At 44.2% G+C, this 72,089-nt stretch overlaps 3 protein-coding genes across 3 annotated transcripts; 2 read left to right on the forward strand and 1 right to left on the reverse strand.

The window, feature by feature from the left end:
- Positions 1 to 22,605: 22,605 nt before the first annotated feature.
- Positions 22,606 to 26,528, reverse strand: LOC127313909 (uncharacterized). Its single transcript, XM_051344393.1, has 4 exons — positions 26,210 to 26,528; positions 23,893 to 24,490; positions 23,557 to 23,806; positions 22,606 to 22,846 (listed from the first exon to the last, which is right to left on the reverse strand). Exons 1-4 carry the CDS (start codon positions 26,367 to 26,369, stop codon positions 22,814 to 22,816), a joined length of 1,041 nt encoding a protein of 346 aa, XP_051200353.1. The 5' UTR covers positions 26,370 to 26,528; the 3' UTR covers positions 22,606 to 22,813.
- Positions 26,529 to 31,649: 5,121 nt separating this feature from the next.
- Positions 31,650 to 35,033, forward strand: LOC127313919 (bZIP transcription factor 39-like). Its single transcript, XM_051344405.2, has 2 exons — positions 31,650 to 33,307; positions 34,210 to 35,033. Exons 1-2 carry the CDS (start codon positions 31,801 to 31,803, stop codon positions 34,671 to 34,673), a joined length of 1,971 nt encoding a protein of 656 aa, XP_051200365.1. The 5' UTR covers positions 31,650 to 31,800; the 3' UTR covers positions 34,674 to 35,033.
- Positions 35,034 to 35,484: 451 nt separating this feature from the next.
- LOC127313928 (uncharacterized) lies at positions 35,485 to 46,772 on the forward strand. The gene is made up of 13 exons (XM_051344417.2): positions 35,485 to 35,933; positions 36,723 to 36,785; positions 38,214 to 38,645; positions 39,407 to 39,478; positions 39,690 to 39,815; positions 39,909 to 40,121; positions 40,891 to 40,938; positions 42,291 to 42,452; positions 42,549 to 42,710; positions 44,303 to 44,396; positions 44,474 to 44,592; positions 44,670 to 44,714; positions 46,293 to 46,772. The coding sequence occupies exons 1-13, from the start codon at positions 35,550 to 35,552 to the stop codon at positions 46,527 to 46,529; spliced, it is 2,157 nt and encodes a 718-aa protein (XP_051200377.1). The 5' UTR covers positions 35,485 to 35,549; the 3' UTR covers positions 46,530 to 46,772.
- The last annotated feature ends 25,317 nt before the right edge of the window (positions 46,773 to 72,089 follow it).

Raw genomic sequence — 72,089 nt, forward strand, 5'->3', positions numbered from 1 at the left:
AATAAAGTGAAGATCATGTCACATTTGCCATTTTGCAAAACAACTCCAAATTGAACCCCACCACCACCATTCTAACCCATAATTAATATGTTTAAGATCCACCAAAAAGAATTTCAAATTTCAAAAGTTTTGTTCATGCGGCCATTGTGTCGAACACTTGGCAGGCATTAATCCAAATTTGGGTTACACTCTATTACCCTCTGGTTTCTTCCCTAAACCCCTTTAACCTGTGATCATTACACTCTCCTACATCCCCTGCATCATCCCAGTACCTGCCCTGGTCGATTAAAGTGAGAGAAGGGGGAAAAGAAACCCTAAACTAAGCATGCCGTGGCCATGCCGGCCACCTTTGGCACCTCTCTCTCTAGCCTCTCTCTCTCAGCACCACCTTGTCCTGGAGCATCTCTGCAACACGAGGAACACCACGGTACACCGCCCATGCTCGCCAAGGCTCGGCATTGGCCAGAACACGCGCGTCCAAACCGTGCCAGAGCGTGCCAGTCGACGCGGTGAGCGCGCCCTGGACACGCCGGTACGTCGCGCGCTCGAGCAGCCTACGCCTCCCCAGCAAAGCCTACCGCTACGTCGAGCACCGCCTCTGCGCCCTCTAGCCATTAGACACGATCGATCGACTGCGGCCGCCTCGTCACCGTCGTCCTCGCCGGCGAAGTACCGCGGGTACTGCCGCACTCGAATCGACCTCCCGAGCGATCCCATCGTCCCCTGGACGCGCCAGCTATACCTAGAGCATCGCCAAGACGACGCCTACAAGATGCCGTCCTTCACTTGCCCCTTGGAGCGCCAGAAGCGCCGCGCCATGGACGCTCCTCCACAGCACACTCGGCCACCTCCCTCCCGCTATAAATAGAGCACCTCAGCCCGCAACTTCTTCACACCATCTGCTCTCCTCTCCTCACTGATCACTCTCCCCACCTCAATTTGATACCACCTCATCGGAGCAGCAGCAATCGAGAGCTCGAAGCCGCCGGAGCCCGCGGAAGCTCTGCTTCGATTGGAGCCTCCTCGAGCGCCGTCGCTGCACCAAGCTCTTCCCCATCTACTTCCACTTCTCCGCGCACACTGCCAGACTCCTGCAACGGCCTGGTAGGCTCTCCCACCCCCTAGGCTCGCCGCCAGTGAGCTCATCGCTCGTCGGAGACGACGACGGCCACTGACCGTCGGATCGTGTTCTAATCCTACGGCCTAACGCGCGTGTACCGCTTCGGCGTTTAAAGAGCCACTGACGGGTGGCCCCCACCTCGTCAGGGCAGCCCACCCGCACCGGTTGCTAGTTGGGCTGCGAAGTGGATTTTAAACCTGTTTCGGCCCGTTTAGCTTTCCCGCCTAAGCCCACGATTCAAACTCGGATTTAATTATTATTCAAAATATGCTGCTGAGTGTTTAGTAAAATTTGAATAGTTTGAAATCTGCCAAACCAAATTTAGTAAACTTTATACCGTTGGAAAGCCCATGAATTTATCTATCCAATGCCACTGGCCCCACCTCCAATTTCATAGTAGATTTAATTTGATAAAAAAGACAAGACAGGAACTTTGGAACATTCAAACTTTATTTAAAATTTAACCAGAATAGATTTTGAATTGATTCCAATTCTAATAAATCACAAATGATGTCCTCTAATTGATTATGCAATAATATAGACATGTTGTTTGTATGATCATGGACTAGATCAAATAATAGGGCTATGTAGTCAATTCTAGAGCATTTGAAATTGGAATTCAAACTCAACACTAATATGAGAGCTACCTCTCATTTAAATTTTGATCCTAAGTACTATAACCAGGGGGAAAGACTTAGGCTAATGAACCCTTGAGAATTAGTACTTAGAGATTTTAATTCATTTAAATGTTAAGTATTAAAACTATGTGAAGTGTAGCACTTCAATTAAATTATACTCACATATAATAGATATGAAATGTTGACTTTGGGTCAACCTATATTTCATACCTTATTATTATATGAAGAGATTAAATCTTAATAAGAGGTAATGAGAAGAAATGAATTCCTCTAAGGATCTACATACCAAATTTAAGAAATAGGAATAAGGAGAGGAAATTATTTTCTCTCAAATAAAGACTAATCAAATAATCCACCATGCCATGTTTGATTGATGATAGGATTAGTGTGTGAACCCTTTTAAGTGTTTCTAGTTTGGTATGTGAGTTTGGTTTAGTATTTATACCTCGTATTCGTATATAGACGCTAGTAACGAGGAATACCAAGAGGAGGAGGCCTACTCTCAGGAAGAAGAAGAGAACTTCGATAACTACCCAGCTCAAGGCAAGCTAACCCTTGCTAAACACAAGTGCTTAGCTCTACAAGAGCAAAGGCACCATCACACTTTACTTTTATGTATTACCTATCCCATGTTTTTACTTACATTTACTTTTGCTTATTTATTTCAAAGTACTTTTTAATTTATGATTCACTTGGCCTAGAGTAGAACAATACTTGAAGTTAGCTTAGCACAAATCAAAGCTAGTTAGCACCCCTCATATAGTTGCTAGTGCTAATCAATTAAAATTGACTACTCTAGATGGGAACATGGTGAAGTAAAATGACTTTGAAAGAAAGTAAAGTGGAGGTGGATATGAACAAGAGAAGATGGTGATTTTTGATAAAATTGACGATTGGGTTTGAATGCGATACCCTTCCAATTATACAAGTACCCCCACAATACCTGATTATGGGTAGGGCTTAACTAGAAACTTGTGTATTTTTAGTATGGGTTCCCTCTAAACAAACATCATAGGGGTTACGCCGAGGCTGCCTCCGTTGAGTGTGGATTGATGTTAAAATGAGGTGAATGTACGGCCCAAGCCCTGTGCAGTTCCCGGGTTAACTGCGGTTTCCACCGGGAGGCCAAGCTCATGGGGAGAGGTGCTCATACTAGCATATATAAGTGAACGGTTACGGTTGATGATCCGCGTACTGTGTTACGATGATTCGGGGTTATCCTCGACGGATGAAATCAAAAGTTGTGGCACAAGAGTACAACCTCTGCAGAGTGTTAAATCTATTCGAATAGCCGTGTCCACGGTTACGGACGATTGGAAAGGCCATACTATCTCCGTTATCATTAAAATGTTTTGATCCTAGAAGTGAATGGTAAATTGAAAGGTGATATTATGGTGAACCATAATGAGTTGTGGGAATGACACTAATGTTCCCACTTGAGTTAGTCTAGCACATGATAAGGCTTTACTAAATGTTTATCAAACTAAAACTTGGCTTTATGCAAATAAACCTAGAGCTTAGCACCCCCTTATTACACTTAATGAGTATTTATCATAGAGTTAGTTTGCGAGTACTTTAAAAGTACTCATGGCTTTGCCCTGGCTATTCAAATGCCAGACTATGAAGGAGAGCACCAAAGATCGGGATGACGGACAACAGGACGTCTACGATAACTAGGATCGTCTTCTAACGTCAAGCGTTGCCTGTGGAATAGATAGTCCACTACTACTTCGCTTCCGCTACTATTTGTGATGTTGAACAATATATTCGTGTAATATTGGATCATGTGATCTATGGTTGTAAGACAATATGTGTTGTAATAGATGATGACTCTATGCTACTTACTATTATGTCTCGCAAAAACATTATTCCTGGGATTGCGATGTACGGCATAATAGGCATCTGGACTTAAAAATCCGGGTGTTGACAAGTTGGTATCAGAGCCATTGTTTGACCTTAGGAGACCCTAGTTAGAATGGACGCTCAAAAACTTAGTTTCAAATTCCATGATTTGACTAGTTATGAAAACCTTATTCACTCTCTTACCTTGAAGAGTCTATTACAAACTTTAAATTCATGCCCTTCTTATAAGTGAATTAAAATTGGGAACACTTGCACTTCTCTAACTTAATCATCTAATCTCTCTACAGATGGATCACGTCGTGGACGCGCAGCCCTTTCTCCAGACTGAGTTCTATCAGTTGGGGAACGGTGGAGAGATCATCTTTGAGAGGGACCTCTTCTCCCTCTCAGAGTTCCTCGGGCGCCCACCACCGGAAGTCTTTGGCGGAATGGTCAATGACCAGCCCGGTGGTCAACTTCAGTGGGTGATCATGGTGGACCTTCGTGGAAGGTTCATGCTCCCAATGAGCGCAAGGATCCAGTTCTCCTTCCGGGAGAACAACTGGGCGGATGGTCTCGCAAGGGGACTTCAGGAAGGGCTCGCACGTCTGTGCGGGCAAAACTTCATGGACTTCGAGGATAGCCGCTTTGTGCACTATGCAAGGCACAACTCCCTCGGAGTGCCAATGAACCTGCCATCACACCCGCAACTTCGCCACCATGTGGATCATCTCGACTTCATGTTGAGTGAGACCCGCATCGACCTCGACAACTCTCGCGAATACGCCAACCACACTCACATCCAGTTGGCGCAGCAGGCGGAGACCATCAAGGTCATCGCCGGAGAACGCAGGGCACTCCGCCGTGCCAACCAGAAGAAGGATCACGCCATCAACCGCCTCAAGGCCAGGATCGCCGCTCTGAAGGCGCCCATCGCCACCCAAGCTGAGCAGATCCAGGAGCTGGAAGGCGAAGGTGAAGGGGAGAACATCCAGGGGGACGGCTACTCCTACGTCAGCAACAACGACGACTACGAGGAGGAGGAAGACGACGACCTAGAGTTCCACCCTTACGAGGATGGCCACGAGCACCTTGATGCCGGGGTAGACAATGTCTACCCTATCAACGTCGATGGCGAGTAGTCCCGTCTGAGCACTTGCGTCCCGTGTTATGTATCGGTCCTTTGTACCCGCCCCATGTATCGTAGTTTGTTGAAAGGGTTCCTCAAACCCTCCGGAACATTTGGCTTGTAATATTTGCTACCTCCATGACTATGTTTGTGTGTGTGTAATATTATTATTATTTATGAATCAAGTTTTAAGTTGTGTGAAATTTTACCCCAAAATAAGCCATAGAAATTTCCCTCTCATCTCATGATCCCTATCACTGTTCAGATGGCACCCCCAACTCGCAGCGAAGCCGCAATGATGCAAATGCTGCAACAGATGATGGCAGAAAGAGAAGCTGAGAGAGTTGACCGTCAAGCCAACCTAGCTGCACTTCAACAGCTTGCTCAGGGCAATCAAGGCCACGGAAACCACGACCACCCAGGGTCAAAGCTGAAAAACTTCCAAAACACCAACCCACCGGTGTTCAGTAAGACAGAGGAACCCCTCGATGCTGATGATTGGCTCCAAACTATGGAGAACAATCTCGAGGTTGCCGGAGTAGAGAACAACGAGAAGGTGTTGTTCGCCACCCACTATCTGGCTGGACCTGCACGTGCCTGGTGGACAAGTACCCGCGCCTTAAATGCGGGGCAAATGATGACTTGGGAAGACTTTAAACTCAAGTTTAGCAAGTATCACGTGCCCCCGGGTTTGATTAAGAAGATGAGGGATGAGTTCAGGGAACTGAAGCAAGGCAGAATGACCGTGGTGGAATACCGCGACAAGTTCCTCACTTTGTCAAGGTACGCCCCGGATGAGACGGACACCGTCGAGAAGAGGAAGGAGAGGTTTCTGAATGGACTGCATGATGAGATGCAGACTGTGCTGATCAATATCCCCTTTGCTGACTTGGAAGCCCTTGTTGACTCCGCCATTCAGATGGAAGGGAAGATACACCAAGCCAATGAGAACCGCAAGCGCCGTATGATGAACCAGAGTGGGCCCAGCAACAACCACAAGTATCGCCCCAGCTCAAGTGGAGGGTTCGCCCCAAGAAACAACAAGCCCCCGATGCAGAATCCACGTCCGAGTTAACAGAACCGGAGTGGAGGAAACCCTAGGCCAGGAGGCCACCACAACTACAACAACAACAACAACAACCACAGCAACAACTTCAACCGCGCTCCACCCCGCGCCCCCAACAATAACTCCAACACCGCTCCAAGGACGGGGAGCAATGTTGTTCCCATCACCCCCAAGGACAAGTCCACCTACAACTGCTACGAGTGCGGAGTGGCTGGGCACTTCTCCTATGAGTGCCCCAAGAAGCTCGCCAAGACTGCCGCCAACACCTCAGGCCCTGCGCAGCAGCAGCGTTGTGTCACCACCAACAAGAAGTTCGCCCCCAACAACCCGAACAACCGCAACGGCCGCCTCTACCACATGAATGCAGAAGAAACTCAGGAAGCCCCAGACGTGGTGCTGGGTATGTTCTCTGTTAACTCAATACCCGCAAGAGTGCTGTTTGATTCTGGAGCATCGCATTCATTCATTACCGAAGATTTTGCATGCACTAGTAAGATTCAACCCATCAGTTTGAAGCATGTCATGATAGTTCAAATACCAGGATCAACAACTAAAGCTAGAAAAATTTGCAAAGATGTGCCAATCAGAATACATGAAATAGAATTCTATGCAAATTTGATTGTTCTGGGAGCCAAAGGTTTGGAAGTAGTCCTGGGAATGGACTGGATGGCGAAACATCATAGACTGATTGATTGTGCCAAGAAGGCCATCACCATGACTAGTAGCACCGGAATAATAGTCGAACACATATCTGAAAAGATGCCCCGAAAGTTCACTTGTAACCAAAGCCTAGCCAAACCCACCTTGGATCAGATCAGGGTCGTTTGTCGATATCCTGATGTGTTTCCGGATGATCTACCCGGTATGCCCCCAGATCGGGATATCGAGTTTATCATCGAGTTAATCCCCGGAACCGGACCTATAGCCCAGAGAGCCTATAGCATGAACCCGGCAGAGTTAGTGGAACTGAAGAAGCAACTGGATGATATGCTATTCAAAGGTCTGATTCAACCAAGTGCGTCACCTTGGAGATCGCCAGTTTTGTTTGTGGATAAGAAGGACGGTGCCACTCGTTTGGTTACGGACTATCGTAAACTCAACGATGTCACCATCAAGAACAAGTACCCGTTGCCAAAGATAGAAGATCTGTTTGACCAGCTTACCGGAGCCCAAGTATTCTCGAAGATTGATCTGAGGATAGGATACCATCAGCTGAAGATTCGTGCCACCGATATCCCAAAAAATGCCTTTACCACCAGATATGGATTGTATGAGTACAATGTCATGTCATTTGGATTGACCAATGCCCCCGCTTACTTCATGAATCTCATGAATAAGATCTTTATGAACTTCCTGGACAAGTTCGTCGTTGTCTTCATCGACGACATCCTCATATACTCCAAGTCCGAGGAAGAACATGAGCAACATTTGGAAGTGGTCCTAGATACCCTTCGGGAGCATCAGTTGTATGCCAAGTTCAGCAAGTGTGAGTTCTGGTTGAAAGAAGTAGGATTCTTGGGTCATATCTTGTCAGCAGGAGGAATTGCCGCTGACCCCGCAAAAATCAAGACTGTTGAAGAATGGAAAGCCCCAACCACTCAGACCGAAGTCCGTGCCTTTCTCGGATTGGCGGGATATTACCGCCGATTCGTTGAAGGATTCTCGAGCATAGCAAGACCGATGACCCAATTGTTGAAGAAGGACCGGAAGTTCGAATGGACCGACAAGTGTGAAGAGAGCTTTCAACAACTCAAGCTAAGATTGACAACAGCCCCAATACTGGTTATGCCAGACATTACCAAGCCCTTTGATGTGTACTGTGACGCCTCCAAGATTGGTCTTGGATGTGTGCTGATGCAAGAAGGCAAAGTAATATCTTACCTATCAAGACAGCTGAAGCAGCATGAACAGAACTATCCAACCCATGACTTAGAGCTAGCAGCCGTGGTTTTAGCACTGAAAGTATGGCGTCATTACCTCATGGGTAATCGATGCGAGGTTTACTCGGATCACAAGAGCCTGAAGTATATCTTCACGCAGAAGGAGCTGAATATGAGGCAGCGCAGATGGATAGAGTTAATCAAAGATTACGACATGGAAATCCACTATCACCCCGGCAAGGCCAACGTGGTAGCGGATGCTCTGAGTAGACTGCCGTGTCAGTTGAACTCCATGATAGCAATTGAACAACCCAGCCTGTTTGAAGAGTTTGAGCAGTTTAGACTTGAACTGGTTAGCGAAGGATACCTCGCCAGCATTGAACTCCAACCCACCCTGATTAGTCAGATCAAGGAAGCTCAGAAAGGAAATGCTAGCATTGACGGAATCAAGAACCAAATAACCGCCGGAAAAGCACCGGGATTCACCGTAGATGAAGAAGGAGTGCTATGGTATAACAAACGCCTTTGCGTGCCGTCAGACTCAGAATTGAAGCAAGTTATTCTGAAAGAAGCTCACGACACCCTGTACTCCATTCACCCCGGAGGAACCAAGATGTACCAGGATTTGAAAGAACAATTCTGGTGGCATGGAATGAAGAGAGAAATTGGAAGCTACATCGCCAAGTGTGACATCTGTCAAAGAGTCAAAGCAGAACATCAACGCCCCGCAGGACTGTTGCAACCCCTACAGATTCCCGAATGGAAGTGGGATTCCGTAGGAATGGACTTCATCACCGGACTACCCAAATCTAGTAAAGAGAATGATTCCATCTGGGTAGTGGTCGACAGACTAACCAAAGTCGCCCACTTCATCCCCGTCAAGACCACCTATCAAGGACCGAGACTCGCAGAGCTATATATCTCAAGGATAGTCAGCCTACACGGAACCCCGAAGTCGATAGTATCCGACAGAGGATCCCAATTCACCTCCAGATTCTGGCAGAAAGTACATGAAGGACTCGGAACTCGTCTGAATTTCAGCACCGCCTATCACCCGCAGACAGATGGACAGACTGAAAGAGTCAACCAGATACTCGAAGATATGTTGAGAGCATGTGTGCTAGAGTATGGATCTAAGTGGGAAGACTGCTTGCCGTACGCAGAATTCTCGTACAACAACAGCTACCAAGCCAGCTTGCAGATGGTCCCCTTCGAAGCACTGTACGGAAGGAAGTGCCGTACCCCTCTGAATTGGTCGGAAGTAGGAGAGAGTCAAGTCTTTGGACCAGATATTCTCCGAGAAGCCGAAGAGAAGGTTCACAAGATCCGCGAGTACCTCAAGACAGCCCAATCAAGACAGAAGAGCTACGCCGACAAGAGACGCCGAGAGATGACCTTCGAGATCGGAGATTTCGTATATCTCAAAGTGTCCCCTCTTAAAGGAATGCAGAGATTCCAGCTTAGAGGAAAGCTCGCACCCCGATATGTCGGACCTTTCAAAGTCCTGAGTCGCCGAGGAGAAGTATCCTATCAGCTGGAGTTACCGGAAGAAATGTCAGCGGTGCACAATGTGTTTCACATCTCGCTACTCCGGAAGTGTTTAGAAGTGCCTGAGAAGACCGAGGTTTTCAAGAACATCGACCATCGAGCTGTGGATATCAACTCAGATCTGACATACCGCGAAGTACCTATTCGCATCCTGGAAGAAGCTTTCAGAACCACCCGTACCCGAAGTATCAAGTTTCTGAAGATCCAATGGAGTAACCACACCGAAGAAGAAGCCACTTGGGAGAGGGAAGACTTTATGAGGACTGAGTACCCAGATCTCTTTAGTACCTAGTTTTCTCAGATCTCGGGACGAGATCTTTTGTAAGGGGGAAGGGTTTGTAACATCCCAAGTTTCAACAATAATAAACAAGAAAGACAATTTCCCCAAAGTCAAAATTTTGCAATTAACAAAAACTTTTTCTATGCATATAGTGCCACATATAGGTTCATGCATTTGAGTGAATTTCTTTTGTGCAATTGCCATGATGAGTGTTAGTATGATTAACAATTGTTATTTAAACCCTAACAAAGATCATCAAACCCTAAATTGAGGAGAAAAGAAGAAAATGGGAAAAACCCATAATTCACTTACATACACAATATGCCAAATTGCAAATCCTCACCCTAGGCCATAATTGCTTGCTCCCTTGCTTGTAAAATACTTCAATATGATAAACTAACACCATTGCATCTTTGGATCAAGAATCAAACACAAGGAAATCAAAATTCTTACATACATATGATAATGGTCACTTGTCACCAAAATAATTTCTTCACTACTTTACCCCTCTGGCTTTCTCATTTCTTGAACTAAACTTGGTCAACCAAAGCCATGTCATCCAAGACCATGTCAAGGTGAGTAACTTTGATGTTGACCACCATGGCTAGAGTTGACTAGGTTGACCAGTATAAAGGTGACAAGTAGGGATGCTGAAATAAAGTGAAGATCATGTCACATTTGCCATTTTGCAAAACAACTCCAAATTGAACCCCACCACCACCATTCTAACCCATAATTAATATGTTTAAGATCCACCAAAAAGAATTTCAAATTTCAAAAGTTTTGTTCATGCGGCCATTGTGTCGAACACTTGGCAGGCATTAATCCAAATTTGGGTTACACTCTATTACCCTCTGGTTTCTTCCCTAAACCCCTTTAACCTGTGATCATTACACTCTCCTACATCCCCTGCATCATCCCAGTACCTGCCCTGGTCGATTAAAGTGAGAGAAGGGGGAAAAGAAACCCTAAACTAAGCATGCCGTGGCCATGCCGGCCACCTTTGGCACCTCTCTCTCTAGCCTCTCTCTCTCAGCACCACCTTGTCCTGGAGCATATCTGCAATACGAGGAACACCACGGTACACCGCCCATGCTCGCCAAGGCTCGGCATTGGCCAGAACACGCGCGTCCAAACCGTGCCAGAGCGTGCCAGTCGACGCGGTGAGCGCGCCCTGGACACGCCGGTACGTCGCGCGCTCGAGCAGCCTACGCCTCCCCTGCAAAGCCTACCGCTGCGTCGAGCACCGCCTCTGCGCCCTCTAGCCACTAGACACGATCGATCGACTGCGGCCGCCTCGTCACCGTCGTCCTCGCCGGCGAAGTACCGCGGGTACTGCCGCACTCGAATCGACCTCCCGAGCGATCCCATCGTCCCCTGGACGCGCCAGCTATACCTAGAGCATCGCCAAGACGACGCCTACACGATGCCGTCCTTCACTTGCCCCTTGGAGCGCCAGAAGCGCCGCGCCATGGACGCTCCTCCACAGCACACTCGGCCACCTCCCTCCCGCTATAAATAGAGCACCTCAGCCCGCAACTTCTTCACACCATCTGCTCTCCTCTCCTCACTGATCACTCTCCCCACCTCAATTTGATACCACCTCGTCGGAGCAGCAGCAATCGAGAGCTCGAAGCCGCCGGAGCCCGCGGAAGCTCTGCTTCGATTGGAGCCTCCCCGAGCGCCGCCGCTGCACCAAGCTCTTCCCCATCTACTTCCACTTCTCCGCGCACACTGCCAGACTCCTGCAACGGCCTGGTAGGCTCTCCCACCCCTAGGCTCGCCGCCAGTGAGCTCGTCGCTCGTCGGAGACGATGACGGCCACTGACCGTCGGATCGTGTTCTAATCCTACGGCCTAACGCGAGCGTACCGCTTCGGCGTTTAAAGAGCCACTGACGGGTGGCCCCCACCTCGTCAGGGCAGCCCACCCGCACCGGTTGCTAGTTGGGCTGCGAAGTGGATTTTAAACCTGTTTCGGCCCGTTTAGCTTTCCCGCCTAAGCCCACGATTCAAACTCGGATTTAATTATTATTCAAAATATGCTGCTGAGTGTTTAGTAAAATTTGAATAGTTTGAAATCTGCCAAACCAAATTTAGCAAACTTTATACCGTTGGAAAGCCCATGAATTTATCTATCCAATGCCACTGGCCCCACCTCCAATTTCAAAGTATATTTAATTTGATAAAAAAGACAAGACAGGAACTTTGGAACATTCAAACTTTATTTAAAATTTAACCAGAATAGATTTTGAATTGATTCCAACTCTAATAAATCACAAATGATGTCCTCTAATTGATTATGCAATAATATAGACATGTTGTTTGTATGATCATGGACTAGATCAAATAATAGGGCTATGTAGTCAATTCTAGAGCATTTGAAATTGGAATTCAAACTCAACACTAATATGAGAGCTACCTCTCATTTAAATTTTGATCCTAAGTACTATAACCATGGGGAAAGACTTAGGCTAATGAACCCTTGAGAATTAGTACTTAGAGATTTTAATTCATTTAAATGTTAAGTATTAAAACTATGTGAAGTGTAGCACTTCAATTAAATTATACTCACATATAATAGATATGAAATGTTGACTTTGGGTCAACCTATATTTCATACCTTATTATTATATGAAGAGATTAAATCTTAATAAGAGGTAATGAGAAGAAATGAATTCCTCTAAGGATCTACATACCAAATTTAAGAAATAGGAATAAGGAGAGGAAATTATTTCTCTCAAATAAAGACTAATCAAATAATCCACCATGCCATGTTTGATTGATGATAGGATTAGTGTGTGAACCCTTTTAAATGTTTCTAGTTTGGTATGTGAGTTTGGTTTAGTATTTATACCTCGTATTCGTATATAGACGCTAGTAACGAGGAATACCAAGAGGAGGAGGCCTACTCTCAGGAAGAAGAAGAGAACTTCGATAACTACCCAGCTCAAGGCAAGCTAACCCTTGCTAAACACAAGTGCTTAGCTCTACAAGAGCAAAGGCACCATCACACTTTACTTTTATGTATTACCTATCCCATGTTTTTACTTACATTTACTTTTGCTTATTTATTTCAAAGTACTTTTTGATTTATGATTCACTTGGCCTAGAGTAGAACAATACTTGAAGTTAGCTTAGCACAAATCAAAGCTAGTTAGCACCCCTCATATAGTTGCTAGTGCTAATCAATTAAAATTGACTACTCTAGATGGGAACATGGTGAAGTAAAATGACTTTGAAAGAAAGTAAAGTGGAGGTGGATATGAACAAGAGAAGATGGTGATTTTTGATAAAATTGACGATTGGGTTTGAATGCGATACCCTTCCAATTATACAAGTACCCCCACAATACCTGATTATGGGTAGGGCTTAACTAGAAACTTGTGTATTTTTAGTATGGGTTCCCTCTAAACAAACATCATAGGGGTTACGCCGAGGCTGCCTCCGTTGAGTGTGGATTGATGTTAAAATGAGGTGAATGTACGGCCCAAGCCCTGTGCAGTTCCCGGGTTAACTGCGGTTTCCACCGGGAGGCCAAGCTCATGGGGAGAGGTGCTCATACTAGCATATATAAGTGAACGGTTACGGTTGATGATCCGCGTACTGTGTTACGATGATTCGGGGTTATCCTCGACGGATGAAATCAAAAGTTGTGGCACAAGAGTACAACCTCTGCAGAGTGTTAAATCTATTCGAATAGCCGTGTCCACGGTTACGGACGATTGGAAAGGCCATACTATCTCCGTTATCATTAAAATGTTTTGATCCTAGAAGTGAATGGTAAATTGAAAGGTGATATTATGGTGAACCATAATGAGTTGTGGGAATGACACTAATGTTCCCACTTGAGTTAGTCTAGCACATGATAAGGCTTTACTAAATGTTTATCAAACTAAAACTTGGCTTTATGCAAATAAACCTAGAGCTTAGCACCCCCTTATTACACTTAATGAGTATTTATCATAGAGTTAGTTTGCGAGTACTTTAAAAGTACTCATGGCTTTGCCCTGGCTATTCAAATGCCAGACTATGAAGGAGAGCACCAGTATCAGGATGACGGACAACAGGACGTCTACGATAACTAGGATCGTCTTCTAACGTCAAGCGTTGCCTGTGGAATAGATAGTCCACTACTACTTCGCTTCCGCTACTATTTGTGATGTTGAACAATATATTCGTGTAATATTGGATCATGTGATCTATGGTTGTAAGACAATATGTGTTGTAATAGATGATGACTCTATGTTACTTACTATTATGTCTCGCAAAAACATTATTCCTGGGATTGCGATGTACGGCATAATAGGCATCTGGACTTAAAAATCCGGGTGTTGACATGGCCTCCCAAGCAGACTACCCTTCACTGGCGCACATGGTTCAGAAACTGTCGTTATATGAACAGCGCCACCCAGACTTGTACCAGGACAAATTCAAGCGTGCGGTAGTCCTGGTTGAGGCGGATGAAGGCGAAGGCTCTGCGGGAGATCAAGAGGTAGCAGTGGCTGAATGGACTCGGGGGGCAACCCCCGTGTCCTGCAAATGGGTTAAGCCACCAGGTCCGCCCAGAGGGTTTGATTTTGACGTAACTAAAACTGAGCAAATCTTCGACCTCTTACTTAAGGAGAAGCAGCTGAAGTTACCCGAAGGCCTCAAAATCCCCACGGTACAGGAGCTGAACGAAAAACCATACTGCAAATGGCATAACTCGTTCTCCCATACCACCAACGACTGCAGGGTGTGGCGTCAGCAGATCCAAATGGCGATAGAGCAAGGACGTCTAATTTTCAACCAGTACGCCATGAAAGTCGACACTCACCCCTTCCCCGCCGTTAACATGGTGGAGTGCACTTACCCTGAAGGGTGCCAGCCAAGATTCTCGTTCAACATCAACATGATAGGATCTGGACACCACTCTGGTAAGGACGGAGACGAGGGCAGCTGCTCTCGTAGCAAGGACATAGAGGAAGCCGTTCCACGCGATCGGCTCCGTCACGATGGCAAGCGCTACATCACAGAGGGAGAAGTAAGGAATGTGAGATATCAGCGACCTCTCTCTGATCACCTCCTCAACAAGTATGTGAGTCAATATGACCAACACCGACGACCCAACGACGATGATGAAAGAGATCGTCTGGCTAGGGACGCCAGGAGACGTCGTCGGCATGATCACGACGAGGAGAGATATGAACGCCACGCCAAGGAAAAGTCAAGAGAGCGAGACGACGAGGATAGGCATTGGGACTGCCCCTTCTTCAGACACTGCTGGGATTCAGGAATGAGCCGATTGCCTACAATCGGCAACTGCCCAGAATGTACACAGAAGAGGAAGGATGCAGCTAACGTGTCCGTGTTCAAACGTCTAGGGCCTCTCCCGCCTCGGAACAAGCACGCTGAGTCCCCTCGGGTGGAAGATCTCGAGGATTTGGAAGACGATGATGAGGAAGAAGAAGACAGGTACCACCGACCAAGGTGGTGCCCTGATGGACTCAGCCGTTCCCAAAAGCGTAGGGTTCAGCGACTGCGTGGCTTAGAGGAAGCCGAAAGGTTATACCTGCACACGCTAAGGAAGGCGCGGCCTGATCTGGCCGCGAAAATTCAACGAACCCTGGATGAAGAGGGTCGACCACAAAAAATGGAGTGGTGCCCCAAGCAAAGGAAAGCCGATGATGAAACATCGGCTGGCACAAACATGGTGTTCATCCTTCCGACGGAGTTTAGTGCTCCAGGATTAGACGAAGCACCTGTGGCACAACTTGACTGCGGCCCACGGCCAGTTATCTTTGAGAAGCCACGAGAAAGAAGCTACAGACATCTGAAGGCCCTGTACTTGCGAGGTTATATCAATGGGCAGCCTATCAACAAGATGCTGGTGGACACCGGAGCGGCAGTCAACATTATGCCATACTCCATGCTACGTCGGTTGGGACGCTCTAGCTCGGATCTGATCAAGACCAACGTGACGCTGAGCGATTTCAACGGCCAAGCGTCTGACGCACAAGGTGTTCTGAACGTGGATCTGACCGTAGGAAGGAAAACCATCCCTACGACGTTCTTTATTGTCGATAGCAAGAGCACCTATGCTGTCTTGCTGGGAAGAGATTGGATCCACGCCAACTGTTGCATTCCATCCACGATGCACCAATGCGTAATACAGTGGGATGGAGACGAGGTAGAGGTCGTCCATGCAGATGACTCAGCCGAGATTTCAACGGCTGGCATGAACGCTTGGGAGACAGCAGGCCAAGAGCCACTCTCAGGCATCAATTTGGACAACTGCGAGCGCATCGATGTGACAAAGGATGGGGTTAGGCTGGTCTTATCCACCGGCCTGACCGTATAGCAAGAACAAGCCTATGGACAAACGTGGCGAGGCCGATCCTTGGGATCGGCCCCAAAGATCTATGAAGGGACATTGCAAAACCTTCATTGAGCGCTTCGATCAACGTGGAGGCCGATTCCAGCAATCGGCCAAAATTATCCTCACCACACGTTCTGCCTGTGTTCAACATCGATCTAGTGGGCAGCGGTTACGTCGGCTGATGAGAGTCAACATTAGTCCTAACGGAGCCGACGTTCAAATACAGTGCCCTGGCTAACTACAGAGCCGATATCCGCAGTTACCTGGCAGATTCGGCTCGGGGGGCACCTAATCAGATGAACATGTGCGATACATGTGCAGTGAAATATTGGGGGCCGATAGAAAATCGGCCAGTAAAAAAAAATTCATGGTATACAGCCGATGCACGGGCATCGACTTTAGAACTAAGAAACAAAGCCGATGCACAGCCATCGTCTCTAGAACAATTACACAGGATCTACCTGCTGCGGGTTCAAGACGCGGATTTTCACCAAGTCCAGTTCAGCTGTGAGGCCTTCTGCTTCCTCGAGGGAGTGAACAAAGAGAGCTTCCTCAGCTGCAATGAGCCGATTTTTGGTGCCCGAATCTTCTTTTCGAGGACTTCCAACCCTTTGCGCCAGTTCAGCAGTACTGTCAGAAGTCAGTTTTGGCATGCAAGGCAACCTTTTGCTCATTAAGCCGTTAGTGTTTCGTCTACAATATCGGCTTGCGGCGGAAGAAAAGGCGATTGATGGGGGCAAGTTTGACTGACTCTGCATGGTGGCTGTCTCAGAATTACCTGAGTTCAAAGCTCTTTGACTGATCTGTGCATCCCCACCGCTATTCTCGCCTTGACTGAGGCTCGGGGGGCAGCTGGCCTGGTAGGTGCTCTGTTTTGAGGAGCCGATTGGGGTGTCATCGGCTGGTCCTTCGTCGCAACCTTCTTTAAAAATGGTGAGTTCTTGCAAAAGAGATCACTGGAGCTGGTGGGAGGAATTTAAAGGCTCTCTTGAAAGCAAGGGTCTTCCACATTATCCACCAGAGCTTGAAGTCATCAGTCGAAGAGTTGAAGGATAGTTTGTGAAGGACCGATGCGTTGCCATCGGCTCATTGAGCATTGGCTAGGTGAACAAATCGGCAAAATCAGTATGAGGGGGAATCGGCTAAATTAGCTTAAAGGAAATCGGTAAAATCAAATTTGGGGAAATTCTTCATTGATAAACAGGATTTCTTACACGAAGAGCTGATTGCCCTCAAAAGGAAGTACTAGGGGATACATTGCCCCATCTACCACTACTGATCCTATGCTAAGGGTCCTATCTACGGGCCGTCGCTGCCCTCGTCGTCGCCGTCGTCGCCGCTGTCGGCGCTACTCCCGGCGAGCTCCTCGTCGCTGCTGTAGCGGCCGCCGACAGGACCCTCATTGTCCTCATCGTCCTCGTCAGCGTCGTCGTCGTCGCTGTCGAAGTCGCTGAGGTTCCCCGGCCAGGGACAAGAGCGCTTGGCCGGCGGTTCGTCGGAGGAGGTGTCATCCTCCTCCTCCTTCTCCTCCTCCTCCTCCTCGGGAGAGGTGAAGTCATCGCAGGAGAAGCGATCGTCATCGCTCTCCTCCTCCGTTTCCCCGTCGGCAAGGAAGCGGAGGTCACTTTCCCCGTCGGTCGAGGACTTGTCGTCCTCAGACCAGACGGAGAAGTCGTGACTAGACTCCTCCCCGGCTTCGATGGCGCGGCGGATGTTGGCCGCATGGGCCTCCTCCGGGTTCCACTCCGGCGTCGGCTCGCGGGAGGAGGAGGATTGGGTGGAAAGATCCGATGAGGCAGAGGAGGAAGAAGACATGGTGGCGCAGGAGGGCTTTTGGGAGTGCTAATGCAAAGGGGATGAAGAAGCAAACTGTTTGGAGCGGTTAAATAAAAGGGGATATAGTGGAAATTCAATGCCACAGCAGTTTCCGAGGAAGTGGTGCCCAACAAGAAAAAAAAACTGCCAGGTCACGCGGAGAAGTTGAGAAGGCAAGGCATCATGATGAAGGATACTGCGACAGTTCTGCCACGACATGATCCGACGAAGAAAAGGCAGAGTGATTTTGGAATTATCAATTCCAAAACCAGGGGGGCATGTGTTATCACCAGAATTTGACCGAATCAGAGGTGGGCCGCGATCAAGATGGGCTTGGAGAATATACATGGAAGAATATACGTGAATCGGCCTTATATACAAAGTTTGGGCTAGTTTGCCCGTGTATCTGTAATATAGTAGGATACGTGTCGGTTAGTTAGAGTTTGGCTCGTGCACGGTTGTGATTATTCCCACGTTAGAAAGTCTACGGACTATAAATATGTATCTAGGGTTTATGAAATAAACAACAATCACGTTCACCACAAACCAATCTAGGCGCATCGCCAACTCCCTTGTCTCGAGGGTTTCTTCCGGGTAAGCATCATGCTGCCTAGATCGCATCTTGCGATCTAGGCAGTACACGTTTATTCGCTGTTCATGCGTTGCTCGTACTGAAGCCTTTTTTATGGCGAGCAACGTAGTTATCTTAGACGTGTTAAGGTTAGCATTGTTCATCGTATCATATGCTATCGTCGTGCAACCCTGAGACGTCTAGCCGCCCTTACGCCTATCTTAGGTGTAGGGGCGGCACCCCGCTTGATCATTATTTAGTAGATCCGATCCGTCATGATTGCTCCTTGTTCTTCAGGGATTAGTTTAATATCTGCATAGTTAGGCCTTACAAACGGATTGAAGGATCCAGTGGCGCGTAGGGTGTAGTTTGCTGGCCCTAGACAGGATGTTCCGGGGATCAACCTCGTGTTGGTTTTTAGGCCTTGTCTAGGGACGGTTTACGATCACCGTGCGTGGCCGCCAGGCTCAATCACGAGTAGGATGTTCCGATTATGTGGTGAAAACCCTAAATCGTAGTAGATCGCTTTAGCTTTATATTGATCAAGCAGGACCACCATATATTCGTACACCTCGTGCGAATCATGGGTGGATCGGCTCTTTGAGCCGATTCACAGGACAACCTGAGAGCCGATCGAGGCTCGTATTTAATGTTTACGTGTATGCCATGCAGGAAACTAAGCGAGGCATCTCCATCACCTTCCTGACCAGGTATAGGTCAGGTGGCACGCCCTTGCACCAGCATCGGACGTGCGTGCCGAGTCTTTGCGGGCCGTCGCTCAGAGGGACCAGGGCCAGCCGCAGTCCTGGGAGCCTCCCGGCTCTACTGTGTTGCCCGTCGCTGCTCGCCGGTGGGTTTCTGACCGCAACAAATAGTTAGCTATAAAGATGTACTACTTTTTCAATGGAGGACCTAACTTTCATTTACACAACTTGCCTAGGAGCACGTGCTAGAGCTAGCTCTTGCATAAGAGTCCACTTACATTCTCTCTCCTCCAACTAGACACAAATATACTATTTTAATCCTTGTAACCAGCTGATTAGAACTTATTGTACTTGCTCTATGTGTCAACAACCGTGCAGCAAGTTGTGAACTAAGATCATCTCCACTCGTCTCCCCGACGAGGCCCCCGAGCGACGTTTTTCCCATCCGGACGGCGAAATTCGGCCCAGTCGCGCCCCCGGTTCCTCGTTTTTCGTCCGGATTTGGCCCTTCACCCATCCGGCGAGCCCACGCCATCCCCGGCCCCCCGGGGACCTATCGGGGACTCCGGACGAGTGAAAAGCGGGGAAGGGCCCGATCTGTCGGTGACTCGACACACGAACCCCACCGCCACCTCGCTCAAAATCTCCCCCACCCCTCGTATCTCTCTCGCCGCCGGCACCACCCCGCCGGCTTGTTGCCCAGATTCCGCCGCCCCTCCTTCCCCACCTGCCTATATTCCGCCGTCTTTCGACGACGGCCTATCTGGCTGCTCCTCCGCCGGCCTGTTTTCCGACTTTGGCCTACTCCTCGTCGCTCGCGGCTCGGGTTGCCTCGACCACGCCCGTCAGGTGTTCGTCCATTTGCCTCGCCGGCCATGGACTCGGGCGAAGAGGAGGAGCATATGTTCGTCGAGCTTGTTGTGTATGCCATCCGAGACTTTGACCCCTACTTCAGATGCAAGGCGGATTGCACTGGTTTGGTTGGATTTTCATCACTGCAGAAGTGCACAGTGGCTATGAGGATGCTGGCGTATGGAGCTCCCGGTGATAGTGCAGATGACTATCTTCGGATGGCGGAGTCAACCGCCCTTGATTGTTTCTACCGGTTCTGCAGGGCCGTCATAGCAGTGTTCGGGGACTATTACTTAAGATCACCCACTGTCGAAGACACTCAGAGGATCCTTGCAACAAATGAAGCTAGGGGTTTTCCAGGGATGCTTGGAAGAACTGTCCGTTTGCGTGGCAGGGAATGTACAAGGGTCACAAAAAAGGTTGCATTGTGATACTTGAAGCAGTGGCTACCCATGATCTCTGGATTTGGCACTCTTTCTTTGGTATGCCTGGATCCAACAATGACATCAACGTCCTAAACTGCTCCCCGGTCTTTTCCAAGCTTGTTGAGGGTCATGCTCCCCCGGTGGACTATGTGATCAATGGTCGGCACTACAACAAAGGATACTACCTTGCAGACGGTATCTATCCAAAGTGGGCAACATTTGTGAAGACTATCTCGAACCCTAGCACCCCCAAACTTTGCGAGTTCGTCAAGAAACAAGAAGCTTGCCGAAAAGACGTCGAGCGTGCATTTGGTGTCCTCCAGCAGAGATTTGCTGTCGTCCGGTTCCCCGCTATGACTTGGTCCAAAGATCAGATGTGGGAGGTGATGAACTGCTGTGTGTGCCTACACAATATGATTATTGAAAATGAGCGAAAGCATCCGGTTCCTCTGGCTGAGCAAGAAGCACCATATGAGAGAGAGGGTCCTCCTGCACAGCCTAATCACCAGGTGCCTCCATCATGGGCCGCCTTCATTGCTATGCGCCAGGAGATTCGAGACTCTACAATGCATCAGCTGCTGCAAGATGATCTGGTGGAGCACATATGGACGCTCCGAGGCAACGCCAACGCCGACACCAACTAGTCTGTCATAATTTGTTTGAAAAATTGTGAAATTGTGTGCTTCATTTGTTTCAGCACTTGTTAAACATTGTACTGATTATCGCCGAATTTGTTTCAGCAATTTTCGTACTCTTGGTCGCCGAACTTGTTAAATTTTATGTTAAATTTGTTTGAAATATGTCAAATGGTCGAGGTTGGGGGTTTCCTGCCGGGGGGATGGCTGGAACTTCGGCGCTCCCCAGGCCTAATCTTCCTCCAATCCGGACGAAAATTTCGCCGGATTTGGGCGTGGGGAGCGCCAACGAGTGGGGATGCTCTAAATTACTTACTGCTATTGCAATTCATTATCTGACACTGACAGTGTTACATTGCATCATGTTGGTAGATACTACTACCTCCATTTTAAAGAATAAGGCGTCTTTTTTACGTGTTTTTTGTTTGACCAAAAATTACTTTAAATATATAAAGATTGTTTGTATGAAATTAGTATCATTAGAAAGTGATTTTAAGTACGAATCCAACGGTGCTAATTACATATAATAAAATTAAAATTTTATTGTTCAATTTTTATGGTCAAAATTCGTCTTGAAATACGCGTGCGCCTTATTTCTTGAAACGGAGGTAGTATGTTATTTGATCATCAGTTAATTACTTTTATGTTTCCTGCTGGTTCTTATATCAAATAACTGTTGCTGACCCACCAGTGAGATGTCCCTTTGAGACGTGGACTGTTTTTCGTACCAGATGCCGAAGCAAACTTGAGGATCCCTTTAGGGCATGACGACGGCGAAGATTGGCATGCATGGTGCAAGGAAAAATCTGGCTCCCACTTAGGCTCAGTCAGAATAGCCTATCAAGCGCTTGTCTTGAAAACTCGAAACCATGATGAGAGTCTCAATGGTGGAGCGACTTACTTTTCTATGAGAAATGAAGATACAGGAAGAAGTTCTGGAAGCGTGGCGTTGTCTTAAGTGCCGTGTATTTCAGCGATGTGTTCTTCGGTAAATATTATCGGGTAAGTCTGAATCTCTGCAGCATGCTCTCATTGAATGTAGTCATCCCGAATATTGCTTTGGATGACGGAAAAGAAGATTTTAAAGTTAAGTTGCATCGACTTCATCCTACATTTTCTGCCATGTTACCTGATAGAGATAGATTGCTGATTATCATAGCGATATATAGAGAAAGATTGTTGATTATCACAGCGATGTATTCAATGTGGACTTCATGAGATATTGTGATGTGACCCATGAGGAGAACGGTTTTGAACCATGGAGTTCGTAAGAGAACCATGAGGAAATTTCGCGAGTTCTGAAAAAAAGAACTAACTACTGCATAACTTCGCAATGCTTCAACAGCATATGGACCAGATAGCTGTTGATCAAAAGCTATTTCGACATACGAATAGAAAATCTATTTTTGTGGGCATCCTATACAACTTTTTTCTTTTCCCGTAAGAAATAACATCTGACGATAGCATCGACATGTTTTTAACATCGGACGAACTGTTTTAGACACTTAGACCCTTCGTTGTCCACATACCAACAGTATTAAGGACGATGTGGTCTGTTTGTCCTATCTTTCATTCGTTCAAAAGATCTGCCTAGTGGTTCCTACATACAGCGCATGTAAAAGCACAAAACGTTTCACCACCGGCAAATGCAAAACTTATCAGGTACTCGTACCAGTCTACCAGTACCAGACAAGGGAGCTAACATCTTCCGTCACTACAGTTTCAGGAACACTGGGTAAGGTAAACGAACACCAGACAAGCACCACTGTTTGTAAATTAGTGCACAAGGACAGTCTCAACGAAATAAGATTTCTTATACACCTAGCTGACACTACGCGGAGTTTGATGGTGGGAATAACAGACTCCAAAATAGACGCACATAACATATGATAACACAACATAGTAAGTTTTAACAAATTTTGTTCCCAACATCCAGGAAGTAGGATCTCCTAGCCATGGTTGAAGGACTGGTACACCGGAACCTGCAACACGAAGAACACACTCAATCCCCCATCAAGATGACATAAAAAAAATGCAGTTATGTTTATTAGAAATGAAGAGATTTTGCATAATAATTGAGACCCTTGTTGCTTTTTGGTGAATATGTTTCGAAAGCCCAATAACCAATGTACCATAACATGAGCAATTGTTGTGGCAAGCAATTATAACGGAATCAAATGTGATCATGAATTAAACATTACACTTAGAAGAGCCTTTCAGTGGATAGAGAATTATTATTGCCAGGGATAAAAAAGAGAAGGGTTGGAGCCAGGAGCAGACAAAATAACTACCAAACAAACATTCTTGTTTCTTAACAGGTTGCACGAGAACCTTTCAAGCTTGCAAGGCAACAGCTTTATCAAGCTAACCTTGTTCGCGCAAGAGGTTCGTAACTCACAACTACTTTTGCCACTACCACTACCATCTTGGGCATAACAAGCAAGAATGTTGTAAACCATACTCGCCCTTGCTTGTATGCAATGAACCTAACAAACTGCTACCATCCAGATTAAGCCAAGTTCTGTGAAGGGCTAAAGTGACAGAATTCATTGGTTTATTTTTTTAGAACCTACAGTAAAATTTGCTAACTTGCATGAATAGAACCCATATCCAGACAACTGAACCTTGTTATTATCCTTAAATGCTGAAACAAATAATACGCAAGTGAAGCAGAACCCCATAACATGCTTACCTGAGAAATCACATGGCCAAGATTGTCATAGCAATGGGGATACATCATTGCTGGGGTAGGCCACTGTGGGTAGACAGCAGTTCCAGAAGATCCCATCGATAAATCAGGTTGACCATAATAGACAGAAGGTTGGTTTCTCGGCATGCTAGGAGACTGCATATAACCAACACCATACTGCATAAACTGAGGCACAGCAAAACTGAAGGCACCTGGGCTCACACTGAAGTCCGGCATGGGGGGCCTAACATACCTGCAGATGTGAACAAGTTAATGGTTTGTAATCTCAACACTAAGACCCCGTGGTGCAAAAAAAAAAAAGCAAGTGGATATGCTAACCTTTTGTAGTTACGATCATAGTCAGGATCAATGCGATCTTTTTCAGCATCCTTAAAAACAGCAACCCTGGAACGGCTGTTCAATGTGCAGCCCTTGTTCTCATATACAGAGGGCTCAACATTCATCAGTTCATTTCTGCCAATGGACAAAGCTCCAAAATCACTTGGGCCTTCAACATCTGCTGGAATGGAACCATTGAAAATGCGTGCTCGTGCCTTATTGTAATCATCTATCCTCTCTTCAACAGTTTTCACTGCACCATTATTGGTTCCAGCACCGCCTGCACCATTTTGGGAAGCTTTGGGCCTTTGACAAATGACAAACTTAAGTTTTTCTGCTGCCTCAATATCATTTCTTGCTTGCTTAATGGGAACTTCTGATAAAGCAATAGCTGGATATTTGCTTTCAGGTGTTTTTCTCGCAACTATCCTGCTAACAGGACCATCTACTAAGCTATCTGCTACTGTAACTAAACCATAATGTTGTGCAACACGATGAGCAGCACAGCGATGATAAGAATTTGGAAACTGCTGGAATTCAAATTCATGCAGTTGATGATTCTGCATAAATTTCTGTATATCCAATTCCATCCGCAAAACTGTTGCAAAAGAGAACAAAACATGATTACACAGAAATGCAAGATTAAAAAAGAGTTATGCAATGCACAAATTAATATACAAAACAATGCTAGATTAAATGGAAAATAACAATACAGTATAGCTTAACTGGTAGAAATAAATACATAATACTTGTAATATCCAGCAATACAAACTGTGAACTGACTCCATAAACCAAATCAGATAACTTCAATATATTTAAAATCTATTGCAGTTGAACTGTAACACTGGTTAGAGCACCAATAGTAAGATATTTCTCATGTAAGGATTCAAGCAGTCAGTTAACCCGGTACATGCAAATACCACTGGGGAATGTAAGAGAAGTAGAGAACTCAACTGAGGGAACTGTAAAAGGAACTTAAAAGAGCCGTACTCGAATTCAGGTAGACTTGTGTGCCTGGTGCACAGATACATGTTATATATTACTATAGCACTAACATGATTTTTTGTGAGATATTAATGTGCAAACTGTAAAGCGCTGTCAGAGATGCAAATGTGCATGGCTAGACACTTGATTTTAGACACTGCACAATCCGTGCAGGTGCAGAGCCTTAGGTGAGGCGTACAGAACTGCAGGTTTCTGCTTAAAGTGGAAGGCGCCAAGGTGCACTCCTCACAGCCAAAGACAGATTAGGACAGCGATTGGAAATGAAAAACAAACATAAAGAGGTGTTAGGCATAAAGAGAAGGCTTAAACTTCGATTGAATGGTCCACAGAAAATTGAAAATTCTATCACCCGCAGAAAATTGAAAATTCTAACACCCACGGATAATTCAAAAAGAATAAAGGAAAGGGGCAGGTATAGTTATGAATCAGGCAGTTGCAGAAGAGTTGAGCTGCAAGTGAACAGAGCTCATCCCCATCACCTCATGCAGATGCTACGAATTCTGGATTAGGATCACTAATTACCATCATCCCTGCCAGAAGCCTTATCCTAATCACGGCAGCGACTTGTGCAATAATGGGTATCGCAGCATTGTCTGTACACCTAACAGGGTACAGCTGGTGTATCAAGCCACAGGAACTGCGTGATTGGTATTATAACACCTTGCTGGTCCAAACCATGAAGCTAGAAGTACCAAAATAACATGCGCTTGTGGAATTCAGCATGAAACATCTAATGTAACTCGTAACTTGCATTTGGGTGGAGAAAAGTGGGCTCTCGGATTGTCCAAGGATAATGAACAGTTAGGCACAGGACATTTCAATTTCTACAGACATATGGGAAACGATAAGCACGCATATGCCCATCATTAGCAGCGATAGTCGCATATGCTAGACTGGTATCAACCAGAGCAGAACTACTGCCTGTTCTCTAGCTCATAGGAGTGTACAGCAGCATCACAGCCAGCATTGCCAGCAAAAGGGAAGGCACGCAAGCCAGCACGGTTCTAGTGTCACATATTGGTAGAATTCGCTTGGTTTGGACCTAGCTACATAACATCGATTTTAGCATCCCTCTCCGAGCTACCTCGAGCATGAGAGGTATGCAGTCTTCCCCAATTCCAGAGCAACCCTAGAGGCCAGGCTAGGGAACGAAGCCCTAGTAGAAGCTAAACACGAGCCTGAATCTAAACCGTAGCCTTGTACATCCACCGCGAACGACACAAATCGAGCCGTAGCATGGAACCCTACCTGACAGATGTATATACAGGGGGAATTGGCGAAGAGATAAGGTTGGGCCCGGCACGGCACGTACCCATGAGGCGGTGGCGGGGGTTCTCGAGCGCCTCGACGAGGAAGCGGTCCACGAGGGAGGCCACCCTGTCGTCGGCCTCCGCCGGCCGCCCCTCGTCGGCGGGTGGGGGCGAGGACGGCGGAGGCGGTGGGACCGCGGCGGAGGAGGAGGAGGAGCTCATCGTGCGGCGGTAGGGGTAGGGGTAGGCGGGGGCGGAGAGAGGGGAGCTGCCGGCGGCCGGGTCCGGCGACTGGCCTTGCCCTCCCGCTCTCCTCCTTCCCGATCCCGAAGTGGCTGCTGCGGAGAAGGCGAAGCGGAAGAGAGAAGAAGAGGTTCCCAACGCGACCACGGCTCCGGATTTTTCTAACGCCGCGTCCGCGTGGGCGTGGGCGTGGGTCCCATTTCGCGTGCCCGGCTGGATGCCTGGATCGGGGTCGGGTCGGGATTGTGGTTGTGGTTGTGGACGCTGATTATTTTCGACCGTCCGTGTAGGAGCGGCCACACGGTGCACCGTCCACCCAACAAACTGGACATGCCAGTCCACTGATTTTACAACGGCTTCTCATTTCTGTGCTTAGCAAAAAAGTGATAATTTTCTAGTTTAAAACTAGAGTAGATATTTTGATTCGAAAGGTCAAATGTGATATTTAGGTTTGAAGAGATGGCGTCACAAAAGTTAAAACAAATCAACAACTTTTTAAGTAATCCCATAAAAAAAACATGTCTCAGATGCGATGAAAACGATTTAGTTGACATCACTTAGGTTGCCTATAACTTCCCGCGGGGCAACATAAGTGAGTCAATTTTAACATCTTCCACATTAAATAACCGCTAATCCCGGTACTTGGCAACGAAAAAAGTACAACGACTAGCTAAGCGCTCGCCTAAGCATGTGTGTGCAAAATCATCGACAAAATAAGGCGAGTTGTCCACTGGATAGTTGTGGTCTCGTGGACGAGGACTGGTGGTGAAATGTGAAGTCTATCGTAACTTGTATGTCACCTTGATGGACCTAGGTACGAGTGGCTTATACTCCCACTAGTCTTTTTTAACTGACTCGAATATAGTATAAAGTTGTACTAAATATGAATCAATTAAAAGAGACCGGAGGAAATACACGTTTGTGGCAGTCTTACACTTGTGTTTGGTCATGGTTTTAATGGAAGGGTTGGGTGGCCCTTGGGACGAGGTGGGCACAAAACTCTTCTATGCGTAGACAATCGCCATTGTTGGAAACCACGAGGAAGTGGTTGTCTATGATCTGGAATTGGCCGCATCGACTTCGACCGATGGATATCATCACGGCTTCGATCCACAAATCTTCAAGGCGGAGAAAATGTAATGCAAAACAAGCTCTCCATGAGAATGTTTGAATCGATCAGATTAACCTGAAGTTGGGACTTCAAATTGCTCATCTAAGGCAGTTTGCAAATCTATGGGAGGCGTTGGGTCATGTTCAGTTGAACAACAACATCATGGGCACAATACGGCGAAAATCATCACGATCATGGGAAGACTTGGCCGTGCGAGCCCATAGGAAAAGTTAATGAGAATCACTCAAACTTTGAAGCGACGCACCATTTCTAAAGTCTAAGTGGTCGTAGATTAAAATTCTTTGCATGGTTAAAAAACTAAGTATTGGTATTAAACCGCTTTGAGCTTAGGGGTGCCCCATTTGCAGCCCGTAGCCCTCTTCAAAAATGCGAGCAGAAGAGGTTCCCAACATTATGTTTTGTTAGAAACGTATGTTTCGTCTTTAAAAAATGATAAATATTACCTCCTCCGAATCATAATAAGTTTTACGCTTTTAATTTAAATTTAAACTAAAATCACTACTGTTTATATATCAAAGCACGTAATTGGTTTGGGTTGGTTGACCTTCGCCGTTAATGGAACCTATAATAATCAATAAACGGTGGAACAAATGAGCCAAGAGCAAGCTACAACGACTCATCTTGGGTGAGTTTTGATGCAGGACTTCTCTTCAGGGAGTTGAATCAGGCAAAATCTTATGCATGCATTTCAGAATCCGACTCCTCGGCATGCCTTTGATGTTTCCTTTGTTCTCATTTAATCATAGTCTCGCAGCTACTGTGTATTGTTTATCGTTTCTTATATGTAGTAATCCTTCTGTCTAATAATAACTGGATGAACCCTATTTCTAGGTACAAACATATCTATAACTAAAATATGTCTATATGTACTTTCGTATCAAGATAAAGTTGAGCAAATTATTTTGGAACAAAGTAAGTACTTCCTTGGTTCGGCTATGTGCCTATGTCCATCCATCTGTAGCAATAAAATAACTCGTTGTAGTTGCTTCATGAAAAGAAAACAGAATATGTGTTCCTTCCAACTGAAAATAGAATATGGTTGTTGCTTGTATTCGGCAGTTATAACTTCTATAATAGTACTCCCTACTTCTATACAATTATACATATCACAGTCACGATACGTTTGCACTGGCCGTCAGGTCATGGTCAAGAGAAACAACGACGCTTGATTGACTAGCACAGAACATGTTGGTATCTTCAGAAACCCAACACATCACGACTAGGCTAGCATCGACGAAACTTCAGCCTGCTGGCAAGATCGACACCAGGAGCATGGCATGGTGTGAGGGAGTCCTTTCACCGCGATAGCAAGCAATCAAATGGAGCTCGGGGACGACACGTGCGCCCGTCTAGTTTGGGAAAACAAACAACAGGCTTGCGCCCGCGGCGAGGCCGAGCTTCGTTGCAGGCTTCGGGCACGACAAGTTTTGGACAGGACAGCAGGCGCGTGGACGGTCCAAAGGTCGCCACGGTGCGCCTGCGCGTGCACGAGTTTTGCGTGTGGTTGGGCGGTACCGCGGCGTCACGGGAGCGAGCGTGAGCCAGTCGATTCGACAATGCCGCTCGGGAAGACATCGCCAAGTCCAAAAGTCTCGTAGCGGAGAGATCAAAAAGAAGAAATCCCGTAGCGGTGGCCCAAGAGGCTCTTCTGGTTCGCATGGTTTGTGAGCTCAAGGAAAACAATTTTATTTTTACATGTTCAACATTAGAATCGTCATTCCATCTTGTTTAGTCCTTCCTTCATGCATCTAAATTTTGGTAAAATTGAGATATCTTTTTATGAACGGAGGGAGTAGTATAAATCATACAATTCTTGCAAAAAAGAAAACAAAATTGAAATCGTCCGAAGAAATTATTAATCAAAGTGCTATTGCTGCTGCCACTTGTTGCGGACTAGCCTATGGCCATCCCCTTTGCGCGCATGTTCAATGCCGCAGGTCAAATTAACACTTCGACAAACAAGTTACGAATAAATTGGGATGAATAGGATAAATTCACCCTTTTTCTCGGAAAAATGCTCTTTGTACCGGACTTCCTAGGCGTCGCCCCAGGGGAAGTGACGATGACAACGTCGACGCCCGCTCCGACCAAGGCTAAAACTTGGGCTTCCACCTGAAGAGGCCGAGGCTGAAACAACTAGGGAGATGAAGGGCTCCTCAATGACGCCTCCATGGAGAGCAGGCGCGTCCGTGGACGCCATCATCGTCTGCATTGACCAACGCCGGTGCAAGGCTTTCACCCATAGTTCACCAACCCCAAAGTCATTGCAACTTATACTTGTGCGATTGACTCGATTTATTTCTCGTACTTGAGAGTTGTAGATGTTACGCTAAAGTTGTTGTGGTGACTTATTATGATCCTAAACTAGCATAGCCCCGCAAGTCAAGCCAACATGGACAACCACGGGGACACGGGTCCATAAGCAGAGACCAGCTAGCAAGTGGTTACGATGGCTTTGGCCATGAAGTTTAGGCGAAAACTCCCCTCCCTCCTCTTGGGCTCCTCCTCCACCACACAAACCACAACCGCATGGTGGCGGGGCGCAAAACGACAATGAGTCATGGATGTGGCAGAGGGGCACACGATGTATGCTAGGGAGGTGTGGATGTGGAGTGCGGGTTTGCTCCCAACTGAGTGGTGGTGTAACTGGACCCGATGATCACCGGAATCATCGTTGGTGACCACGGGAAGTGGCAAACCACGGTGGCTCTTGGCAGCAGAGTGGAGCAGCGCACATGGGAGAACAACAATGGTCGCGAGGACTTGCGGCTCAACTGGTGTAGTCTTTGTGGTCGAAGAGGGCCAGGGAAGTCGGACGATGGTGAATTAATTGATGGGGACTAGAGTTCAGGAAGATGTAGTCGAAGGTGAGAAATTGAGCTTTCAATCTCAATTCCATGGGAGTGAAGGAGGAAGAAGGCATGACGAGGAAGATGCGGGAGAGGTTGTGTTGCCAGAGCAATGCACCAATGGCGGCAGCGATTCCCGTGCTTGTGTGGGAGAGCGAGAGCGGCTCCTAGGGGTGGGGAAATGATAGAGGGACGGAGTGAGTTTCCCGGAATCTTTGTCCTAATGAGGTGACACCGGCGACAACATGAATAGCTTCATCAGATCGACGACGACAACGACATGCACGCGCAACTTACTTTTCCGTCGAACTGACTGAGTGAAACAAATCTATAGTGGGTTCCCTCTTGCACGTGGACCTGTGTCTAATTGATTGTCCACGTTGGCAAGATTAGCAGAGCTGAGCTATTTTATGATTAAAATCAAATCGCTGCAACAAATGCATGGCAACGATTGTTCAATTTCCCGAGCTAAATAAAGTCAACCACACAAGGACCGCTTTTCTCTTGCCACAAACATGAATGAAACTGCACCAACCAAGTGAAGGTATGCTAGACATTTCAGTCGAGGCAAAAAGAGAAGGAAGGGCATGTTTGGACGTGACACATGCCTAGCCAAAAAAGGGAAAGAGCTAGACTAATCTACCACCTTCTTCAGCCGTCCTTTGCTCTTTGTCTTTGCTTGTACGCAACGGAAAGGTCACAACCGAAAATGATGACGGCACTCGTCTCACGCGCACCTCTGCAGACCTGCAGGCACTCCCCGATACGTGTAAGCTTCCAATCCATGACCATGTTCCATCGCGGCATCTACACTGTTTTGGAAACAAAAAAATAAGTGAAAACAAGCAAACATGCAAGGATGGCCCTGCAAACTGTGAATAAATAATCATACCAGAAGTAGAATTACTTATCCAGAACAGAGCAGCCACATCTCCTGCACCACCCACCCACCCACCGGAGCCAGAACCTTCCAAGCACGAACCCTGCGCGACCATTTTTACCTCTCTCACCTCTACCCACATCAACCACAGGCAGAGCGGGCCCGTGGCCCCACATGTCAGCGCACACAGTTCCAGGATGCCTTAACTTTGCCGTTACTCCCGTCGTACTACTACTGCCTCCTTTAGCACCACCAGGGCAAATCCTAGATCTAGCTGCTCCACTCGTATTCTCAGCGCACACGGATCACCACATGTTCAAATCCCGATGACCGGTGGGCCCGGGCCGAGGCGGGTCCCTTTCGCCATGGACTAAACGAGGACCCGCGCGCGAGGTGGGGGAAGCCGGATCTGCACGCCCCGAGCACGAGCACGCGACTCCGTCGTCCGCCTCGCAACCCCGAGTTCGCGAATTCCAAATTCCTACCACTCCTCCTGTCCCAGTTCCATGCCGCCCAACAAAACCCTAGGCTGAACCCTCCGCCCGCGCCATGGCGGAGCCGGCGCTGCTGGATCCCTCCTCCCACTTTGACCTCCGCCACTACCCGCCCCACCTCTTCGACCCGGACCTCCACCTCGCGGAAGCTGGCCTCCCGCTCGGGACCTTCGCCGGTTGCGGCGACGACGACCTCGACTTCGACCTGCCGGCAGATTTCTCCGTCGACGACTTCCTCCTCCGCTCCCCCGAGCGCAGCGACGACTCCGCCGAGGCCTCCGCCGCCGGATCCGGCCCCACCGCCTCCCCCTCGCCCTCCCCCACCGCCTCCGGCAGCGGCTCCGCCGTCGCCGACGCCAGCTGCGAGGTCAAGCACGAGGACTCGGACTCGGGCCGAAGCGGCGCCGGCAACGCCGCCCCGAACTGGACCCTCAAGCGGAAGCAGCCGAGCCCCGCCGCGACATCGGACGCGGCCAAGTGCCGCCGCCGATCCGGAGAGGGCGACGGCTCGGTCTCCCCCTCCGCGTCCGCCTCCGCCTCCGCCTCGCGCGCCGCCGCGGCGGACTCCGACGACGGGGTCCCCGGCGCCGGGGGCGACACCAGGCGCGCCGCGCGGCTGATCCGGAACCGCGAGAGCGCGCAGCTCTCGCGCCAGCGGAAGAAGCGCTACGTCGAGGAGCTGGAGGACAAGGTCAAGTCCATGGCCTCCCTCATCAACGACCTCAACTCCAGGATCTCCTTCGTCGTCGCCGAGAACGCCACGCTGCGGCAGCAGCTCGGCGGCCCTCCGCCCGGGGTGTACCCACCCCCTGGAGCAGCGATGCATTTCCCGTGGGTGCCCGGGTACGCGCTGCGGCCGCACGGCTCCCATGTGCCCCTGGTGCCGATCCCCCGGCTAAAACCGCCGCCGCAGCAGCAGCAGCCATCGGCCACAACCAAGGTTACCAAAAAGTCAGACACCAAAAAAACCGCAGATACCAAGAGCAGAACCAAGACCAAGACCAAGAAGGTGGCGAGCGTTAGCCTCATCGGTCTGATGTTCGTCATGCTCATCTTCGGCGCCTTCGTTCCGGGGTTCAACCACAGTTTCGGAATGAGGGGGAGGAGCGACGGTGCGGTGCTTGGGGGTTTTGATCAGCCTCTTCGTGATAGGGTAGTCACCGTCACTAGCCATGGCAATAAAGTACCTAAGGACGGTTTGAAGAATGGTGACATGTCCGGTGCCGATTCTGGGACGAGGATGGGGGCTGATGACATCGCCGAGCAGAAGCATGGCCCTGCGGTTAACGCGAGTGAGACGCTGCCTGCTTTGCTGTATGTGCCGAGGAATGGGAAGCATGTCAAGATCAACGGCAATCTGATTATTCATTCCGTGCTTGCGAGCGAGAAGGCGGTGGCACACAGGACTTCAAAACAGAAAAGTGATCTCTCGGGTATAGATCACAAGGAGAAAAGTATATCCGTAGCTCATCATCTGTCACTGCCTGGAAACAATATGAATCCACAGGAGAAATCCCCGGTAGATGGACCATTGCCGCAGTGGTTCCGTGAAGGAATGGCAGGTAACCAGAGGAAACTTTTACCAATCTTGTGTTCTTGCTTACTGAGATACTGCAGTTATGAATTTTATTTACTAACCAAACTATTACTTCTCTGCTGCTTTCACAGTTTGACACATTTTGATGATTTTATCAAGAGAGTTCTCGTAGTTCTTGACATGATACATAAACCTTACTTTTGAACATATACTAGACGAAGAATGGCATAACGTTTAGATAAATCAAAAGACCGAAGTAATTGACCACAAGTCATTAAGAAAAGTAGTATGCCTGTTAGTTAGGGAACGAGGTCACCTAGACCATTATATATTATGACACTGCAACCGTTCAGGCATTGAAGACTCAAGTTTATAGCTAATATTGCTAACCAAGTTAACATTACACTTTAGCAATCCAGGAATGGGAATGATATCTGTATCTGTATGCAATGCCCTTTAGCAAGCACATAAGAAATGGCTCAGTAATAAAATGTCGTTTTTCATTTGGAAATGTCGTATGTGGCGATTACTGGTCTCTGACCTGAAGTGACTAAATCCTTGACATAAACTTTCATGTGCCTTTTGCTAGCATAGAGCAGTTGCTTTTCTTGGAAAAATGAGAAGTCTGCTATTTTTTCAGTAAATTGTAGGGAAACAAGTGTAAACTCCTAGTACTGACTCTTGAGGACGTGCCTTGTGTTTTTGGTGTCATCTTTCCTAATTCTATGCCAACTGCTGAAACTCATCTAAGCTATCATACAAGGATTTCATTCATGTGATTCTGTGACTGACACCTTGCTAGTCAAGTCAATTATTTGAGTAATTGTTCTTTGTTTTGTTGACAAAAGGCATCTCTTATAGAAAACTCAGCTTTCTTTTGACACTCCTCGAGTGTTAATGCACTGATTCTTATGCAACAATTTTCAGGGCCTATCTTAAATTCTGGAATGTGCAGCGAGGTATTTCAGTTTGACATTTCCACTGCTTCTACCAACTCTGGTGGCATAATACCTTCTCCAGCTGTGAACTCCTCAAGTTTTAATGCTACTCAGAATATTTCAACACCAGCTCCCGCTTATTATGGCAAGCTGAAAAATAGGAGGATCATGTACAATGAGGCAATTCCACTCCCTGGGAAAACGGTGAACAACACAGAGCCTTTTAACAGAACTTCTGAAAGCAGCAAGTTACCTGATAAAAAGCCAGCATCATCCGTAGTCGTTTCTGTGCTAGCTGATCCCAGAGAGGCCGGTGATGGAGACAGTGATCCGAGGATGTCCCCGAAGTCGCTCTCCAGGATATTTGTTGTTGTTCTCCTTGATGGTGTCAGATATGTCACATATTCCTGCACCCTTCCTTTCAAGAGCTCCAGTCCTCATCTTGTGAACTAACCTATAAAGTGGACTGGTGCGGATTATGATGCTGGAGCGGCTGGGTTGTCTCTGGCGGCTGATAGGTTAATAATTATCTGAGGCTGTTTTCTAACAGGAGTGAACTTTCTATACACTTGGCCTGAGGTAATTCAAGTTTGTCGAAGGTTTGAAGTGTTGTTAGTGAGATGTGGTTCTGCAAGTTTAGATGACTGAGTGCAGTTTGTGCTGCTGTGATAATCGGGCTCTTGTGCTGTACTCTAACCTTTAGTGTTATTATGATGTAATACTGTTCGAGGAACTTGTGAAGACAAAATATATACATGTAGTTTCTTAAAATCTTACTCCCCCAGAATATTCATAGTTGCTACAAGTTTTGTTCTGTCTTGTCTAAGACAATTGACCTCAGTGTATGGCAATATTTCTGTCAGCTTTATAAACTTGGTAAACTCATTAGGTGCACATTTTGACTGAAATAACATGGTAAGCATTTTTGGACATTGTGATGATCTCTACAAGAAACAGTTGGATTCTAAGGCGCGATTTGTGCTTCTGAACTTTTTTTGGGGGTATACCTGGCTTCTGCATCATGACGATGCTTCTGAACTAATTTTGTAATGAAATACTCGAATTCTGGTTGCGAAAGCTGGATTATCATAATTCACCTCACTATCATAGGCCGGTAAAGGTAAGTTTGCTAAAGATTGGCTGTTCTAACTATAGGATTCGAACGCTGATCTAGAATTTGAATCTACAGAAAGACGTTACGCACAAAATTCCATCCAACAAATGATTTGGTGTGTCGTATAAAATGACCCGGGATAAACCAGTCTAAAACCCACGTTATCCGCAGGGGGCACAGACCCGCTCTGCGTTCCTTCTCCAGCCCCATCCGCCATGGCACTGCGCTTGCCCGCCTCGGGCACCAAGCTCCCACCCTTCTCCCTCCCGCCCCCTCACCCTCTGGGCGCGAACCCTAGCCGCAGCGGCCTCTACGCGGCCAACGCATTCCCGCGGCGCCGATGCGGCGCGGTCGCGGCCGTGGTGCGCTGCGCGAAGCGCACGGGCAAGCGGCGGTACCCGTCGGAGAAGAAGCGGCTGGATCGGCGCCACAAGGAGCAGCTCCGGCAGACCGCGCCCGAGGAGGGCGGCCTGGCCCGGGAGGCCGGGTTCTGGCGGCTCTCCAAGCTCGCCGTCCCCGCCAGCGACGACCCCGGCAAGGACTTCGTCGGCGTCTCCCCGCCGCTCCTCCAGGCCATTGCCAAAGCCCTCAAGTTCCCGGTACGATTTTTACACTACATTTTCTGATGTGCTGACATAACGCCATGAATTCGCGAGGTTTTAGCCTTCTGGGTGAGCGAGTCGACAGCGTGTTTGCCGAAACAGAGTTTGGGTGCGTAGGCCTGATCAACTCTTCTGCCTCCGTGCGCTGGAAGTGACCTTCGCTATTGTAGGAAAAAAACCCCGTCCCGTTTACTTGACGAAATTTACACCTTCATTCATCCTGGCGAATGCCGCAGCAGCTACCTGCTCTCAAGGAGGTCGAGTTTAGTTTGCTGTGGTGATATGCTATGGGAGTATTTGTGTTGACGGATAGCCGAGGTCGGAGTGAATAAACGGTTTGCAATCGAATTAACAGTGCTGCCATCTCGCCTTTTCCTACATGTATTGGCCATTGCTTCAGTTTAAAAAAAGTGTTGGCAGTATCCCCAAATCCCAACTGTAGCTATTCAGGAACTGCTTGGATGAGTGTTGTATGCCTGTACAGTGTACACAAACTAGTTACCTAAATGACCGCCTACATGGAGCAATTTCAATTGCTAAGCAGATATCTAATGCTGTACCTTTGACATATGTTTGCTTTGAAGTGTGATTGTTTACTGTGCTTTACATTTCTTGTTACTCATGCTACAATTTCTCTTGTTCACTGTGCTTTACATTTTTTTGGTAATTCCCGCTGATTTCTGTTATCGCATTTTTTTCATATCTGTGTGCTCATGTTTTACGCTGTTAATGTCGCTGTTAGACTTTTCCTATAATTACGTGCCTCTAATATATTCTCTTGTGCAGGTTGCTTCTATGCTCCCTGAAGAGGCCTTCTCTGTTATTCGCAAGTCATTTGATGCACGGAAGGTTCTTAGTGGATTGATACCATCTCTATCTTATTTAATATTTGTCCTCCTCCATAGAGATGGGATGACAACTTAGCTGTCATAAAATGCTTTCTGTTGGAAGAGCTGAAATGATGCAGCCAAACTGTGTTAACCTTGGTAAAAATAAAATACTCATGCAGTTGAAAAGAAATCCAATGTAGTAAGCTTCATTTTACTTCTCCAATGAAATTACAATCCTTTTATTGACGACTCCATAGTTACAAAACAATAATCTTCATTAGCATGCCAAGATGCAAACAAGTATGGGCAGCTCACACCGACAAATTTTTGTGGTCTCAGAATCAGTTATAGAGTGTCAAACTTATTGTGGTGTTCGGGAATACTTATGCTATTTTGTTCAGAATCTGGTTTTGTTAACCCTTGTGTTCTTTCTTTGCTATCATCTTTTGCTCTCTTGCTTAGTTAATATTTTATTCCAGTGAGTGTAATCTTACGCCATGTGTCACACTGCTTGACACTAAAATACTTAATTCAACAGTAGTTGCACAAGATACCAGGTTCTGTAAAATATTTGCACACAATACCTGGTTATTCTACCAAAAGTTGCTGTCTATCAGAGTTTTACTTTTACCTGATGTGGTCCAACCAAATGTCCTAACATCTCTGCCCACACCACAATGGACACAAATTGGTGTGAATCAGTATGAGCAGTCCTTGACTGAGTCTGCACAAATCACATGCATATCTTCATAACTGTTTGATGCTCCATCTGTTTCGTTACTTTTTTTTTAATTGATGCATATAAGCAATGAACAAAATGAGTGTAGTATGAATTGGTTATGAAGGTCTCTGGTGATCCGTTCATACACTCGAGGAAAGACCGTTCGTACACATCAACACCACCTATGTCCAACATGGTGCCTGTGTGCCTGTGTTGTCACCTCGCGGGAGGCTAAAATCTAAACCCGTTATAAAGCACAGCATTTGGTAAAATAATTTGGTATTGTCTGTAGAGATTTGCAATATGTTGTGATTTGCACAACTAGTGTAGATTTAGCCAGAAAAAAAAAGTCAGTTTACATTTATATATGCTGTCTAATACTTTGGTGTATATTCATTTGGGGACTTCACGTTGAAGTTATTTTTTACCCTGTAGATGTATATATAAATTGAAATAATATGCAATTATGTGATTGCAATGACTGGGCATTCATGTGGTTACCCAACTTAGTTATATTCAATGATATTTGGAGTTTATCATCAGATTTTTTGATAGACTGGTCTGTGTTCGCACCTTTTTGTTTCACCCATGTTCCGACTATGTTCACATGTATTTCTACTGGTGTTGAAAAACTATTTAGTATTAATACAATTGATACACAGATAGGTTATCAATTTATCTGCATCCTTTATTTGTGAATGAACAAACCTTGTTTTACATCTACAGATTCTGAAAGAAGCTCAATTTGTCTATACTGTTGATGTGGATGCTAAGAAGCTTCTGGACATGGAGCCAAGAACATGGGATTTTATTGCTAGATTGGAACCCAAGCTTGGAGCTGTAGAATATATGTCTGATGAGAAGGTAGCAACTGATCTGATCAGTATGATTAGTGTTCATAACAAGGGATCTGATGATGAACATGGTATCAGGGATACTGTTAATAATGGTTCGATCTGTCCTACACGAATGAAACCAAGGGTGGCAGTTGTAGGAAGTGGACCATCTGGCTTGTTTGCTTCCCTTGTGTTAGCTGAACTTGGTGCAGAAGTTACCTTACTAGAGCGTGGCCAACCTGTTGAGCAAAGAGGGCGTGACATTGGTGCTCTAGCAGTTAGACGAATTCTCCAGTCAGAAAGCAACTTTTGCTTTGGCGAGGTATACTGTCTGTTCCTGTTTTACTAAACAATCACAGAATTGCTTTGAGCAGTATTCAGATAGGTAGTTGTTGACAACATATGGGAATCTTCTAATAGACAACTATATCTTTTCCTTAAACATAAGCATTAGCAATCATATCATTCGGTAAGTACTAGAGCCAGGTTCTCTTTTTTTTCAGGCGATCACATGAAATTGATATAGACTATTACAAATTCTTGGTGTATATATCTTTGAAGAAAAAGTGGTTTAGTATTTTATCTCTGTACTCTGTAGGTGAAATAGCATATGTATTTACTTTTTGATACATGCTCCCATCAGGTATATTAACTAGTGGGTGGATTGGTGCATCCAAAGAAAAGGCATATGGTCTCCTAATTATATGAATGAAAAATGCACAGAGACATATCTTGGACATTAGCGTAATTTGAGATTGCTTTAAATGAATTATGCAGAAAAGTTAGTGTAATAATTCAGAGAAATTAACAATAAAAACCTAACTAACACATGCTAGTTCTGAACTCATTTTATTCATTAAGTGACTTCCACTTTTCCATACATTAGTGTGAATTTAGTTATTTGATCAGACAATCTATATTAGTTAGGTTGATGGAAAATGTGATAACATCTATATTTTTGGAGTATCAATTACCCACGATTGAACAACAAGGATTGACCAAACTACTATTCCCTCGTTCCATGTTACTTTAACATTAAGTTAAGTCCATCAATTCTTGATCTTCTGTTCTTACTCATAGCAGGGTGGTGCAGGTACATGGAGTGATGGGAAGCTTGTAACCAGGATAGGGAAAAACACTGATGGTGTTCAGGCTGTGAGAACCTTCCTTCTCAACCTCAATGAATATCTTGAGAATTAGAATCACAAACTCTTATAAAAAACATTAGTCTTTGTTGATGTTTTGAATTCATAGCTATCAAGATATGAAGTGGTTGCATTGGATATCATTATATTCTAGATGTCCTAGTTGAAAACTAACTATTTCCATGTGTTTAAGCTATTCGCTGTGGGGTCTTGGATTTCAGGTGATGAAGACACTTGTTCACTTTGGAGGCCCTCCAAACATCCTAATTGATGGGAGACCTCACTTGGGAACTGATAAACTTGTTCCTCTGCTGCAGAATTTCAGGCACCACTTAAGAGATTTGGGCGTGAGTTGAACATATTTGTCGTCATCATCTGTTATTGTTTTGTTATGTAAGCTTATATGTATTGATGTATTATGTTTAATGTTTGGTTTACAGGTTGACATAAGATTCAACACTAGAGTAGATGACCTTATAGTGGAAGGTGGGCAGGTCAAAGGAGTTGTGGTTTCTGATTCAAGACTACAGCCAGGTTCTGGGGATCAGAAACTATCATTTGATGCAGTGGTATTAGCAGTTGGTCACTCAGCTCGTGACACATACAGTATGCTTCTGAGGCATAATGTCGATATAACCCCCAAGAATTTTTCTGTAAGTTTTTCTTATGCTGCTTAAGACTGTTTCTACTTCCCTACTATTTGTACCTCATTTGATGGTCAGATGACAGACAAGCCACAACGAAGAATTGAAGGCCATCTTTGGGTCGAATATTAGAGTTTTCCATAAGAGGCACATTGGTCATGTTATGCTTCTTAAGGCAGAAGAGATGTTGGCACATGAACACGAGGAGAACTAGGAAATGGTCCAGGAAATATAGACAGAACAAACAAAATTATATTATAGCATGAACTCGTACAGTATCAGGATTCTGGAGAGGGCGAGAGGCCCAATGCTTAAACAAGTAAACATGATGCCACATGCTTCATAATTAAACTGAAAAGAAGGGAGTATCTGCCAGCCTCCTTTTGTTCTCCCACGGCTTATCCCAGCCTTTGTTTATCCCTCTCCTCTAGAAACCCACATCTTACTCAAGCCATGCTGTTTGGCGTCCTCTATGTTACACCATAGACCAAGGTTCACAACAAGGTGGTGATAGAATAATGTAGCTAGCATAAACTGCCCATTTAGGCATTTTAACTGGTTATTTTTATTATTAGTCACTCTAATGTAGGACTTGGGCTGTATGATCACTGCAGCGCAGAGTGGCAGCCTGGCAGGACATTGCCCCCTTGTAGCATTATGTCTATTGTTCACGTTATCTTTGACAATTGCAAGCACTAACTTTTCTTCATACTATGAAGGAAACTTTTGTAATTTACTCTCTCTTCAGTCCATGTGACAACATTGGCTACTCTTGCAGGTTGGCTTAAGAATTGAACACCCCCAAGAACTGATAAACAACATCCAAGTAAGTCATATTTCATTTCACATCAACGTTTTCTGAATGATACTCACCTAATGTGGTTACCTTAATTTCAAGCTTGATATTTAATTTCTAGTAATTATTATTTGGCATCTCGGGAAATTATGATTGGTGATTGTTAAAAATGAAATTGAAACTAATAAATCAAGGTGTAGGATGCTACTTACTATGTCATCATACGGAGCAATCCATTTATAAATTCTGGAAAAGTATAGAACTTGACAGTTTCTTCAGTCACCCCCAACCATCAAATTTTACTGTAGAAATGCCAGCTTGAGCAGAAGCCGAGGAAGCTCTGCTGTGTTTTTCTAAACTTGTATTCATTTCCTCGCAAATAGCGATAAATAACCAGTCAACTATGCAGTTATGAGGCCTCACCTATAAAGCACATGACCGAGTCTGTGTTGATGACCTAGGCATTGTGTCCACCAATGGTCTTGAGCATGGATGCTAATAGAATTACTGTTTATTGCGTGATAACAATAATATTTGTAGTATGTGCACAATCGTTCTTAGAGTCTATGTAGGTTTGGCTACCAGGCTCATTGGAGTCATGAACCTATTTTTTCTGTACTAAGAATGTCCTAAGAAGTAAGAACTCAAACTCAATCCAGCTCCCGGGTGCATATGCTCCTTCTACCAAAAAAATATATTTCAAAGTGTCGAAATTTTTTGATAAAAATTTACACATGAACATCTCCATAATATATGTGGGTTTGTCAAGTTTCACGAAAAAACTGGTATTTTTTGTGGTCTATGTAAAAAAGAGAAAACAATTCTTGTGAAAAGCCTTATTTTTAGGACCAAATTTTTTCGTTTTTACACATGCCACAAGACAAGTCGATTTTTCATGAAACGACTTTGTGATCGCTTAGCACGTGAAGATGTATGTGCGAATTTTCTGATACATTTTTGATATTTAATAATTTGTCTAAGATGCATTTCAAAATAAAGGGAGCATACGCTCCCATGTGCCAAAACATCACTCCCCTTATTTGCCGGCTTGATACAACTACACCAGCTATCTCTACTCCCATAGAAAAGCCAATTGGTGGTGGCAGTCTGTCTATCTTTGGTTGCTGCACATGTTATATTTAGTGCAGACGGTTAAGATGAAAGCGAATATGGATATTTTCATTTTGAATGAACAGCAGAAAGATCTTCTTAAACTCAGAGTATAGTTCTTTTTAATCGGCATCAACATGCAGGTATTGCACTAGTATGTGTAGAAGATTGTATGAATCTCGAAAAAAATAGTAGAAGATTGTAGCATGAAGGACGATTCACATTATGTTCAAAACAACCTATGTGATGCGTGCTATTGTCATCAATTACAGTATTCTGAATTGGCCGCTGAAGTGCATAAAGGGCGTGGGCGGATACCTGTAGCAGATTACAAAATAGTGAAGTCTATTGGTGAAGGTGATGCAAAGAATGATATCGAGCAAGCAGATCAAAATCGCAGTTGTTATTCGTTTTGCATGTGTCCTGGAGGACAGGTCAGTCATTTTCTCGTTATTTAACTCACCCCTATTTCTTTAATGCATTACCTAGTATTGCAATCATGTTCTTGAAATACCGAGACATGCCTGCAGGTTGTTCTAACTAGCACAAACCCATCGGAATTGTGCGTCAATGGCATGTCATTCTCACGGAGAGCATCTAAATGGGCAAATTCAGCTCTTGTGGTCACTGTATCATCTCCTGATTTTAAACCATTTCAATCCCATGGTTCTCTTGCGGGTGTTGAATTCCAGGTACTTGCTACAGTTCCTTTAGATAACAGCTGAAATACTTAATAATTGCATTACCATCACGATGCACAATTGGCTACACTGACCCTCTGGATCGTATCAGGAGTTCAAAATTGTCAGTGAATGCAAGAGTACAAATAATCCACTTGGACATGATTGATTTCTTGAGTGTTTGATTCATGTAACTTTTCCAGTGTTAGCTGCTTTGCTGCACTAACTAGATAAGATGTTCTGTAGCCACAGATTGCCGTTTTACTTTTGGGAAAATAAGCTAATTTACTTACCTTTAGCTTATGTCATTGCCCATACCAGTACTATTGCTTACATAAGGAAGCCAAACTGGTGAAAATTCGAAGCTGGCATGTGATGTATGCTAAAACCTTACCATGCATGTGTGATGTTACATAATCTAGTTACTCATAAATGTGGTATGCCTTTGTCACTTGAACTCAACAACCATTTTATTCCATCTGTACTACATTCTGATGGCAGTTTCCCGCTTCTGCTAATAATCTTTTTTTGCGAAAACGCAAAAGCATTGTGTTTCGATGCATTGATAGAAAAGAAGGTTATATGTACAAGTCCCCAGGAGGACACACCCCGCCATACAACTCAACCCAAGAAAAACTAGTCTAGGGGAGGAGCTGACGGACACCCCGGGCTCCCGCGTCCACCCATTGCCGCGCATCAGACCTAATGTCGTTGAATAGGGACGCCACCGAAGGCCGCGCGTTGTCGAAGACCGCCGCATTCCGGTGTTTCCAAATCCACCACGCCGTAAGCATGATAATCGACGAAGTTCCTTTGCGCAGTTGGCGGGGGGCGGTCCGCACAGCCTGCGACCACCACTCCGCGAAGTCACCCTCCACCGTGGGAGGACCTGAGGTGGATCCGATCCACGAGAGGACCTCAAACCACACCGTCCTGGAGAAAGAGCACCCAGTGAGCAGGTGTGCCATGGTCTCCACAGCCTGATGGCGCAGCGGGCATGTAGGCGCATGCGGTAAGCCCGCCTCGCCAGCCTCTCACCCATCCAGCATCTGTCCATGCAGGCCAGCCAAATGAAGAACTTCACCCTTGGCGGCGCCCAAGATTTCCAATTAAGCCTCCAAGACCCTGACGTGATGGCCCCCTCCCTGGAAGAGGGCGTCATAGCAGGATCAAGCACTGTATCGGCCATCCGTCGTCCAGCGCCAGACCATCCTATCATGTTCCGCCGAAAGTTGCACATCGCGAAGCCTACCCCATAGCTGCACGTACTGCCAAAGTGCGAGCGCGCTTGGCGCGCCTGCTATGTCGGGGATCCAGGTTCGATCGATCAGCGCCTCCCGAACCGTGCGCGCCTTCCGGCGGCGCTTAGGGACCAGCGCATACACTTCCGGCGCCATCTCCTTGATGGATCTGCCATCCAGCCATTTGTCCTCCCAAAAGAGGGCGGACTCTCAAGGATCGGATATAGTTGGGGGGTATAATCATAATGTAGGGTGCCTTTGTATGCTTGAGCTTAATAACCATTTTCCCATCTGGACTACAGTCTGATGACAGTTTCCCCTTCTGTTAGCTTATGACTTATATCTGTACACCTTTAAAAACAGAGAGAATATGAAAGAAGAGCAGCTATGATGGGCGGAGGGAATTTTGTTGTCCCTGCACAGCGTGTCACAGATTTTATCAGTAATAAATTGTCAGGTACTATTGGTGTGATATGGTCTTCTAAGTTAGTAAAGATACATGCTTCCTTTTATTTACTTTGTTACCCGTTCCAGTTACATCTCTCCCACCATCAAGCTATAGGATGGGAGTTCGTCCATCCAAACTCCACGAGCTATTCCCTCCTTACATAACTGAAGCTTTACAACAATCAATAACAATGATTGACAAAGAGGTCTGAAATATGCTTTTCTTCATTTCGCAATTTTGAATTCCATCTGTCCTGACCCATTTGCAATGCAATGTTTCCAGATGCCAGGCTTCATTTCTAGTGAGGCCTTACTTCATGGTGTAGAGGTATGATTTTTTTTACGGGACAAGCTGAATGATTTTCTTTGTTAATTCACCTGCTTAAAATGGTGGTTCATTTGGTAAATTCCTGGACACTGCATTTAAACATCAGTGAGTCAGGTGTTGGTCTAATGCCGTCAATGCCATAACCATTGAATGTTAGCTGGGTAGTCTGATAGAAACATGCCCATAGTCTATATGCTTACAAATTTGCGCCTCGAATGTTCAAGGGAAGCCTCAAATGTAGAGTTACTTGGTGATTTGGGTTCTATATTAACCATTTGAAGGAAAATTTCTTATGATGCATGCATTTCAAGCAGTACTTTCATTATTAGGCGTGCATTTCGGGCACTATTTTCATTTTCAACAGTGAGAAAATCTGGTTACTGCCATGTGTTCTGCAATTCTACTATTGTAGTTGTCTTCTGTTAGTTGCAACCTGTGCGGAGTAACAGAATAGTATCCTGCTACTGGCAAGTACGAAACTGGAGCATGTTCTGAATTATATTGGGAGAAAAAACAGAGTTTAGGCCATTAATGCACTGCAGTTCAGTTTAGGAAATACCAAATCCTAGTTTTAGTTCCTGCAAAATAGCCCGCAAAACCAGGGTAGATTTGTAAAACTGTAACTGAGGGGTATTAGCAGGGTTGTCTGATAGTGCAGCGGGTATCTGCAGTTACACTTTGGCCTGTGATAATGAGATTGGAACCTTGGCTGGTTAATTAAATTTGGAAAAACTAAGGTAGATCTGTAAATCCATTTAGAGTAACGTTTATGCAAAAAAAAAGAATACTTGTAATTTCGTTGGGCCTGGCGACCTAGGCTAAAGCCCTCTGGACATTAGAAATTTAGTCATAACATCGAGAACCCAGATCGTATTTTCCTGGAAGATATCTGAAAAGTGAAGAGCTCCATTTTTTGTTTGTTTTCCTGAATGCTTATTCATATCCCACTTTCAATGATGCTACTATATAGTCTAGCCTAGATAGTGCAATCCTAACTAGGTTATAGGCTTTTAGCTAGTTGATTCGCTGTCCCTATATTCTGTCCTACTCCCTTCTCTGATCACTTGGGTTGTCATATTTGTGCATACCCCTGATTAGGCTGCATCCTTTTCCACTCAAACTTCTCTGGTCACTTCGGTTGTCATATTTGTGTATACCCCTGGTCTTCTTCTAAAATTTCGTCTTTATGCTTCATTTTCCCTTTCCATTTTCGTCTCAAATTCTATGCTAATCCGGCAGTCCATATGATTGCCAACTCCCATTGCTACTTTGATTTAAATTTGAGAGACCCCCCCTGCACCAAGACAAATGCAAGTCATTAAGCAGAGCTAGTCCAGGTGAAAAATATTTTCAACATCAAGCATAATGCTACCAGTTTTTGTTAATTTTTCCTGGCATGTGTAAATTATCTGAAAGTTCTGTGGTGTGAAAAAGATGTAATGTCAACTGTTTTATCCACTGCATAAGTTCATGTGTGTCTTTTTATGGTTGGTTATATCATGGTGGTAAAGATATATGTAGTGTTATGACTTGATGCACCATTTCCTATTATTTATTATACTTGATGTTTGTTTGCAGACTAGAACGAGCTCACCCTTGCAAGTTTCACGACATAAGGAGACATACGAGAGCACGTCATTGCAAGGGTTGTACCCTATTGGAGAAGGTGCTGGCTACGCAGGGGGCATAGTAAGTGCTGCTGTGGATGGTATGTACTGCGGTTTTGCTTTAGCAAAACAGCTTTCTCTGTACGCTGGTGATATAGAATCAATTCTTGGCAAAGCACAGAAACAAACAGGTTCTGTAAAATATTGAGTACCGATGCCTAGTTATTTTCATACTTCATAGGCCCTAGATTGTTCAGAAATTCTCTCACCATGTTAGCAAATTGCATAGGAAAATTTTGTCATAGTAGAAACTGTGATAACTGTACTCATAAATAAATTCAAGTCTGATGTAGGAGAGAGCAAGGATGCTATAGTAGTTAGCGCTTTGTATTAAATATGAAACTTCTTGGCTCCATATATTAATGCAGTATGTATGATTTACTGTTCTTTCCATCATATTGCCAACTGAACATTGTGGAGAGAATTTACGTATAGAGATTTTACAGTTTTATTTTTTGTGATATTTTGCTTCTTTTTCTGTTTCGAGAGAGATTTTGCCAGACCATCTTCCACTCTGTAAAGGGATACTACATTCCTCAAGCTGTTTGTGTATTGGAATTCTGCTAGTACTAGACTTACAAACATTGCCCCGGTTGTTCTATGGTATTATTTACCCCAGTAACTTGTGCAGTTTTCTTGTGTATATTTCTTGATGTACATATACATCACGAGAAACAGTATGCTCCTTGCTAAAGGAATTTCGTTGGTCCTCTTTGGTGTGTGGCCTCTTACTCTCTTAGGTTGAAAGGAATTTCATAGAAATTTGGATGATTCAAAGAGTGACAGTGAAAAAGTTTGCTCCTTGCTAAAGTGGCGTGTGGCATCTGGCTGAAAGGAATTTCATAGAAATTTGGACGATTTAAAGAGTGACAGTGAAAGAAATCCCACTTCAGCACCGCTCAATCATCATTGTATTTATTTCCGCATCTCCAACACCCCACTAGAGTTTCAAGAAAGAAATCCCACTTCTCATCGTTGTTAGTTGATCCTGCTGTTCGTAATGCATGCATGGTCCATTGGTCCTCCTGTGTGCTGTGTGCACGACTGCACGTCAAGTGGCGCTAAAAAATCATGTGAATTCAGGTATTGGTCTTAGTCACCTAGGAGGTCAACTATATATTAGCTGACTGTAGATTAATCTTACCAGTATTTGGATGGCTGGCATGATTTGATTTTACTAGTTAGTGTATCACGCAATTTAGCTGGTATAGGCACTTACGGGCAATCGATTACGGCTGGACAACTTATTTTGAATTTCCCCTTTTTGTGATTTTAGTAATGCATGGAAAAGAAAAGGTCTCGACAAGAGCTATTTCCGGTGGAGATGGATGGCAGTATGTACCATGAACCAGATATATTCCATAGACATGCTTGGTACTGCGGAATTTGTAATCATGTTTCAGTAGAATTGGGTGTGAGTGTGACTAACTCTTCTTTTTTTGATGTAACCATATATTTCATTAGACAATCTGTTTACAGAGATTACACATATGGTCACCACACAAGACAAACATTTGCATCAAGCAACTTTGCACAAGAAAACTCACAAGAAGTAAAACTACAAGTTCACCCTTGGAGAAACCTATGCCTCGCCGAAACATCGTCCATCTTCCTCCACTGCCACCATGATAGCGCTGGAAAAAGAGGCGAACAACCACCACACCTAGATCTGGGAGAGCACCATCGCATTCAATGATGCTTTTTGAGCCGATGAACCGGGTCGTCGCAGAGGACGAGCCCGAGACTTTGTGGCACGTCGGCCGGGGATCTTCCCCGTGGTCACTAGATCCCAACACCGTCATCTTCTTCAGACTCAGTCGAAGAAGACAAACGCTGCCGCCTGCCGTCATCCTCACACCCAACTGCAAGACGCCAGACATAACTGCAGCAGCCAACGCAACCGTCACCCGCGAGAGTGCCGAACGCCAACCGCCAGACACGAATCTCACCAGATCCGAAGACCGGCTAGAAGACCAGGCCACCTGCCCTCCGACATCACCGGTTAGAGCGACGCCGAGATGGAGAAAGAGCAGAGGCAAATTATTCCGACGCGACGCAATCTTCTCCATAGAACGGCGCTCCAAGAAAACACTTGCCAACCCTAACTACTGGCCGGAGCCGATACTCCGGGGTCCCCACCCCCTCCCGTCGCCGGAACGGCCGACGGAGGAGGCAGGGACCGGCGGCTGGCCGGTGTAGTTTGCCGGCAGAGATCGCCCGCTGTCTTTTCGTGGGAGCGGTTCCTGGTTTCGTAGTGTGACTAACTCTTGGTCAAATGTAAATCAACTTAGTTTTCAATCAGATGATGTAATGTCATCGAATCTCAATTGTTCCTTACAATTAGCATGGATCCCAAAGTAAATACAATGGTCCAAGATATTTTTTCTAGTTGCAACCTCATTCGCAATTGAAAAAAATCTCAACTGCAACTCATAAATGCATGAATCGCGATGAAGCTCCGATGGTGTATGACTCGACTGAGAGCTAAGCTAATTCTCAACTGAGAGCTAAGCTAAAACCGCTAAAAATTAGGAGTACGGCTTACTGAGTTTATCCCCTTTCTTCATCAGTTGTAAGCATGCGATAAGGCGCACTCGCGTCAGGGTACGTCACGGGAGTGTTCGAGTCCCGGGGGAAAGAAAAGGCTGAACATGGAAGATGGAACAACACTTGACACGCCTTTTGGGTGGTTCAGCTAACCTGATATCGCCGCTATGAATCCATCAACCTCCACTGTCCTTACGTCTAGTGCGTAGGCACGGTAGGAGCTCCAACGAGCACGGGACCGTTATGGGTGACTATTATCTGCCTAGCGCTGACCATCGTTTCCCACTTCGAAATCGCATCTACTAGTAGTAGCTAATTCTTGAGATAGTGTCACAACTGTGCTGTCACTGCGGATATCATTGCCGATTACAGCATTGCATCGTCCCGGCCAAGTGCTAGACATTATCAACCAACTGCTGATCCACACAGTTAGTTCTCTGAACTTTTAGATGAGGCGTCGTGCCCGTGCCATTGAAGAAATCAGTGCATGGTATCAGGAACAGGCTCGGCCAGTTTGAAAGGAATTTGCGGCACTGCCTGGGCAAAGTCCCACTTTAGGCACCAGAGATGCTGCAGAAATATCTTCGCCCTCCCTATCAGTGGAAACCTAGTCCCAACATAAAAAAGGCCTACGAGCTTTCTTCTCAATCGCCGGAAGTGCATCGCATCATGCCGAGGAGGCGAGGACCATATAGCAGCAGCAAGTAGCTATAGTGTCCGTCTCTTTTTGTAGCCAGAGGCAGATAGGCTCACACGAACGCGAAAGTCGGCCGGTTGGTGCTGCCACTGCGTGTGTAGCTGTGACCTGCCGAGCCATCGACGTCGCCGGTGCCCGGTGGTGTAGTAATTATGCAACTACGAAGTTATGTAAGAAAGCGAAACCAATATGGTCCTCAAAATATCATCTGCTCGAGTAATTATGTAATTCATTGCACAAGAATTCATTGAGGCATATAGGATCATATGCTACGTACTTTTAAATGTAAAACCTAAGCCCGGCTTTATATATAAAACCGCACACGGCACCAATATAGTCACACAACTAAGTTATACAACTAGTTTTGATTCCAAGGATCTCACACACACTCCAACAGCACCGCATCCAGGAGAACATAGTTTACACGCATACATAGCAACAGCCCAACGGGCGAGCATCACAAAGTCTCATGCATTATCCATATCCCTAAGCTTGGCGTGGAGTCCTCTAACCTCGCCCCGAGACGCGTTCACCAGCTACCGGTCCTTCACTAGAACCCTACAACTCTGCATATGAAGTGATATTTGGAAGAAAAAATGTTCATGATCTTGCCTTCTATAGTTAGTTTGTTGCGGATGTTCCAAAGCATCCAACATTGGGTCACGAACGTGAACCAAACTAATCTACGAAACTTACCAGACAGACCGTGGGTGATGGTTAGGAAGTCACCAGGCTTCCTGGATTCCAATCGCACTGTAGGAGTTCCCGTACTTCGATCCACACTAGTCTTGCAAGCGAGCAAGTAAAGAATATGTGGTTGCAATCTTCGCTCCCCACATAGGGAGCACATACCATTCGAAGGCCCCTACCTTTTTGCAACATGGTCGCTAGAAGGTAGCCGACCATGAATGGGCCGCCAAAGAAAGATCGAGGCTGTTGGCTATGAAATACGCCACTTTTCCTCACGTTTAAACCCCTAGCTATGTCAAGAAATTGACTAAACTTCTCTCTAAATGTCACACTAATGATATTGCAAATATGTGCAATCTCTTATATGTTTGAATGGCGTGTAGGAAATCAAGTCTTAATGACAAATGGACCTGCAATTATTGAAAAAAAATTCATCACAAGTGCAGAAAAATCGACAAGAGGTTAAAAGTCGATTCCAGGGAGTTTAGCGGGCGCCGGTACGGGCAAGCCCTGCCCATACTGTCTGCCTGTACGGTGCACCGCAACACTCCTGAGGTTAAACCCTATAAGTTATGTGAAGGGAGCCACACCAAAAAGAGAGTCTTTCGTCACCAAACAGAGCCGCCACCCATCAGATCCATCTACACCACACCGAAGGAGATCCACTACCATAGTTCATCTATTTCATCTCTCATCTCCTCCATAGTCATAGCCATCAACATTGTAATAGAGATCTCTTTGAATTGGCGACCATTGTGAAGAATATTGTGATTTCAATCCAAGTATTTGCAACAATGATTTCTATATTTGATCTTGTTTGAGTAGTCATAACGGGCTGCGGGTTGGGATGAATCCTCGCAACGTTTATGTGAATCTAATCTCATGAATATGTGTAGGAGTTGAATAGGAGTTTTGCAAGCTTGTATCCTTTCTCTTTGCCTCGATCAATGATCTGCAGGTACCCATGTCTATCAAATCGATCAAGGGAAGATGTGGATGAGGGGAGAGCGGCGTGCTATCGTGAAACCTCTATGGTAGAAAACGGAAAGTAACGGTACACGTTTAATGATTCTCTCGGGATCAACGGCACAATCATACTTTGGTATGTATTCATTTACTTAATAATTGTTGTTACTCGCGGCTGTGGGAACAATGGTTGGACCAAGAGACTCTTGTCACCTCTGGCTTTAGGGGCAATAGTATTTACAGATGTGCTACTCACAAATCTCTTATCACTATTTTTTACTACATATTTGTACTTCATTTCTATATGTATGCATAGCTGCCGGAAATCCTTGACCCTGGCCTATTTCCATCCATTGAATACAACATAAAACAAAGTATACTAGAAAGGTCCGGTAAACATAAAATTAAACCAACTAGCAAGTCTTGTAGACGTTTCCTTTACACCACTTTACCGGTGCTTCCCAAGGTTCAATTAAACCTAGGTATTCTACGGAAAATCTTACAATACTACAATTCATAATCCGTATCGAAGGTATCAACCCTTTTTCTGGCGCCGTTGCCGGGGAAGCAATTTCGCTATTCTAGTAAGGTTACTAGAGATTTTGTTAGTTAGTTTCATTTTCGTTTTTATTTATTTATTGTCATTAGTTTACCTTTTGTTATCTATTAGAAAACCCCAAAAATAGTTACTTTTTCTTTTATTTGTCATAATCAAAATACCAAAAAGATAAGATCATGGCACAAAAGAATCTTGGGGAATATGCTATCCCCAATGATGATTTTATTCGTGCACCTATTGCCCAATCCGTTGTCACAGCGGAGAACTATGAAATTAAGCCTAACCTTTCAAGTTTGGTTCAACATGATCAATTTGGAGGCTTAGCCGCTAAGGATTCAGGTATGCACTTGAATACATTTACTGAGATATGCGATATGATGCGCATTAAAGATGTCAACCTTGATGCGGTAAAACTTTGCTTGTTTCCTTTTTCATTAAGAGGAAAAGCAAAAAACTGGTTGGTAGCTGATGTCTACGCACGCTTCTATTCCTGTAGACAGTGTTGGGCCTCCAAGAGCAGAGGTTTGTAGAACAGCAGCAAGTTTCCCTTAAGTGAATCACCCAAGGTTTATCGAACTCAGGGAGGTAGAGGTCAAAGATATCCCTCTCAAGCAACCCTGCAATTAAGATACAAGAAGTCTCTTGTGTCCCCAACACACCTAATACACTTGTCAGATGTATAGGTGCACTAGTTCAGCGAAGAGATAGTAAAATGCAAGTGATGTGGATGAATGTAAGTAGTAATTGCAACCTGAAATAAAAATGGCAGCAAGCGAACATGTAACAAAACTTGTTGGAAACGGTGTTTCAATGCTTAGAAACAAGGCCTAGGGATCATACTTTCACTAGTGGACACTCTCAACAATGATCACATAAATAAATAACTTTTCTTCACTTGTGCTACTCTGAATTACTCTCCTATTGGAATCACTAATCATGTAGTGGCTACAAAAGCTCCGCTCAAAGTTCATCAAGTACTTGACAAACACCATTCATAGGGATATCCTCATCAAATCATAATCCAAGACAATACCGTTGCAATTTAGACCGAGTACTAACATAGCATACACACTGTCACCAATAGCTATGAAAGGGGGAATAGACCACATCAATACTATCATAGTAATAGTTAACTTCATAATCTACAAGAGATTACAATCATAACCTACGCCAAGTACTACATGATGCACACACTGTCAACTTCACATCATGGAGGAGGATTAGACTACTTTAATAACATCACTAGAGTAGCACATAGATTAATAGTGATACAAAGCTCATGATCACATAAAGATCACACCATGGGAGAGAGAGATGAACCACATAGCTACCGGTAGAGCCCTTAGTCTCGGGGGAGAACTACTCCCTCCTCATCATGGGAGACAGCAGCGTCGATGAAGATGGCGATGGAGATGGATTCCGGGGGCACTTCCCCGTCCCGGCGGCGTGCCCGAACAGAGACTTCTGTCCCCCGAACTTGGCTTCGCGATGGCGGCGGCTACGGAACTCTTCGTGGAATATGACTTGTCGTTTTAGGGTTTTTGCATCTGGGAGAATATATAGGCGAAGGGGCAATGTCGGTGGACGCCCGAGGGCCCACCCCATATGGCGGCGCGGCCAGGGGTGGGGCCGCGCCCACCTATGGTGTGGCCGGCCCCTCTTCGTCTCCTCTTCGGTGTTCTGGAAGACTCCGTGGAAAATAAGACCGTGAGCTTTTGTTTCGTCCAATTCCGAGAATATTTCCTGTGTAGGATTTCTGAAACCAAAAACAACAGAAAACAGGAACTGGCGCTTCAGCATCTTGTTAATAGGTTAGTGCCGGAAAATGCATAAAATGACATAAAGTATGAATAAAACATGTAGGTATTGTCATAAAACTAGCATGGAACATAAGAAATTATAGATACGTTGGAGACGTATCAAGCATCCCCAAGCTTAGTTCCTACTTGCCCTCGAGTAGGTAAACGATAAAAAGAATAATTTTTGAAGTGACATGCTACCAACATGATCTTGATCAATACTATTGTCAAGCATATGAGATGAATGAAGTGATTCAAAGCAATGGTCTATAGTTTGCTAACAAAAAGGTAATGACTAAACAATTGAATCATATAGCAAAGACTTTTCATGAATAGTACTTTCAAGACAAGTATCAAAAAGTCTTGCATAAGAGTTAACTCATAAAGCAATAGATTCTTAATAAAAGGTTTTGAAACAACAAAAAGGAAGATTTAAGTTTCAGCAATTGCTTTCAACTTTCAACATGTATATCTCATGGATAATTGTCAACACAAAGTAATATGATGAGTGCAAATAAGCAAGTATGTAAGAATCAATGCACACAGTTGACACAAGTGTTTGCTTCTAAGATAGAAAGAAGTAGGTAAACTGACTCAACATAAAGTAAAAGAAAGGCCATTCGCAGAGGGAAGCAGGGATTAAATCATGTGCTAGAGCTTTTATTTTGAACACATGGAAACAATTTTGTCAACGGTAGTAATAATCCATATGTGTTATGCATAAAACATCCTATAAGTTGCAAGCCTCATGCATCGAATACCAATAGTGCTCGCACCTTGTCCTAATTAGCTCGGATTTCCATGGATTATCATTGCATTACATATGTTTCAACCAAGTGTCACAAAGGGGTACCTCTATGCATCCTGTACAAAGGTCCAAGGAGATAAATTGCATTTGATTTCTCAATTTTGATAGATCTCAACTTGAGGACATCCATACCGGGACAACATAGAAAACAGATAATGGACTCCTCTTTTATGCTTAAAGCATTCAACAACAGATAATATTCTCATAAGAGATTTGAGGATTAATGTCCAAGATGAAACTTCCACCATAATACATGGCTTTGGTTGGCGGCCCAATGTTCTTCTCTAACAATATGCATACTCAAACCATTCAACTCATGGCAAATCTCCCTTACTTCAGACAAGACAAACATGCATAGCAACTCACATGATATTCAACAAAGGTGTAATAGTTGATGGCGTCCCCAGAAACATGGTTACCGCTCAACAAGCAACTTATAAGAAATAAGATACATAAGCGACATATTCTTTACCACAATAGTTTTTAGGCTACTTTCCCATGAGCTATGTATTGCAAAGACAAGGAATGAAATTTTTGAAGGTAGCACGCAAGCAATTTACTTGGAATGGCAGAAAAATACCACATAGTAGGTAGTTATGGTGGACACAAATGGCATAAGTTTTGGCTCAAGGTTTTGGATGCACGAGAAGCATTCCCTCTCAGTACAAGGCTTTGGCTAGCAAGGTTGTTTGAAGCAAACACAAGTATGAACCGGTGACAAAAAACTTACATAAGAACATATTGCAAGCATTATAAGACTCTACACTATCTTCCTTGTTGCTCAAACACTTTTACCAGAAAATATCTAGACTTTAGAGAGACCAATCATGCAAACAAAATTTCAACAAGCTCTACAGTAATTCTCCACTAATAGGTTCAAACTACATGATGCAAGAGCTTAAACATGATCTATTTGAGAGCTCAAAACAATTGCCAAGTATCAAATTATTCAAGATAATATACCAATTACCACATGAAGCATTTTCTGTTTCCAACCAAATAGCAATAAATGAAGCAGTTTTTAACTTTTTCCATGAACATTAAAAGTAAAACTAAGAACACTAGTGTTCAATATGAAAAAGCGGAGCGTGTCTCTCTCCCACACAAACATGATAGGATCAGATTTATTCAGAGAACTAAGATAACAAAATAAAAGCACACAGACGCTCCAAGTAAAGCACATAAGATGTGACGGAATAAAAATATAGTTTCACTAGAGGTGACCTGATAAGTTGTTGATGAAGAAGGGGATGCCTTGGGCATCCCCGAGCTTAGATGCTTGAGTCTTCTTGAAATATGCAGGGATGAACCACGGGGACATCCTCAAGCTTAGACTTTTCACTCTTCTTGATCATATCATATCATCCTCCTCTCTTGATCCTTGAAAACTTCCTTCACACCAAACTCAAAACAATCTCATTAGATGATTAGTGCATAATAAAAAATTCACATGTTCAGCAAGGACACAATCATTCCCAACACTTCTGGACATTACCCAAGGTTACTGAAACTTAATGGAGCAAAGAAATCCACTCAAACACAGTAAAGGAGGCAATGTGAAATAAAAGGCAGAATCTGTCAAAACAGAACAGTCCGTAAAGACGAATTTTTTCGAGGCACTTAACTTGCTCAGATCAAAAAGCTCAAATTTAATGAAAGTTGCGTACATATCGGAGGATTACTCATGAAATTTTTGCAGATTTTTTAGACTCCCCTACAGAGATACCTACTCAAATTCGTGACAGCTAGAAATCTGTTTCTGCGCAGAAATCCAAATCTAGTATCAACCTTACTATCAAAGACTTTACTTGGCACAACAATGCAATAAAATAAAGATAAGGAGAGGTTTCTACAGTAGTAACAACTTCCAAGACACAACAAAACAGTAGCAAAATAAAAACATGGGTTATCTCCCAAGAAGTGTTTTCTTTATAGCCATTAAGATGGGCTCAGTAATTTTAATGATGCTCTCGCAAGAAATAAGAGTTGAAGCAAAAGGGAGCATCAAAAGAAAATAAGAAACACTTTTAAGTCTAACCCACTTCCTATGAAAAGCAATCTTGTAAATAAACAAGTCATGTAAGCATAATGCAACAAGCATAGAAAGGCAGCACAAGCGCAACTTCAAGATTCTCAACATAAAGATGAGAAACTTAATATTATTAAGATGCATATAACCATGTTTCCCTCTCTCATAATAACTTTCATTAGCATCATGAACAAACTCAACAATATAACTATCACATAAAGCATTCTTATTCACATGCATAAAAGTATCATTACTCTTCACATAAGCATAATCAATTTTATTAGTAATAGTGGGAGTAAAACTATCACAACCATCATTGTAATCATCATAAATTGCAGGCATGGTATAATCATAATAAACTTTATCCTCCATAGTAGGTGGCACCAAAATACCACTATCATTATAATCATCATAAATGGGAGGCAAAGTATCATCAAAGAAAATTTTCTCCTCGATGCTTGGGGGACTAAAAATATCATGCTCATCAAAACTAGCTTCCCAAGCTTAGAATTTTCCATAGCATTAGCAACAATGGTGTTCAAAGCATTCATACTAATAACATTGCCATTAGCATCAATATAAAGTTCCATAGGTTTTTTAATTCTCTCTTCAAACACATCATGTCCTAATTCAATATAAAGTTCATAAAGATCTCTAATTTTGTTGTTGTTTTCCATTAAGCCTAACTAGTGAAAATAAAAACAAGAAACAAAAAGATGCAATTGCAGGATCTAAAGGAAATAACTTCGAGCACTCACACACCGGCAACAGTGCTAGGAAATAGCTTAGTAGTCGGAGGATGTGAATACCTTTTACCTTACCTCCCCGGTAACGGCGCCAGAAAATAGCTTGATGTCTACGCACGCTTCTATTCCTGTAGACAGTGTTGGGCCTCCAAGAGCAGAGGTTTGTAGAACAGCAGCAAGTTTCCCTTAAGTGAATCACCCAAGGTTTATCGAACTCAGGGAGGTAGAGGTCAAAGATATCCCTCTCAAGCAACCCTGCAATTAAGATACAAGAAGTCTCTTGTGTCCCCAACACACCTAATACACTTGTCAGATGTATAGGTGCACTAGTTCGGCGAAGAGATAGTAAAATGCAAGTGATATGGATGAATGTAAGTAGTAATTGCAATCTGAAATAAAAATGGCAGCAAGCGAACATGTAACAGAACTTGTTGTAGACGGTGTTTCAATGCTTAGAAACAAGGCCTAGGGATCATACTTTCACTAGTGGACACTCTCAACAGTGATCACATAAATAAATTACTTTTCTTCACTTGTGCTACTCTGAATTACTCTCCTATTGGAATCACTAATCATGTAGTGGCTACAAAAGCTCCGCTCAAAGTTCATCAAGTACTTGACAAACACCATTCATAGGGATATCCTCATCAAATCATAATCCAAGACAATACCGTTGCAATTTAGACCGAGTACTAACATAGCATACACACTGTCACCAATAGCTATGAAAGGGGGAATAGATCACATCAATACTATCATAGTAATAGTTAACTTCATAATCTACAAGAGATTACAATCATAACCTACGCCAAGTACTACATGATGCACACACTGTCAACTTTACATCATGGAGGAGGAATAGACTACTTTAATAACATCACTAGAGTAGCACATAGATTAATAGTGATACAAATCTCATGATCACATAAAGATCACACCATGGGAGAGAGAGATGAACCACATAGCTACCGGTAGAGCCCTCAGCCTCGGAGGAGAACTACTCCCTCCTCATCATGGGAGACAGAAGCGTCGATGAAGATGGCGATGGAGATGGATTCCGGGGGCACTTTCCCATCCCGACGGCGTGCCGGAACAGAGACTTCTGTCCCCCGAACTTGGCTTCGCGATGGCGGCGGCTACGGAACTCTTCGTGGAATATGACTTGTTGTTTTAGGGTTTTCGCATCTGGGAGAATATATAGGCGAAGGGGCAATGTCGGTGGACGCCCGAGGGGCCCACCCCATATGGCGGCGCGGCCAGGGGTGGGGTCGCGCCCCCCTATGGTGTGGCCGCCTAGTGGCCCCTCTTCGTCTCCTCTTCCGTGTTCTGGAAGACTCCGTGGAAAATAAGACCGTGGGCTTTTGTTTCGTCCAATTCCGAGAATATTTCCAGTGTAGGATTTCTGAAACCAAAAACAGCAGAAAACAGGAACTGGCGCTTCGGCATCTTGTTAATAGGTTAGTGCCGGAAAATGCCTAAAAATGATATAAAGTATGAATAAAACATGTAGGTATTGTCATAAAACTAGCATGGAACATAAGAAATTATAGATATGTTGGAGACGTATCAGTAGCTTTGCCTAAAGGCACTATTACTTCATGGGATGACACTAATATATTTATGACTAAGTTTTTCCCTCCAGCAAAGACTATGCAACTACGATATAATATTATAGGTTTTAGACAAGAAGATCGCGAGCCACTAGCTCTTGCATGGGAAAGGATGAAGGAAGCCGTCATGAGCTATCCAAGTCATGGAATGGAGGACTGGTTAATCCTCCAAAAAAGGAGCCATTCCAGAAAGGGATCCATTCGTCGCCAAATAGATCCGTCATCCACCAGATCCATTTGCAACTCACCGAAGGAGATCCACCACCATAGTTCTTCCATTTTCTCTCCAATCACCTCCATAGTCATAGCCATCACCTTGTAATAGAGATCTCCTTGAGAATTAACGACAATTGTTAGAATATTTTGATTCAATCCAAGTATTTGCAACTATGATTTATATCTTTGATCCTGTTATTAACGTGATTAGTCCTCACGGGGTGCGGGTTGGGGTGAATCCTCGTAGCGTTTATGTACATCTAATCATTCGAGTTTTGTGTAGAGGTTGAATAGGAGCTTTGCTATCTGATACGTCTCCAACGTATCTATAATTTCTGATGTTCCATGCTAGTTTTATGACAATACCTACATGTTTTTCTCACACTTTATAATGATTTTATGCATTTTCCGGGACTAACCTATTAACAAGATGCCGAAGCGCCAGTTCCTGTTTTTTGCTGTTTTTGGTTCCAGAAAAGCTGTTCAGGAAATATTCTCGGAATTGGACGAAACAAAAGCTAAACCGCCTATTTTACCGAGACGGACCCAGAACACCAAAGGAGGGACGGAGAGGGGCTAAGGGGGCCCCACACCACCTGGCGGCGCGGCCAGGAGGGGGGGCGCGCCCAGCTATGGGGTGGGCCCCTCGGGACCCCTCCGACGCCGCCCTTTCGCCTGTATATTCCTCGCGACGCGAAAATCCTACATGAATCTATCATATTCCAGAAAGACTCCAGGGGCGCCGCCGCCATCGTGAAACCAAGATTCGGGGGACAGAATCTCTGTTCCGGCACGCCGCCGGGACGGGGAAGTGCCCCCGGAAGCCATCTCCATCGACGTCACCGCCTCCATCATGCTCCGTGAGTAGTTCCCCCATGAACTACGGGTTCTAGCAGTAGCTAGTTGGTACTCTCTCTCCCATGTACTTCAATACAATGATCTCATGAGCTGCCTTACATGATTGAGATCCATCTGATGTAATCGGTGTTGTGTTTGTTGGGATCCGATGAATTGTTACATTATGATCAGTCTATCTATATAAATTTGTGAAATTATTGTTGCTGCAATCTTGTTGTGTTTAATGCTTGTCACTAGTGCACGAGTGACATGATCTTAGATTTAAGCTCTATAATTATTGCTTAGATTGTATCTACAAGTTGTTTGCACATGTCTATGTCTGGAACCCGAGGCTCCAGAGTGACAGCAACTGGGATAACTGGAGGGGAAGGCTTAGATATGAGGATCACATGTTTTCACCAAGTGTTAATGCTTTGCTCTGGTGCTCTATTAAAAGGAGTACCTTAATTACCAGTAGATTCCCTAGAGGCCCGCCTGCCACCGGCTGGTAGGACAAAAGATGTTATGCAAGTTTCTCATTGCGAGCACGTATGACTATATATGGAAAAGATGCCTACATGATTAATAAACTTGATGTTCTATCTTAATGCTATTTCAATCCTATCAATTGCCCAACTGTAATTTGTTCACCCAACACTTGTTATTGGAGAGTTACCACTAGTGTAGATAGGTGGGAACCCCGGTCCATCTTTCATCATCAAATACTCACTCGGTCCTATATGTCATTAGAAGTAGCATCAAGACTATTTTCTGGTGCCATTGCCTCTGCGTTACTGCTACTGTTGCTGTGTTACTGTTACTATTGCTCTCATATTACTGCTGCTTTCACATCACCCCTGTTACTATTGCTTTTCCAGGTGCAGCTGAATTGACAACTCAGTTGTTAAGGCTTATAAGTATTCTTTGTCTCCCCTTGTGTCGAATCAATAAATTTGGGTTTTACTTCCCTCGAAGACTGTTGCGATCCCCTATTTTTATGGGTTATCAAGACTATTTTTTGGCGCCGTTGCCGGGGAGGCATAGCTCTACTCATAAGTTCACCTGGGGAGTACACTCTACCTCTCTCTCTGTTTTTATTTTATTTTATTTTGTTTTGCTTAGTTTACTTTTGTCTAGTTTATTTGTGCTTAGTTTATTTCTGTCTAGTATTATTTTGCTTAGTTTACTTTTGTCTAGTTTGTTTTTGTCTTGTTTTATTTTTCTTATATACCCAAAAATCCATAAAAATTTGAAAAACCGAAAAATTAAAAACTGTTGTTATGGAAGAACCCATAACCATGATGGAGCTTATAGAATTATATATGAATTATAGAGAATCAAGAAAGGGTAAAGTCATGAGTGCCGTGTTAGAAAAATTGAATACAATTGCTAAAATCTTGCTTAAACGCCATGATATAAACTGTTGCTCTAAACAGGATACTAAACATCTTAAATTCCAATGTGGCTTTAGTGAAGAAGTTTTAATTATGAACTATAATTGGAATAACTATATTCATCTTGGGTTCGAAGAAGTAGAACAATTTGTTTTATTTATGGGAGCCTCTGAGATAGAATCCTTCAAGGCTAAAAATTATGAAACTTGTATTGCTTGTAAGAACCTTAAAGATTATGTCTCTTCTATCCTTGATTTTTGCATAGAACATTACAACAATAATCCTTATATCATTGATTATAAAGAGAGACTCATTCATGCACAAGAATGCACTCACAAATTGCAGGAACCTGTGAAAGAAGAAATTGATGAACCTGAAAGCTCATTGGATGAAAAAGAGGAGGAGAGTGATGAACAAAAGGAGGAAGAATGGATTAGCTACCCATGCCAACCTTCTAATGAGAGTAACTCTTTATATCTTACACTAGTTGATTGTCCTCCATGCTTACCAAAGGAGGATGAATATTATGTTCCTGTGGATTCTCTTGAAATATTCCCTATGAGTAAAACTTGTGAGAATAATTATGCTACTATTATCTATGATGACCCATGCTATTTTGATAAATCTTATGATAATGCTTTGTTTGTGCCTGATATCGAAATGCATGGTACTAAAGAGTTTTGCTTGGCAAATGTTTATCGTAAAGCTCTAGATGATGGTCCTATGTTACTTGGTAATATTAATTGTACTACTAATGAAAATGGGATTGGAGAAGTCTTGACTTTATCTAGGAGTCCCATATCTCTTGAGATTGATCAATCATCTTGTTATATTATTGATAAAAGTGGGTTTGAAAGTTTTGATCCCACTATTTTTGAGCTTGATAAAAATTATGTGTTTGTGGATCATGAAAAACATGCTTTATGTGATAGTGATATTGTTGAGTTTGTTCATGATGCTACTTAAAATTATTATGAGAGAGGAAAATATGGTGGTAGAAATTTTCATGGTACTAAAACACCTCTCTACATGCTGAAAATTTTGAAGTTACTCGTGTTTTATCTTCATATGCTTGTCACTTTGTTCTTCATGAATTTATTTGTGTACAAGACTCCTATGCATAGGAAGTGGGTTAGACTTAAATGTGTTTTGAGCTTGCTTTTTGATGCTCTCTTTGCTTCAACTCTCATCCTTATGTGAGCATCATTAAAATTGCTGAGCCCATCTTAATGGCTATAAAGAAAGCACTTCTTGGGAGATAACCCATGTTTTTATTTTGCTACTGTTCTGTTGTATCTTGGAAGTTGTTACTACTGTAGCAACCTCTCCTTATCTTTATTTTATCGCATTGTTGTGCCAAGTAAAGTCTCTAATAGAAAGTTGACGCTAGATTTGGATTTCTGCGCAGAAACAGATTTTTAGCTGTCATGAATTTGAGTAGATCTCTCTGTAGGAGAACCTAAAAATTCTGCCAAAATTCATGTGTTTTTATTTTTGTTTATGTTTGAATAAAATCGGATCCTAGCAATCCTTGTGTGGGAGAGAGACACGCTCCGCTTTTTCATATGAACACTTGTGTTCTTCGTTTTTCATATTCATGGCAAAAGTTAAAAGCTGCTGCATTTGTTGCTATTTGGTTGGAAACAGAAAATGCTTCATATTGTCTTGAATAATTTGATACTTGGCAATTGTTTTGAGCTCTCAAGTAGATCATGTTTAAGCTCTTGCATCATGTAGTTTAAACCTATTGGTGGAGAACTACCGTAGAGCTTGTTGAAATTTGGTTTGCATGATTGGTCTCTCTAAGGTCTAGATATTTTCTGGTAAAAGTGTTTGAGCAACAAGGAAGACAGTGTAGAGTCTTATAATGCTTGCAATATGTTCCTATGTAAGTTTTGCTGTACCGGTTCATACATGTGTTTGCTTCAAGCAACATTACTAGCCAAAGCCTTGTACTGAGAGGGAATGCTTCTCGTGCATCCAAAACCTTGAGCCAAAACCTATGCCATTTGTGTCCACCATAACTACCTACTATGTGGTATTTCTCTACCATTCCAAGTAAATACTTCATGTGCTACCTTTAAACAATTCAAAATTTATTATCTCTTATTTGTGTCAATGTTTTATAGCTCATGAGTAAGTATGTGGTGTTTTATCTTTCAATCTTGTTGGGCAGACTTTCACCAATGGACTAGTGGCTTCATCCGCTTATCCAATAATTTTGCAAAAAGAGTTGGCAACGGGGTTCCCAGCCCCAATTAATTAACCTTCACTAATAACTCTCTTCACATGTTTTGCCCCGATTCATCAATAAGCAACTTAATTTTGCAAATAAACACTCCTCCATGGTATGCGAAATGTTGGAAGGCACCCGAGGATTCGGTTAGCGATGGCTTGTGAAAGAAAAAGGTTGGGAGGAGTGTCATCCATAAATAAAACTAAAGTACATGTGTAAACAAAAGAGAAGAGGGATGATCTACCTTGCTGGTAGAGATAACGTCCTTCATGGGAGCCGCTCTTTGAAAGTCTATTTGATGAGGGGGTTAGAGTTCCCACTACCATTCGTTGACAACAACAAACACCTCTCAAAACTTTACTTTTATGCTCTCTATATGATTTCAAAACTTGAAAAGCTCTAGCACATGATTTAATCCCTGCTTCCCTTTGCGAAGGGCCTTTCTTTTACTTTATGTTGAGTCAGTTTACCTACTTCCTTCTATCTTAGAAGCAAACACTTGTGTCAACTGTGTGCATTGATTCTTACATACTTGCTTATTTGCACTCATCATATTACTTTGTGTTGACAATTATCCATGAGATATACATGTTGAAAGTTGGAAGCAATTGCTGAAACTTAAATCTTCCTTTGTGTTGCTTCAAAACCTCTTATTAAGAATTTATTGCTTTATGAGTTAACTCTTATGCAAGACTTTTTGATGCTTGTCTTGAAAGTACTATTCATGAAAAGTTTTTGCTATATGTTATCTATTTGTTAGAAAACTATAGATCATTGCCTTGAGTCACTTCATTCATCTCATATGCTTTACAATAGTATGATCAAGATTATGTTAGTAGCATGTCACTTCAGAACTTATTCTTTTTATCGTTTACCTACTCGAGGGCGAGTAGGAACTAAGCTTGGGGATGCTTGATACGTCTCCAACGTATCTATAATTTCTGATGTTCCATGCTAGTTTTATGGCAATACCTACATGTTTTTCTCACACTTTATAATGATTTTATGCATTTTCCGGGACTAACCTATTAACAAGATGCCGAAGCGCCAGTTCCTGTTTTCTGCTGTTTTTGGTTCCAGAAAAGCTGTTAAGGAAATATTCTCGGAATTGGACGAAACAAAAGCCAAACCGCCTATTTTACCGAGACGGACCCAGAATACCAAAGGAGAGACGGAGAGGGGCCAAGGGGCCCCCACACCACCTGGCGGCACGGCCAGGAGGGGGGCGCCCAGCTATGGGGTGGGCCCCTCGGGACCCCTCCGACGCCGCCCTTTCGCCTATATATTCCTCGTGACGCGAAAACTCTACATGAATCGATCATATTCCAGAAAGACTCCAGGGGCGCCGCCGCCATCGCGAAACCAAGATTCGGGGGACAGAATCTCTGTTCCGGCACGCCGCCGGGACGGGAAGTGCCCCCGGAAGCCATCTCCATCGACATCACCGCCTCCATCATGCTCCGTGAGTAGTTCCCACATGGACTACGGGTTCTAGCAGTAGCTAGTTAGTACTCTCTCTCTCCCATGTACTTCAATACAATGATCTCATGAGCTGCCTTACATGATTGAGATCCATCTGATGTAATCGGTGTTGTGTTTGTTGGGATCCGATGAATTGTTACATTATGATCAGTCTATCTATATAAGTTTGTGAAGTTATTGTTGCTGCAATCTTGTTGTGTTTAATGCTTGTCACTAGTGCACGAGTGACATGATCTTAGATTTAAGCTCTATAATTATTGCTTAGATTGTATCTACAAGTTGTTTGCACATGTCTATGTCTGGAACCCGAGGCCCCAGAGTGACAGCAACTGGGATAACTGGAGGGGAAGGCTTAGATATGAGGATCACATGTTTTCACCAAGTGTTAATGCTTTGCTCCGGTGCTCTATGAAAAGGAGTACCTTAATTACCAGTAGATTCCCTAGAGGCCCGGCTGCCACCGGCTGGTAGGACAAAAGATGTTATGCAAGTTTCTCATTGCGAGCACGTATGACTATATATGGAAAACATGCCTACATGATAAATAAACTTGATGTTCTATCTTAATGCTATTTCAATCCTATCAATTGCCCAACTGTAATTTGTTCACCCAACACTTGTTATTGGAGAGTTACCACTAGTGTAGATTGAAGGAGATATGCCCTAGAGGCAATAATAAAGTGGTTATTATTTATATCTTTATGTTTATGATAAATGTTTATATATCATGCTATAATTGTATTAACCAAAACATTAGTACATGTGTGATATGTAGACAAACAAGAAGTCCCTAGTATGCCTCTTAACTAGCTTGTTGATTAATGGATGATTAGTTTCATAATCATGAACATTGGATGTTATTAATAACAAGGTTATATCATTGTATGAATGATGTAATGGACACACCCAATTAAGCGTAGCATAAGATCTCGTCATTAAGTTATTTGCTATAAGCTTTCGATACATAGTTACCTAGTCCTTATGACCATGAGATCATGTAAATCACTTATACCGGAAAGGTACTTTGATTACACCAAACGCCACTGCGTAAATGGGTGGTTATAAAGGTGGGATTAAGTATCCGGAAAGTATGAGTTGAGGCATATGGATCAACAGTGGGATTTGTCCATCCCGATGACGGATAGATATACTCTGGGCCCTCTCGGTGGAATGTCGTCTAATGTCTTGCAAGCATATGAATAAGTTCATAAGAGACCACATACCACGGTACGAGTAAAGAGTACTTGTCAGGAGGCGAGGTTGAACAAGGTATAGAGTGATACCGAAGATCAAACCTCGGACAAGTAAAATATCGCGTGACAAAGGGAATTGGTATCGTATGTGAATGGTTCATTCGATCACTAAAGTCATCGTTGAATATGTGGGAGCCATTATGGATCTCCAGATCCCGCTATTGGTTATTGGTCGGAGTGAGTACTCAACCATGTCCGCATAGTTCACGAACCGTAGGGTGACACACTTAAAGTTGGATGTTGAAATGGTAGAACTTGAATATGGAATGGAGTTCGAATATTTGTTCGGAGTCCCGGATGAGATCCCGGACATCACGAGGAGTTCCGGAATGGTCCGGAGAATAAGATTCATATATAGGATGTCATTTTATGTGAATTAAAATGATGCGGAAGGTTCTATGGAAGGTTCTAGAAAAGTCCGGAAGAAACCACCAAGAAAGGTGGAGTCCCGGAGGGACTCCACCTCCATGGCCGGCCAACCCTAGAGGGGGAGGAGTCCCAAGTGGACTCCCCCAAGGGGGGCCGGCCACCCCCTCCATGGAAGGTGGAACTCCCACCTCTAGTGGGAGTCCTAGCTTGGGTAGGTTTCCCTATCATATGGAAGGTTTTGGGTTCGGGTCTTATTCGGAGACTTGTAGTCCAACACTTGGGGCTTCCACCTATATAATGAGGGGCCAAGGGGAGGGGGCCGGCCACCCCAAGACCACAAGCTGGCCGCACCCCCCAAGTGGCCGGCCACCCCCTCCCAAACCCTAGCCGCCCCCTCTCCTCCATAGCTCCCGCAAGCTTAAGCGAAGCTCCGCCGAAGTTCTCCACCGCCACCGACACCACGCCATCATGCTGTCGGATTCAAGAGGAGCTACTACTTCCGCTGCCCGCTGGAACGGGAGGTGGACGTCGTCTTCATCAACAACCGAACGTGTGACCGAGTACGGAGGTGCTGCCCGTTCGTGGCGCCGGTGATCAAGATCTTCTACGCGCTTTTGCAAGCGGCAAGTGAACGTCTACCGCAGCAACAAGAGCCTCATCTTGTAGGCTTTGGAATCTCTTCAAGGGTGAGACTCGATAATCCCCTCGTTGCTACCGTCTTCTAGATTGCATCTTGGCTTGGATTGCGTGTTCGCGGTAGGAAATTTTTTGTTTTCTATGCAACGTTATCCTACAGTGGTATCAGAGCCGTGTCTATGCATAGATGGTTGCACGAGTAGAACACAATGGTTTTGTGGGCGTTGATGCTCTTGTTATCTTTAGTTTGAGTACTTTGCATCTTTGTGGCATAGTGGGATGAAGCGGCTCGGACTAACTTTACATGACCGCGTTCATGAGACTTGTTCCTCGTTCGACATGCAACTTGTATTGCATAAGAGGCTTTGCGGGTGTCTATCTCTCCTACTATAGTGAAGATTCAATTTACTCTTCTATTGAAAAAATTAGTATCAACGTTGTGGTTCATGTTCGTAGGTAGATTAGATCTCTCTCGAAAACCCTAAACCACGTAAAATATGCAAACCAAATTAGAGACGTCTAACTTGTTTTTGCAGGGTTTGGTGATGTGATATGGCCATAATGTGATGATGAATATGTATGAGATGATCATTATTGTATTGTGGCAACCGGCAGGAGCCTTATGGTTGTCTTTAAATTTCATGTTGAGTAGTATTTCAAAGTAGTTTTAATAGTTGCAACAGGGAGTACAATCAAGAAGACGGCGCCATTGACCTTGGCGCTTCTGCAGCGATGATGGAGATCATGCCCGAAGATGATGGAGATCATGTCCGTGCTTTGGAGATGAAGATCAAAGGCGCAAAGACAAAAGGGCCATATCATATCACATATGAACTGCATGTGATGTTAATCCTTTTATGCATCTTATTTTGCTTAGATCGCGACGGTAGCATTATAAGATGATCCCTCACTAAAATCTCAAGATAATAAAGTGTTCATCCTTAGTAGCACCGTTACCAAGTCTTGTCGGTTCGAAGCATCTCGTGATGATCGGGTGTGATAGAATCAACAAGTACATACAACGGGTGCAAGACAGTTTTGCACATGCGGATACTAAGGTGGCCTTGACGAGCCTAGCATGTCTGGACATGGTCTCGGAACACGTGATACCGAAAGGTAGAGCATGAATCATATGGTTGATATGATGAACACTTTGAGTGTTCGCCATTGAAATCACACCTTGTCTCGTGATGATCGGACTTAGGTGCGGTGGATTTAGTTCGTGTGATCACTAAGACAATGCGAGGGATATTGTTTTGAGTGGGAGTTCACCTAGATTTTTAATTATGTTGAATTAAAATTTGAACTCAATTTGTCATAAACTTAGTCTAAACTTTTGCAAATATATGTTGTAGAGATGGCGTCCCCAATCAATTTTAACCAGTTCCTAGAGAAAGAAAAACTTAAGAGCAACGGTAGCAACTTCACTGACTGGTTCCGTCATGTGAGGATCTTCCTCTCTGGCGGAAATCTACAATATGTGCTTGATGCACCGCTAGGTGACCCTCCTGCAGAAACTGAAACCGATGAAGTAAAAGCTGTTTACGAGACTCGGAAAACTCGGTACTCTCAAGTTCAGTGTGCCATCCTGTGCAGTCTGGAATCCGATCTTCAAAAACGTTTTGAGCACCACGATCCTCATGAGTTGATGAAAGAGCTGAAAGCTATTTTTGAGACTCATGCGGCTGTGGAATGCTATGAAGCATCGAAACATTTCTTCATTGTATGATGGAAGAAGGCAGCTCCGTTAGTGAGCACATGCTCGCCATGACCGGGCATGCAAAGAAACTCGATGACTTGGGAATAGTGATTCCTAACGGTGAGGATTAATCGTGTCCTTCAATCACTGCCACCAAGTTACAAGAACTTTGTGATGAACTACAATATGCGAGAACATGAACAAGGAGTTACCTGAACTCTTTGGCATGCTAAAAGCTGCTGAGATTGAGATCAAGAAAGAGCACCAAGTGTTGATGGTCAACAAGACCACCAGTTTCAAGAAATAGGGCAAGTCTAAGGGAAAATTCAAGAAGGGTGGCAAGAAAGCTGCCACGCCTCCTATGAAACCTAAGAACGGCCCTAAGCACGATGCTGAGTGCTATTACTTGCAAGGAGAAGGGACAACCGGAAGCATAATTGCTCCAAGTATCCGGCTGATCTGAAGAGCGGCCTTGTCAAGAAGAAGAAAGAAGGTATATCGATATACATGTTATAGATGTTTATCTCTTGGTTCTCGTTCTAGTACACTGGTATTTGATACTGGTTCGGTTGCTCATATTTGTAACTTCGAAACAGGAACTAAAGAATAAACGAAGACTACTGAAAGATGAAGTGACGATGCGCGTTGGAAACGGATCCAAGGTCAATGTGATCGCATGATCGGCACACTTCCTCTACATCTACCTTCGGGATTAGTTTTAAGCCTAAATAATTGTTATTTTGTACCCGCGTTGAGCATGAACATTATATCTGGATCTTGTTTAATGCAAGACGGTTATTCATTCAAGTCTGAGAATAATAGTTGTTCTATTTTTATGAATAATATCTTTTATGGTCGAGAGCACCACAAAAAAATGGCTTATTTACGTTAGATCTCGATAGTAGTGATACGCATATACATAACGTTGATGCTAAGCGAATTAAATTGAATGATAATTCTACTTATATGTGGCACTTTGTCGTCTTGGTCATATTGGAGTGAAACGCATGAAGAAACTCCATCTTGATGGATTACTTGAATCACTTGACTTTGAGTCACTTGATAGATGCGAAGCATGTCTAATGGGTAAAATGACTAAGACTCCATTTTCTGGCATGATGGAGCGAGCTACTGACTTATTGGAAATCATACATACCGATGTGTGCGGACCAATGAGCGTAGCATCGCGGTGGTTATCGTTATGTTCTAACCTTCACGAGATGATCTGAGTAGATATGGGTATATCTATTTCATGAAACATAAATCCGAAACTTTCGAGAAGTTTAAGGAATTTCAAAGTGAAGTAGAAAATCAACGTAACAAGAAGATTAAATTTCTACGATCTGATCGTGGAGGTGAATATCTGAGTTATGAGTTTGGCATGCATTTAAAGAAATGCGGAATACTTTCACAATTGACACCGTCGGGAACACCACAACGAAACGGTGTGTCCGAACGTCGTAATCGAACTCTCTTAGATATGGTTCGTTCTATGATGTCTCTTACTGATTTGCCGTTATCATTTTGGAGTTATGCATTAGAGACAGCCGCATTCACTTTAAATAGAGCACCATCAAAATCCGTAGAAACGACGCCGTATGAATTATGGTTTAATAAGAAACCTAAGCTGTCGTTCCTGAAAGTTTGGGGTTGCGAAGCCTATGTAAAGAAGTTACAACCGGACAAGCTAGAACCCAAAGCAGAGAAATGCGTCTTCATAGGATACCCTAAGGAAACTATAGGGTACACTTTCTATCACAGATCCGAAGGCAAAATCTTTGTTGCTAAGAACGGAACCTTTCTTGAGAAAGAATTTCTCACTAAAGAAGTATTGGAAGAAAAGTAGAACTCGATGAGATTAATGAATCTATACTCGTTGATCAGAGTAGCGCGATACCGGAAGTTGTACTGTACCGCCTACACCGGCAACGAGAGGAAGCTAATGATAATGATCATGAAACTTCGAACGAGGAAACTCACGAACCTCGCAGATCGACAAGGGAACGTGCCACTCCTGATTGGTATGATCCTTGTCTAAATGTCATGATTGTGGATAACAATGATGAGGACCCTGCGACGTATGAAGAAGCGATGATGAGCCCAGATTCCAACAAATGGCAAGAAGCCATGAAATCCGAAATGGGATCCATGTATGATAACAAAGTGTGGACTTTGGTAGACTTACCTGATAGCCGAAAGGCTGTCGAAAATAAATGGATCTTCAAGAGAAAAACAGATGCTGATGGTAATATTACTGTCTATAAAGCTCGACTTGTCGCAAAGGGTTTCCGACAAATTCAAGGAGTTGACTACGATGAGACTTTCTCACCTATAGCGAAGCTAAAATCTGTGAGGATTTTGTTAGCAATAGCTGCATTTTTCGATTATGAGATTTGGCAGATGGATGTCAAAACGGCGTTCCTTAATGGAGACATTGAGGAAGAGTTGTATATGGTACAACCCAAAGGTTTTGTCGATCCTAAAAATGCTGACAAAGTATGCAAACTTCAGCGTTCAATCTATGGACTGAAGCAAGCATCAAGAAGTTGGAACAGACGCTTTGATAAGGTGATCAAAGACTTCGGGTTTATACAGTGTCATGGAGAGGCCTGTATTTACAAGAAAGTGAGTGGGAGCTCTGTAGCATTCCTGATATTATATGTAGATGACATATTATTGATCGGGAATGATATAGAACTATTAAGCAGTGTTAAAGGTTATTTGAATAATAGTTATTCAATGAAAGACCTTGGTGAAGCATTGTATATATTAGGCATCAAGATTTATAGAGATAGATCAAGACGCCTAATAGGGCTATCACAGAGTACATACCTGGACAAGATTCTAAAGAAGTTTAGAATGGACGAAAGTAAGAAAGGGTTCTTACCTATGTTACCAGGCAAGGTCTTGAGTAAGACTCAAGGACCGGCTACTGAGAAGAAAGAGAAAGGATGAGTAATATCCCTATGCCTCGTGATAGGATCTATCATGTATGCCATGCTATGTACTAGACCGGATGTAGCACATCTTTGTTAGTTTGACTAGCAGATATCAAAGTGATCCGGGAATGGAACAACTGGACAGCGATCAAGAATATCCTAAAGTACTTGAAAAGAACTAAGGATATGTTTCTTT

Source organism: Lolium perenne, chromosome 1 (assembly GCF_019359855.2).
Source record: "Lolium perenne isolate Kyuss_39 chromosome 1, Kyuss_2.0, whole genome shotgun sequence".
NCBI classification, from domain to species: domain Eukaryota; kingdom Viridiplantae; phylum Streptophyta; class Magnoliopsida; order Poales; family Poaceae; genus Lolium; species Lolium perenne.

Bases quoted from the DNA above. Each gene is read 5' to 3' on its own strand.
- LOC127313909 (XM_051344393.1), bottom strand. From the start codon at position 26,369: ATGAGCTCCTCCTCCTCCTCCGCCGCGGTCCCACCGCCTCCGCCGTCC. The intron at 24,491-26,209 runs GTACGTGCCGTG...CTTTTGCAACAG, and splicing joins CCCCCGCCACCGCCTCATGG to TTTTGCGGATGGAATTGGAT. The intron at 23,807-23,892 runs GTTAGCATATCC...TCACATCTGCAG, and splicing joins TATGATCGTAACTACAAAAG to GTATGTTAGGCCCCCCATGC.
- LOC127313919 (XM_051344405.2), top strand. From the start codon at position 31,801: ATGGCGGAGCCGGCGCTGCTGGATCCCTCCTCCCACTTTGACCTCCGC. The intron at 33,308-34,209 runs GTAACCAGAGGA...AACAATTTTCAG, and splicing joins GTTCCGTGAAGGAATGGCAG to GGCCTATCTTAAATTCTGGA.
- LOC127313928 (XM_051344417.2), top strand. From the start codon at position 35,550: ATGGCACTGCGCTTGCCCGCCTCGGGCACCAAGCTCCCACCCTTCTCC. The intron at 36,786-38,213 runs GTTCTTAGTGGA...TTACATCTACAG, and splicing joins AGTCATTTGATGCACGGAAG to ATTCTGAAAGAAGCTCAATT. The intron at 44,593-44,669 runs GTCTGAAATATG...CAATGTTTCCAG, and splicing joins TAACAATGATTGACAAAGAG to ATGCCAGGCTTCATTTCTAG.